Source organism: Larus michahellis, chromosome 15 (assembly GCF_964199755.1).
Source record: "Larus michahellis chromosome 15, bLarMic1.1, whole genome shotgun sequence".
In the NCBI taxonomy this organism is placed as follows: Eukaryota; Metazoa; Chordata; class Aves; order Charadriiformes; family Laridae; genus Larus; species Larus michahellis.
Window position 1 is genome coordinate 757399 of NC_133910.1, and position 66609 is coordinate 824007.

The 66609-nt window shown below is 56.5% G+C and overlaps 7 protein-coding genes across 7 annotated transcripts in view; 2 read left to right on the forward strand and 5 right to left on the reverse strand.

Annotated features, from left to right (window-relative positions):
- LOC141751771 (adenylate cyclase type 10-like) overlaps positions 1–838 on the forward strand; it is a 10791-nt gene extending 9953 nt beyond the window's left edge. Inside the window, exon 12 of the mRNA XM_074609136.1 lies at positions 1–838. This exon is cut by the window's left edge and continues 204 nt beyond it. The gene's annotated coding sequence lies outside the window, so the exon portion shown is untranslated.
- A 108-nt stretch (positions 839–946) lies between these two features.
- Positions 947–3366, forward strand: LOC141751653 (adenylate cyclase type 10-like). The gene is made up of 5 exons (XM_074608790.1): positions 947–1131; positions 1525–1623; positions 1782–1957; positions 2581–2803; positions 2917–3366. Exons 1-5 carry the CDS (start codon positions 1054–1056, stop codon positions 2932–2934), a joined length of 594 nt encoding a protein of 197 aa, XP_074464891.1. The 5' UTR covers positions 947–1053; the 3' UTR covers positions 2935–3366.
- A 13738-nt stretch (positions 3367–17104) lies between these two features.
- Positions 17105–20688, reverse strand: LOC141751610 (adenylate cyclase type 10-like). The gene is made up of 8 exons (XM_074608718.1): positions 20350–20688; positions 20074–20113; positions 19353–19588; positions 18861–18959; positions 18527–18702; positions 17681–17903; positions 17346–17567; positions 17105–17240 (listed from the first exon to the last, which is right to left on the reverse strand). Exons 2-7 carry the CDS (start codon positions 20111–20113, stop codon positions 17550–17552), a joined length of 792 nt encoding a protein of 263 aa, XP_074464819.1. The 5' UTR covers positions 20350–20688; the 3' UTR covers positions 17105–17240; positions 17346–17549.
- On the reverse strand, positions 20534–32771 carry LOC141751609 (adenylate cyclase type 10-like). The gene is made up of 17 exons (XM_074608717.1): positions 32333–32771; positions 31802–32007; positions 31269–31362; positions 30874–30962; positions 30113–30304; positions 29878–29999; positions 29209–29285; positions 28929–29118; positions 28043–28095; positions 26420–26573; positions 25521–25713; positions 24898–24984; positions 24181–24464; positions 23432–23568; positions 22626–22751; positions 21334–21588; positions 20534–20688 (listed from the first exon to the last, which is right to left on the reverse strand). The coding sequence occupies exons 2-17, from the start codon at positions 31988–31990 to the stop codon at positions 20534–20536; spliced, it is 2397 nt and encodes a 798-aa protein (XP_074464818.1). The 5' UTR covers positions 31991–32007; positions 32333–32771.
- Positions 32772–42931: 10160 nt separating this feature from the next.
- LOC141751675 (adenylate cyclase type 10-like) lies at positions 42932–45697 on the reverse strand. The gene is made up of 5 exons (XM_074608826.1): positions 45513–45697; positions 45021–45119; positions 44687–44862; positions 43854–44076; positions 42932–43740 (listed from the first exon to the last, which is right to left on the reverse strand). Exons 1-5 carry the CDS (start codon positions 45588–45590, stop codon positions 43723–43725), a joined length of 594 nt encoding a protein of 197 aa, XP_074464927.1. The 5' UTR covers positions 45591–45697; the 3' UTR covers positions 42932–43722.
- A 71-nt stretch (positions 45698–45768) lies between these two features.
- LOC141751772 (adenylate cyclase type 10-like) lies at positions 45769–52953 on the reverse strand. The gene is made up of 8 exons (XM_074609137.1): positions 52585–52953; positions 51686–51878; positions 51063–51149; positions 50343–50626; positions 49594–49730; positions 48788–48913; positions 47493–47747; positions 45769–46847 (listed from the first exon to the last, which is right to left on the reverse strand). The coding sequence occupies exons 1-8, from the start codon at positions 52647–52649 to the stop codon at positions 46213–46215; spliced, it is 1782 nt and encodes a 593-aa protein (XP_074465238.1). The 5' UTR covers positions 52650–52953; the 3' UTR covers positions 45769–46212.
- A 361-nt stretch (positions 52954–53314) lies between these two features.
- On the reverse strand, positions 53315–58076 carry LOC141751773 (adenylate cyclase type 10-like). Its single transcript, XM_074609138.1, has 7 exons — positions 57950–58076; positions 57417–57510; positions 57022–57110; positions 56261–56452; positions 56026–56147; positions 55358–55450; positions 53315–53339 (listed from the first exon to the last, which is right to left on the reverse strand). The coding sequence occupies exons 2-7, from the start codon at positions 57499–57501 to the stop codon at positions 53315–53317; spliced, it is 606 nt and encodes a 201-aa protein (XP_074465239.1). The 5' UTR covers positions 57502–57510; positions 57950–58076.
- Between the last annotated feature and the right edge of the window lie 8533 nt (positions 58077–66609).

Sequence of the window (66609 nt, forward strand, 5' to 3'; positions counted from 1 at the left end):
ACCACTTCGCCGTCACCAGCAGCCAGGACGGAGGCAGCTGTCGGGACCCTGCCGACGGAGGCGACTCATGCAGCTGGGAGGCCTTGGTGCTGGCTGGAGAAGAGCTGAAGCAGGACAGGACCCACGCCACTGGGGGTACGCTGTGCACCGTGCTCCACAGCCCGGGCCCTCCAGGAGCCCAGGGGTGTATGCTGGGGATCGGCTGGGAGGAGGTCTGCCGGGGATGAGCCCAGGAGCTGAGGACAACCACCGCAGACTTTGCTCAGCGTGTCGGCACCCTCGCAAGGGTCCTTGAAGCCCAGTGGGAGAGCGAGAGCAGCTCTTCCCCTGGGGCAGGCGAGGAGGTGTCTAACCCCCTGTTTTCTTTGCAGATGCCGCAGAGCAGCAGGCTTTCACGGAGGCGGAAACCGGGTGAGCAGACAAGGGTTTGATTCTCTGTAAAGGCAGGGGCCTCAGGGGTCTCCAGAGGAGACCAAGGAAGCGCTGGCATTTGCCTGCCGGTTGTGACTCTAGCTTAAGGAAGAGGCTTTCTGTGAGGTGGGAGCTGGGAAGAGATGGCCACGGAGGTGAGACAGTGCTGGAGGAAGCCCGTGGGCTCCTAGTGATGGTCACACTACGCTGGAGCAGGCCTTGCTTTCCAGTTCCTCGAGAGGAGCGCTACAAAATCTGCAGGCGAAAAGCCACCACAAGGGAGCCAGGAGGTTTGCCTGGGGGAGGTGACAGAAAGCCCAGCTTGTCTTCTTCTCCCTGGCTACAAAGCAGCTGTAGGAGTCATGCCTGCCCGTGGGCTCGCGCTCCCTTTTGAACAAAGGGCTTTTGATGGCCTCTCTGTGGGGCAAAAGACCAGTGTAGGTGATGCCTGTGCATTCTTTGCTCTCTTCTTCCCCTGGGAACGGTGCTCTGACTAGTGTGGCGGAGCGGCTTCTGCCAGAGGGCAAACAGACAACTGAGCTGCCCGACGAGACCGACAGGCAGCACAACGGCACACACTGGTGTGAATGCCGAGCCATCGTGGAATCGGTGCTTGTGCCTTTGGCTCGCCACTACGTGGCAATGGGCGATGCCGACCGAGCCTTTTACTACCTTCTGGAGTGTGCTGCTGCCTACCTGCACGTCTCCAACAGCTACATGGTGAGTTGCCTCGCTCGCCAGTGCCCACCGTGCACGGAGTCCTCTCAGTCAGCTGGCTCTGGGCAGGACAACTTCACCGCTGCAATAGGGCATGCCTTGACGGGGCCTTGGAAGGGACATGCTGGGGTCAGAGCCTGACTTCTTCCTCCGGCTTGCCTCTTCTGTGGACGGAGACACAGGCCACCGTGCCCATAGCAGGAGGGGAATTAGCAGGGAGGGGATCTGAAGGAGCACTGGTGCCTGTGCTCTGAGCCGGCGTGACTGTGTTGGGGCGGGCATCAGCAGGGGGAGAAACGGGCCCTCTTAAGACAGATGCCAGAGGCAACAGGGGAGGACGAGGCCGGCCATGGGCTCTGCATCACGCTCGCCTGCTCTCTCTGTGCTTGCGCAAAGGCCCTCATGAAGCTGAACGAAGCGGAGGTCCTGAGGAAGATGAAAGCCACTGCGATAGCCTGCTTTGAAGAGGCCACCTTCTTCAGCCTCAAAGGGGAGGTAAAGAGATGGGGAGGTCTGGAGGGATGTCCTGGGGGATGGAGCTGGATGCTTTCCCCGGCTGCAGGGGCTATCCCTGGCATCACAAGCCACCGGCAGACTCCGGCAGTCTCTTGGCCGACTCGAGCAGATCAGGGTGTTTCCCTTTTCCTCTGCAGGTTTGCTGGTGTATGCAACGCCTTCAGCTGGCAGAGAAAATGATGAGGGAGGCTTTGAGCTTGCTCAGAAGGAACTTCCCCGAGACCTTCCTTGGCGCCTTTGTCAAGGCTCAGGTGGAAAAGTTGCCTTGTGTCGCTTACGTGAGAAGAGCAGCCTGCCTTCTGCAGAAGGGCCGGTAAGGAGCAGAACTGAGAACCCAGGGGAGGAAGAGCCATTTCCTACCTGGTCCCAGACCTGCCTGGGCTTGAGGCCACACGTGACCTGACGCATGGCCCTTACAGGACCGAGGGGTTAAGGAGCGATGTGCGGGTGGAATGGGGAACGACAGAGCCCCACACTCCCTCCGCCCTGTACGCTCCTTCCCCCCTGGGTAAAAAGCAGCTCACAGCCGGGGCTGTGCCTGCCGGCACGCGTCGACAGCGGCAGGGCCTTGGTGGTGGCTGGGGACAGAGAGCTGCAAACAGGGAGTAGAGGCTGACGAGGGGCAGGGCTCAGGAGACGGGGAAGGAGCAGTGGGTGGGGGTGAGGTGTGAGAGTGAGGAAGCTCAGAGGGCGATAACCCTTTTCTTGCCGGTTCCCAGCTTTGCTTGGGCCCCCGGGCGCTGTAGCGCCAACGCGCCCTCTCGAGCGGTCAGCTTCCCCTGGCGGCACTGCTTTGTTTGCCCCCTTCCTCTCCATCAGCTCCCTTTCCTCCCAGGAGGTGCGACTGGCTTGTCCGCCGCCCTGCTTTCCCCCAGCCCTGTCTGATTTAGCGCTGTACAGCGAGAGCCTCTGGACCCAGCAGTTTCTCTCGTGCAGCAGGATGAAGAGGCTGGCCTGGCTGCTGCAGCAGAGCTGCTGCCTTTCCTTACTGGAGCGCCTCTTCAGCCTGGAGGGCACTTCCAGCGGACGGAGGTTCTCCCGCCTGGCAGCGCGCATGAAGGCCAACACGGACAGGGCGTTGGACTCCTGTTGGACAGCAGAACTCCCGCCACGCACAGACTTAGGACACAGACAGATGCCAGCACAGACGCAGACACAGGTACAATTGGGCACACAGGCACCATACAGAGACCTTCACAGACGCCGGCACCAATACAGGCAGGGACACCCGTACTGATACCATCAGAGATACCACCGCCCATTCCGTTGCAGGTGCAGATGCCGTTGTAGAGGCCGTGGCAGACACAGATACCGCTGCAGACGCCCTTGCAGAAACCAGGTAGTCTTTCAGATGCAACTGCAGACGGAGATGCCATGGGAGAGACAGATGCCACACCAGATACCCTTTCGTGCGCCACTGCAGATGTAGACAAAACCGGAGTGCAGAGAGCATTGCAGATGCCCTTGCAGACAGAGGGAGCGTTGCTGATGCAGGTACCATTTCAGAGGAAGGCATCTTTGGGGATGCCGGTGCGGATGCAGATAAAATTGAAGATGGAAACGCAGATGGAGACCACGTTGCAGGTGCTGTCGTTGCAGGTGCTGTTGCAGGTGCAGTTAGCGTGGCAGATGGTTTTCTTAAACAGGGACCATTCAGGACAACTTTACCGACTTCTTCTGTCACCAGAGCTGTATATTTGTTTTCCAAATAAAATGGTTCTTATGAAAACTCAGGAGTTCTGTTCTCTGCCATACAACTCTGCAATGACCAAGTCAAGTGGTATCGCCAGAGCGTTTCAATCTACTAGACTTCAGGAGACATTGATTAGCATTTGTAAAGCAACTTGACAGTGTTCTGGAGGGCTACAAAAGTAGAATTTGTAATGGCATGTTGCAGTTCCTTCTTTGTTGGATGGAGGAGTCAATATTAGTACAATTAGCCACTTCCCATCGCAAGCAGTTTTGAAAGAATCCAGCGTGTTTTGAAAGAATCGGGGAAGGAAGGCACTTCCTTGTGTTTCAAGCCTCTTCTGTCAAGGTACATTGGTACTGAAGTTCAAAAATAAGCACACATATTATGTGAGTTATCTCTGAAATAAGTCCGTTCACTGACAGAGAGCCGCCACAGTTTCTATTGTAATTTCACCAAAGAGTAAGACATTTGCCAATGTCAGGCAGAGTTTGCCTTTGGTGAAGCCGTGTTGGCTGTCACCAATCACCTCCCTATTTCCCATGTGCCTTAGTAGCGTTTCCAGGAGGATCTGCTCCATGACCTTGCCAGGCACAGAGGTGAGACTGACCGGCCTGTAGTTCCCTGGGTCTTCCTTTTTTCCCTTTTTGAAAATGGGCGTTCTGTTTCCCCTTTTCCAATCAGCAGGAACTTCACCAGGCTGCCACGACTTCTCAAATATAATGGAAAGAGGCTTGGCGACTTCATCTGACAGCTCCCTCAGGACCCGTGGATGGATTTCATCTGGTCCCGTGGACTTATGCACCTTCAGGTTCCTCAGATGGTCCTGAACCCGATCTTCTCCTACAGTGGGCGCTTCTTCATTCTCATAGACCCTGCTTTTGCATCCTGCAACTTGGGTGGTGTGGGTGGAGCCCTTGCTGGTGAAGGCCGAGGCGAGAAAGTCATTCAGCATCTCAGCCTTCTCCGTGTCCTGGGTGACCAGGTCTCCTGTGTGCTTCCTGAGAGGGCCCACACCTTCCCTAGTCTTGCCTGTACCCGTGACGTACTCATAGGAGTTTTTCTTGTTATCCTTGATGCCCCTAGCCAGATTTAACCAGGCTGGGAAGTTTTCAAGTGACGTCCCTGACCCCGGCCCCGGGGAGGCAGCATACCTCCCTGTCAAGAGGGTCTGCGCGGCATATTGGGCCTACTACTATAACCCGCCTCTTCTCCCTTGCAGAGGCAGTTTTTAAACTGGGGGTAGGCCTTGCTGGTCCCGGCATCTCTTCTGGTGTAGCCAAACCATCTTCCATGCCATCCATGGGCTGGCCTCCCTCCTCAAGAGCCTCATACCTGTTGTGCAGAGGCACCTGGTTGGGGGATGTGGGCAAGGAGGGAGTTCGCTTCCCTCCCCTCGTAGGGACTAGCCTCCATTCACTGGCCTCCTTTTGGCCACTGCCTTCAGTGGCAGGGCGAAGGGACCAGATCTCCTTCAGCTCGGGGTTTTTTTGGGGGCTCCTCTGGTTTTTGACTCAGGGAGGTCAGAGTCTGCTTCCACCAATCCATTCCTTTCTCACTCTCCCTGATGCTCCGCAGCCCTTCTGTTTCCTCTTTCAGCTCTGCTGCCAGGCTGAGCAGATCATCCCCCTGGTGGCACCTCACGCAGCTGTCACCTCTTCTACCACCCACCAGCCCTGGGAGATTAAGGCACTCTCTGCAGCCGGCGACCTGGGGGGCTGCGTGCTTCCAGGGGAGCTCAGTTGGTACGGCCACGTCTGCTCTGGCAGGTGCAGCAGATGCGGGAAGCTGCGTCCTTCAGTTGGAGACCATGGCTGACCTTCCCCCCCGAGCGTCCTGCGCCCTTCCACGCGAACTGACGCGCCATGCCCTGCCTGCCCGCCCTGTTCACCGCACTCCCTTGGGCCGCCTTTGAAGGGGCTGGGGGCTGGCCGCTGCTGCTGCAGGCTCACTTGCCTCAGCCAGTGACCGTTGGTGGCGGTTACGCCTCCTTTAAACCTGCCGCGGCTGCTGCAGGCTCCGCCCCGGCCTCGTCAGACGCTCTCGCATCAGCTGTCAGCTGCGGGCTCCCTGCGGGTCCCTGCCACTGCCCGGTCTTCTCCCGGCCTCAGAAAAACTCGGAAAAAGCCCCTTTTCGCCACCGTTGCCCGGCTCTGCTGCCGACGTGCCAGCACCGGAGCTGTTTGCCTCGGCGAGTGACCTGTGCTTGTAGATTTGCTGGCTTAAACCCTGTTTTTCATTTTACTGAGCCTCCACTGCACCAAGTGAAATTAAATTTCCAGTCTTTCAAGTACTCTTGAGCGTCTCCCTGTGAAGCTGTGAAAGTTACTGCATTGCTCAAAGCAATGATGAGAAGCTCTCTGTGGTTCCAATTTGTAGCTACCACATGCTTGGTGACTTGACATTTCAAAAAATGGGTCTCAGCTGACCCATCCCCACCTGTTTGGCTTCTGAAGGAAAAACACTCATTTTTTAAAAACGCGACATGACGAGGAGAGTATCTTCTCCGTTGTTTTTGGTCCTAGATACAAACATTGGGCTTTTTGTCCTCGAGGTGAGACTGACCCGGAACATCCCACACAGAATCTCAAATACAAGGTTGCCGACTTCACGCCAAAGGCAATTAGCAAGAAAGAAATACAGTCTCCTCTGTTGACATTCGGGGACAGGTAGAGGAGAGTACTTCATTACTTACCAATGAAGTAATGAAGGAAAAAAACCCAAGGAACACAACACGCGTATTTATGCATGTATCATCACATACTCATCCTTCAGCCCTCGGGTTTGGGCTTTCTGATTCTCGGCACAGTGCTGGATGGTTTGTTTGCCGCACACTACGTTCTCCTCCTCCACAGGAATTCGTAGTTAGTACCAACCGTTTCATTACAGAACCAGAGCACAACACAGAGGGCAGTCAATAAGTAGCGGGTTTTGGTTTGTTACTTAGGATCATAGGTAAGGCATTCTTACCCATGGTAAGAATATAATAAGGTATAAAGAAGAGAACGGTATAACTTCCAAGAGAAATTATGATCTACCAAGGTATAGATATATATACATAGAAAAGTATATATATATCTCAATTAATGTGGAAACATTCTTTGTTTTTATGGGACTGTTGAATTGGGTCTCTAAAGAGTCTCTTCTATCCCTACGGGACAGGAGAACAGCATGAAAGGAATAGGTTAGGGAAAACTGTTTGGGTTTTTCCTGCCTCAGGCAAGGGCAAACCCATTCGTGGGACTGTTTTTGCTCAAGGACCTGGAGGTACTTGGTGGGTGATGCTGGAGAATGGGGAAGCTCAATGTGTACCCCAAGGAAATTCGACCCTGGGTGAGAAGACTTAATTCCGAGCTGTATGATATTAACCGTTATATGATGCTAACAGTGTTCTAGAAGTGTTCTTCAGGATAACACAGTAGTGATGAAACCTGAATGTTGTGGTTTGGCCTCAGACGGCAACAAAGAACCATGTGCCGCTCGCTCGGGCCTTCCCAATACAGGACTCTTGGGTTGAGACAAAGGCAGTTTAACAGAACGGCAAAGGGAACAAGCAAACAACAACAATCACACGGACAGAGGAATATACAAACACGATCACGGAACCGCCGCTCCCCGCCGCTCCCCGACCGGACCCGGGACGCCCCAGCCTGCTCCGAACGGTGACTTCCTGCCCCCTCCCCGGGCAGCTCAGGGTGGGCATGGCTCACATGGCATGGAATACCAGGAAAAATTAACCCTATCCCCGCCGGAACCAGGACATTATCCACCCCTTATTCCATACCATCTATGCCATGCCCGGATCTTACAGGTTCCAATGAATTGCCACCACTTTCCCCTGTCATATATATATATACACACATATATATTCATGCGGATATAATGCCCTTAGTTTATGGGCCATCCCTCCAAAGCGTCCGTTGAGTTCTTTTAATCCATGGCTTTGGGCTCCACCTGTTAGAACAGTCTCTCAGGGCAGGTGAGATGCTGGGTGGTGCTGGTCTGTTGCATGCTGTATTTTCGGAGGTTGTGACTGGTGCACCCGGTGTGGCTCATGCACACAATCCGTGGGCTGAAGATGTAGATCTTGAGGAAGTTGCTGGGCGCCAGCTGCTGAGGTCAGTTCTTATCCCATCACCCCTGTGCCTTACTCATAGTACAACTGATAGCAATTATAGTAATGAGCACATACAGTGAGAGTGTTACTTAGCAATTAACAGCACACAATTTGATTCATTGGCTATTCTCACCCAAAATCAGATCCCCATGAGGTATACGTCGGACTTCCCCATGCTGCCACATCACGCACCAAGTGCACCCAGGTCCTTGGGCAAAAGCAATCCCACGGATGGGTTTGCCTTTGCCCGAGGCAGGACTAACCCAGACTGTCTTCCCTAGCGTATTCTTCATGTGCACTACGGGGACTTCATCCCCTTCTACGGTACGTGGAAGTTTTGATTGGGCAGGGCCAGCCCCATTGGTAGATCCCCTGGTGTTAACTAGCCAGGTAGCTTTTGCTAGATGTGTATCCCAATGTTTTAAAGTCCCACCACCCATTGCTCTCGGTGTAGTTTTTAACGATCCATTGTATCGTTCTAGCTTCCCGGCGGCTGGTGCGTGACAGGGGATGTGATATACCCACTCAATGCCATGCTCTTTGGCCCAGGTGTCTATGAGGCTGTTTCGGAAATGAGTCCCGTTGTCCGACTCGATTCTCTCTGGGGTACCATGTCACCACAGGACTTGCTTTTCAAGGCCCAGGATAGTGTTCCGGGCAGTGGCATGGGGCACAGGGTATGTTTCCAGCCATCCAGTGGTTGCTTCCACCATTGTGAGCACATGGCACTTGCCTTGACGGGTTTGTGGCAGTGTGATATAATCAATCTGCCAGGCCTCCCCATATTTATATTTCAGCCATCGTCCTCTATACCAAAAAGGCTTCAAACGCTCCACTTGCTTGATTGCAGCGCATGTCTCACATTCACGGATGACCTGTGCAATAGTGTCCATGGTCAAGTCCACCCCTTGGTCACGATCCCATCTGTATGTCGCGTCTCTTCCTTGATGGCCTGAGGAGTCATGGGCCCATCGAGCTGTGAATAGTTCACCCTTATGTTGCCAGTCCAGATCCACCTGAGACACTTCAATCCTAGCAGCCCGATCCACCTGCTGGTTGTTCTGATGTTCCTCTGTGGCCCGATTCTTTGGTACGTGGGCATCTACATGGCGTACTTTCACAACCAGATTCTCTATCCGGGCAGAAATATCTTGCCATAGGTCAGCAGCCCAGATGGGTTTGCCTCTGTGCCGCCAGTTGCCTTCCACTGCTGTAACCACCCCCACAGAGCATTTGCCACCATCCATGAGTCAGTGTAGAGATAAAGTACTGGCCATTTTTCTCGCTCGGCAATGTCCAAAGCCAGCTGAATGGCTTTCACCTCTGCAAACTGGCTCGATTCACCCTCTCCTTCACTGGCTTCTGCAACTTTTCGTGTAAGACTCCACACAGCAGCCTTCCACTTTCGATGCTTTCCCACAATCCGGCAGGACCCGTCAGTGAACAGGGCATATTTCTTCTCATTTTCTGGCAGTTTATTATATGGTGGGGACTCTTCTGCACGCGTCACCTCCTCCTCTGGTGACATTCCGAAATCCTTGCCTTCTGGCCAGTCCATGGTCACTTCCAGAATTCCTGGGCGACTGGGGTTTCCCATTCGAGTTCGCTGTGTGACCAGTGCAATCCACTTACTCCATGTAGCATCAGTTGCATGATGTGTGGTGGGGACCCTTTCTTTGAACACCCAGCGCAGCACCGGCAGTCGAGGTGCTGGGAGGAGCTGCGCTTCTGTGCCAACCACTTCCGAAGCAGCTCGAACCCCTTCATATGCTGCCAATATCTCTTTTTCTGTTGGAGTGTAGCAGGCTTTGGATCCTCTGTATCCCCAACTCCAAAACCCCAGGGGCTGACCTCGGGTCTCCCCTGGTGCTTTCTGCCAGAGGCTCCAGGTAGGGCCGTTCTCCCCGGCTGCGGTGTAGAGCACATTTTTAACATCTTGTCCTGCACGGACTGGCCCCAGGGCCACTGCATGGACTATTTCCTGTTTGATTTGTTCAAAAGCTTGTCGTTGCTCAGGACCCCATTTAAAGTCATTCTTCTTCCGGGTTACTTGATACAGAGGGCTCACAATTAGGCTGTAATCTGGGATATGCATTCTCCAAAAACCCACAATGCCTAAGAAAGCTTGTGTTTCCTTTTTACTAGTTGGTGGAGACATAGCTGCTATTTTGTTGATCACATCCATTGGGATCTGACGGCGTCCATCTTGCCATTTTATTCCTAAAAACTGGATCTCCTGCGCAGGTCCCTTGACCTTACTTCGTGTTATGGCAAAACCAGCTTTCAGGAGGATTCAGACTATTTTACCCCCTTTCTCAAAAACTTCTTCTGCTGTGTTTCCCCATACAATGATGTCATCAATGTACTGCAGATGTTCTGGAGCTTCACCCTGTTCCAGTGCAGTCTGGATCAGCCCATGGCAAATGGTGGGGCTGTGTTTCCACCCCTGGGGCAGTCGATTCCAGGTGTATTGGACGCCCCTCCAAGTGAAAGCAAACTGTGGCCTGCACTCTGCTGCCAAAGGGATTGAGAAGAATGCATTCACTATATCAGTCGTAGCATACCGCTTGGCTGCCTTGGACTCCAGTTTGTACTGGAGTTGTACCATGTCCGGCACGGCAGCACTCAGCGGTGGTGTGACTTCATTCAGACCACGATAGTCTACAGTTAGCCTCCACTCTCCATTAGATTTTCTCACCGGCCACATGGGACTGTTAAAGGGTGAGCGAGTCTTGCTGATCACTCCTTGAACCTCTAGTTGACGAATCAGCTTATGGATGGGAATCAGAGAGTCTCGGTTAATGCGATATTGCCGCCAATGCACCGTTGCGGTAGCAATCGGCACCTGTTGTTCTTTGACCCTCAACAACCCCACAACAGAAGAATCCTCCGAGAGACCAGGCAAGGTAGACAACTGTTTAACTTCCTCCGTCTCCAAGGCAGCTATGCCAAAGGCCCAACGGTACCCTTTTGGGTCCTTAAAATACCCTCTCCTGAGGTAATCTATACCAAGGATGCATGGAGCCTCTGGGCCAGGCACAATGGGATGTTTTTGCCACTCATTCCCAGTTAGGCTCACTTCCGCCTCCAGTACAGTCAACTCTTGGGATCCCCCTGTCACCCCAGAAATACAAATGGGTTCTGCCCCTCTATAGCTTGATGGTATTAAAGTACACTCTGCACCCGTGTCCACTAGAGCCTTATACTCCTGTGGGTCTGATGTGCCAGGCCATCGAATCCACACCGTCCAATAAACCCGGTTGTCCCTTTCCTCCACCTGGCCGGAGGCAGGGCCCCTCTAATACTGGTCATAGTATCCATTACTCACTTCTTGCATAAATGACTTGGAACTTCCTTCAAGAGGATCAGAAGCAACATCAGGCCTTCTGCTCTGTCTGGGGAACGTCCCACTGGAAACTGGGACCGCACTTTTCCTGGAGGGATCCCCTTTTGTGGTTGTCCTTCCTTGCAACTCCTCTACCCATGTCCGCAGGATCGAAGTAGGTTGTCCATCCCACTTCCTCATGTCCTCTCCGTGGTCACGCAGGTAGAACCACAGGGTGCCTCGTGGTGTGTACCCTCTGTACTCTCTCTCTTGAGTGGGGAAATGCCTGCTTCTAATAGCTGAGACACTGGCCTGTACAGGTGGGGAGTAGGAGATATTCTCTTCAAGTTGCTGGACCTTCCGCGACAGTTTCTCCACAGCTGAGACAAGGGGGGAAGAGAGACTTTCTTCATATTGCCGGAGCCGGCCAGCCACCTCATCCACCGTTGGTCGCTCTTCACCTTTCCATTCCATTACTGCCAGTGAGTTGGCATATGATGATGGTGCGCTCCGTACAAACTTCTGCCACATGGGCCTTGTGCATTGCACCTCATCAGGGTCTGTGGGTAAGTCTGCATTGTCCAAGTCATAATAAATCATCTCCCGCACGGCTAATTCTCTCAGTTACTGGATACCTCTTTCCATGGTAGTCCACTTGCTTGGTTGACATACAACATCTTCAGTGAAGGAGTACCTCTCCCTCACACCTGACAGGAGTCGTTTCCAGAGGCTGAGGGCTTGGGTCTTTTTCCCAATTACCTTGTCAATGCTGCCTTCCCTAGACAGGGATCCCAGCTGCCTGGCCTCCCTACTCTCTAATTCCAGGCTACTGGCCCCGTTATCCCAGCACCGGAGCAGCCAGGTGAAAATGTGCTCACCTGAAAGTTGGCTAAAATTTTTTTGCATATCCTGCAGATCACTCAAGGATAGGGATCGAGTAATTATCTCTGGTTCTGCCTCTTCCTCCTGCTCTCGTGATGACCCTGGTTCATCATCATCTCTTACTAAGCGAACTGATTTCTTCGTGTACTTCTTCTGTATGGGGGCAACTGATACTGGCACGGGTTCATTCCCTGGTTCAGTGGCAGTGGCTGCTACGGGGGTTGGAGTAGTCGAAGTGGCTGTCACAGGGGTTGCAGTAGCCGCAGTGTCTGCCGGTCTGGTTTCCATCTCTTCCCCCTGAGGGTGCTGCATAATCGGGGAGATAATCGGGGAAGGAAGGCACTGTTTCAAGCCTCTTCTCTCAAGGTACATTGGTACTGAAGTTTGAAAATAAGCACTGAGGCTGAGTAGATCATCCCCCTGGTGGCATCTCACACAGCTGTCACCTCTTCTACCACCCACCAGCCCAGAGAGGCGAAGGCACACTCTGCAGCCGGCTGACCTTGGTTGTTATAGCAATAAGTATAATCAAGAGTCTCTGTGCACACCATTCTGTGGCACAAACTGTCTTATCACTCTGAACGAACCGTTTCAGACACAACGTGCTGTTAATTTCAGAGAGTTAGAAGAGGCCTAGCTAACAAATAAGCTATGTGCTCACAATGGTGGAAGCAACCACTGGATGGCTGGAAACATACCCTGTGCCCCATGCCACTGCCCGGAACACTATCCTGGGCCTTGAAAAGCAAGTCCTGTGGTGACATGGTACCCCAGAGAGAATCGAGTCGGACAACGGGACTCATTTCCGAAACAGCCTCATAGACACCTGGGCCAAAGAGCATGGCATTGAGTGGGTATATCACATCCCCTGTCACGCACCAGCCGCCGGGAAGCTAGAACGATACAATGGATCGTTAAAAACTACACCGAGAGCAATGGGTGGTGGGACTTTAAAACATTGGGATACACATCTAGCAAAAGCTACCTGGCTAGTTAACACCAGGGGATCTACCAATGGGGCTGGCCCTGCCCAATCAAAACTTCCACGTACCGTAGAAGGGGATGAAGTCCCCGTAGTGCACATGAAGAATACGCTAGGGAAGACAGTCTGGGTTAGTCCTGCCTCGGGCAAAGGCAAACCCATCCGTGGGATTGCTTTTGCCCAAGGACCTGGGTGCACTTGGTGCGTGATGTGGCAGCATGGGGAAGTCCGACGTATACCTCATGGGGATCTGATTTTGGGTGAGAATAGCCAATGAATCAAATTGTGTGCTGTTAATTGCTAAGTAACACTCTCACTGTATGTGCTCATTACTATAATTGCTATCAGTTGTACTATGAGTAAGGCACAGGGGTGATGGGATAAGAACTGACCTCAGCAGCTGGCGCCCAGCAACTTCCTCAAGATCTACATCTTCAGCCCACGGATTGTGTGCATGAGCCACACCGGGTGCACCAGTCACAACCTCCGAAAATACAGCATGCAACAGACCAGCACCACCCAGCATCTCACCTGCCCTGAGAGACTGTTCTAACAGGTGGAGCCCAAAGCCATGGATTAAAAGAACTCAACGGACGCTTTGGAGGGATGGCCCATAAACTAAGGGCATTATATCCGCATGAATATATATGTGTGTATATATATATATGACAGGGGAAAGTGGTGGCAATTCATTGGAACCTGTAAGATCCGGGCATGGCATAGATGGTATGGAATAAGGGGTGGATAATGTCCTGGTTCCGGCGGGGATAGGGTTAATTTTTCCTGGTATTCCATGCCATGTGAGCCATGCCCACCCTGAGCTGCCCGGGGAGGGGTAGGAAGTCACCGTTCGGAGCAGGCTGGGGCGTCCCGGGTCCGGTCGGGGAGCGGCGGGGAGCGGCGGTTCCGTGATCGTGTTTGTATATTCCTCTGTCCGTGTGATTGTTGTTGTTTGCTTGTTCCCTTTGCCGTTCTGTTAAACTGCCTTTGTCTCAACCCAAGAGTCCTGTATTGGGAAGGCCCGAGCGAGCGGCACATGGTTCTTTGTTGCCGTCTGAGGCCAAACCACAACATTCAGGTTTCATCACTACTGTGTTATCCTGAAGAACACTTCTAGAACACTGTTAGCATCATATAACGGTTAATATCATACAGCTCGGAATTAAGTCTTCTCACCCAGGGTCGAATTTCCTTGGGGTACACATTGAGCTTCCCCATTCTCCAGCATCACCCACCAAGTACCTCCAGGTCCTTGAGCAAAAACAGTCCCACGAATGGGTTTGCCCTTGCCTGAGGCAGGAAAAACCCAAACAGTTTTCCCTAACCTATTCCTTTCATGCTGTTCTCCTGTCCCGTAGGGATAGAAGAGACTCTTTAGAGACCCAATTCAACAGTCCCATAAAAACAAAGAATGTTTCCACATTAATTGAGATATATATATACTTTTCTATGTATATATATCTATACCTTGGTAGATCATAATTTCTCTTGGAAGTTATACCGTTCTCTTCTTTATACCTTATTATATTCTTACCATGGGTAAGAATGCCTTACCTATGATCCTAAGTAACAAACCAAAACCCGCTACTTATTGACTGCCCTCTGTGTTGTGCTCTGGTTCTGTAATGAAACGGTTGGTACTAACTACGAATTCCTGTGGAGGAGGAGAACGTAGTGTGCGGCAAACAAACCATCCAGCACTGTGCCGAGAATCAGAAAGCCCAAACCCGAGGGCTGAAGGATGAGTATGTGATGATACATGCATAAATACGCGTGTTGTGTTCCTTGGGTTTTTTTCCTTCATTACTTCATTGGTAAGTAATGAAGTACTCTCCTCTACCTGTCCCCGAATGTCAACAGAGGAGACTGTATTTCTTTCTTGCTAATTGCCTTTGGCGTGAAGTCGGCAACCTTGTATTTGAGATTCTGTGTGGGATGTTCCGGGTCAGTCTCACCTCGAGGACAAAAAGCCCAATGTTTGTATCTAGGACCAAAAACAACGGAGAAGATACTCTCCTCGTCATGTCGCGTTTTTAAAAAATGAGTGTTTTTCCTTCAGAAGCCAAACAGGTGGGGATGGGTCAGCTGAGACCCATTTTTTGAAATGTCAAGTCACCAAGCATGTGGTAGCTACAAATTGGAACCACAGAGAGCTTCTCATCATTGCTTTGAGCAATGCAGTAACTTTCACAGCTTCACAGGGAGACGCTCAAGAGTACTTGAAAGACTGGAAATTTAATTTCACTTGGTGCAGTGGAGGCTCAGTAAAATGAAAAACAGGGTTTAAGCCAGCAAATCTACAAGCACAGGTCACTCGCCGAGGCAAACAGCTCCGGTGCTGGCACGTCGGCAGCAGAGCCGGGCAACGGTGGCGAAAAGGGGCTTTTTCCGAGTTTTTCTGAGGCCGGGAGAAGACCGGGCAGTGGCAGGGACCCGCAGGGAGCCCGCAGCTGACAGCTGATGCGAGAGCGTCTGACGAGGCCGGGGCGGAGCCTGCAGCAGCCGCGGCAGGTTTAAAGGAGGCGTAACCGCCACCAACGGTCACTGGCTGAGGCAAGTGAGCCTGCAGCAGCAGCGGCCAGCCCCCAGCCCCTTCAAAGGCGGCCCAAGGGAGTGCGGTGAACAGGGCGGGCAGGCAGGGCATGGCGCGTCAGTTCGCGTGGAAGGGCGCAGGACGCTCGGGGGGGAAGGTCAGCCATGGTCTCCAACTGAAGGACGCAGCTTCCCGCATCTGCTGCACCTGCCAGAGCAGACGTGGCCGTACCAACTGAGCTCCCCTGGAAGCACGCAGCCCCCCAGGTCGCCGGCTGCAGAGAGTGCCTTAATCTCCCAGGGCTGGTGGGTGGTAGAAGAGGTGACAGCTGCGTGAGGTGCCACCAGGGGGATGATCTGCTCAGCCTGGCAGCAGAGCTGAAAGAGGAAACAGAAGGGCTGCGGAGCATCAGGGAGAGTGAGAAAGGAATGGATTGGTGGAAGCAGACTCTGACCTCCCTGAGTCAAAAACCAGAGGAGCCCCCAAAAAAACCCCGAGCTGAAGGAGATCTGGTCCCTTCGCCCTGCCACTGAAGGCAGTGGCCAAAAGGAGGCCAGTGAATGGAGGCTAGTCCCTACGAGGGGAGGGAAGCGAACTCCCTCCTTGCCCACATCCCCCAACCAGGTGCCTCTGCACAACAGGTATGAGGCTCTTGAGGAGGGAGGCCAGCCCATGGATGGCATGGAAGATGGTTTGGCTACACCAGAAGAGATGCCGGGACCAGCAAGGCCTACCCCCAGTTTAAAAACTGCCTCTGCAAGGGAGAAGAGGCGGGTTATAGTAGTAGGCCCAATATGCCGCGCAGACCCTCTTGACAGGGAGGTATGCTGCCTCCCCGGGGCCGGGGTCAGGGACGTCACTTGAAAACTTCCCAGCCTGGTTAAATCTGGCTAGGGGCATCAAGGATAACAAGAAAAACTCCTATGAGTACGTCACGGGTACAGGCAAGACTAGGGAAGGTGTGGGCCCTCTCAGGAAGCACACAGGAGACCTGGTCACCCAGGACACGGAGAAGGCTGAGATGCTGAATGACTTTCTCGCCTCGGCCTTCACCAGCAAGGGCTCCACCCACACCACCCAAGTTGCAGGATGCAAAAGCAGGGTCTATGAGAATGAAGAAGTGCCCACTGTAGGAGAAGATCGGGTTCAGGACCATCTGAGGAACCTGAAGGTGCATAAGTCCACGGGACCAGATGAAATCCATCCACGGGTCCTGAGGGAGCTGTCAGATGAAGTCGCCAAGCCTCTTTCCATTATATTTGAGAAGTCGTGGCAGCCTGGTGAAGTTCCTGCTGATTGGAAAAGGGGAAACAGAACGCCCATTTTCAAAAAGGGAAAAAAGGAAGACCCAGGGAACTACAGGCCGGTCAGTCTCACCTCTGTGCCTGGCAAGGTCATGGAGCAGATCCTCCTGGAAACGCTACTAAGGCACATGGGAAATAGGGAGGTGATTGGTGACAGCCAACACGGCTTCACCAAAGGCAAACTCTGCCTGACATTGGCAAATGTCTTACTCTTTGGTGAAATTACAATAGAAACTGTGGCGGCTCTCTGTCAGTGAACGGACTTATTTCAGAGATAACTCACATAATATGTGTGCTTATTTTTGAACTTCAGTACCAATGTACCTTGACAGAAGAGGCTTGAAACACAAGGAAGTGCCTTCCTTCCCCGATTCTTTCAAAACACGCTGGATTCTTTCAAAACTGCTTGCGATGGGAAGTGGCTAATTGTACTAATATTGACTCCTCCATCCAACAAAGAAGGAACTGCAACATGCCATTACAAATTCTACTTTTGTAGCCCTCCAGAACACTGTCAAGTTGCTTTACAAATGCTAATCAATGTCTCCTGAAGTCTAGTAGATTGAAACGCTCTGGCGATACCACTTGACTTGGTCATTGCAGAGTTGTATGGCAGAGAACAGAACTCCTGAGTTTTCATAAGAACCATTTTATTTGGAAAACAAATATACAGCTCTGGTGACAGAAGAAGTCGGTAAAGTTGTCCTGAATGGTCCCTGTTTAAGAAAACCATCTGCCACGCTAACTGCACCTGCAACAGCACCTGCAACGACAGCACCTGCAACGTGGTCTCCATCTGCGTTTCCATCTTCAATTTTATCTGCATCCGCACCGGCATCCCCAAAGATGCCTTCCTCTGAAATGGTACCTGCATCAGCAACGCTCCCTCTGTCTGCAAGGGCATCTGCAATGCTCTCTGCACTCCGGTTTTGTCTACATCTGCAGTGGCGCACGAAAGGGTATCTGGTGTGGCATCTGTCTCTCCCATGGCATCTCCGTCTGCAGTTGCATCTGAAAGACTACCTGGTTTCTGCAAGGGCGTCTGCAGCGGTATCTGTGTCTGCCACGGCCTCTACAACGGCATCTGCACCTGCAACGGAATGGGCGGTGGTATCTCTGATGGTATCAGTACGGGTGTCCCTGCCTGTATTGGTGCCGGCGTCTGTGAAGGTCTCTGTATGGTGCCTGTGTGCCCAATTGTACCTGTGTCTGCGTCTGTGCTGGCATCTGTCTGTGTCCTAAGTCTGTGCGTGGCGGGAGTTCTGCTGTCCAACAGGAGTCCAACGCCCTGTCCGTGTTGGCCTTCATGCGCGCTGCCAGGCGGGAGAACCTCCGTCCGCTGGAAGTGCCCTCCAGGCTGAAGAGGCGCTCCAGTAAGGAAAGGCAGCAGCTCTGCTGCAGCAGCCAGGCCAGCCTCTTCATCCTGCTGCACGAGAGAAACTGCTGGGTCCAGAGGCTCTCGCTGTACAGCGCTAAATCAGACAGGGCTGGGGGAAAGCAGGGCGGCGGACAAGCCAGTCGCACCTCCTGGGAGGAAAGGGAGCTGATGGAGAGGAAGGGGGCAAACAAAGCAGTGCCGCCAGGGGAAGCTGACCGCTCGAGAGGGCGCGTTGGCGCTACAGCGCCCGGGGGCCCAAGCAAAGCTGGGAACCGGCAAGAAAAGGGTTATCGCCCTCTGAGCTTCCTCACTCTCACACCTCACCCCCACCCACTGCTCCTTCCCCGTCTCCTGAGCCCTGCCCCTCGTCAGCCTCTACTCCCTGTTTGCAGCTCTCTGTCCCCAGCCACCACCAAGGCCCTGCCGCTGTCGACGCGTGCCGGCAGGCACAGCCCCGGCTGTGAGCTGCTTTTTACCCAGGGGGGAAGGAGCGTACAGGGCGGAGGGAGTGTGGGGCTCTGTCGTTCCCCATTCCACCCGCACATCGCTCCTTAACCCCTCGGTCCTGTAAGGGCCATGCGTCAGGTCACGTGTGGCCTCAAGCCCAGGCAGGTCTGGGACCAGGTAGGAAATGGCTCTTCCTCCCCTGGGTTCTCAGTTCTGCTCCTTACCGGCCCTTCTGCAGAAGGCAGGCTGCTCTTCTCACGTAAGCGACACAAGGCAACTTTTCCACCTGAGCCTTGACAAAGGCGCCAAGGAAGGTCTCGGGGAAGTTCCTTCTGAGCAAGCTCAAAGCCTCCCTCATCATTTTCTCTGCCAGCTGAAGGCGTTGCATACACCAGCAAACCTGCAGAGGAAAAGGGAAACACCCTGATCTGCTCGAGTCGGCCAAGAGACTGCCGGAGTCTGCCGGTGGCTTGTGATGCCAGGGATAGCCCCTGCAGCCGGGGAAAGCATCCAGCTCCATCCCCCAGGACATCCCTCCAGACCTCCCCATCTCTTTACCTCCCCTTTGAGGCTGAAGAAGGTGGCCTCTTCAAAGCAGGCTATCGCAGTGGCTTTCATCTTCCTCAGGACCTCCGCTTCGTTCAGCTTCATGAGGGCCTTTGCGCAAGCACAGAGAGAGCAGGCGAGCGTGATGCAGAGCCCATGGCCGGCCTCGTCCTCCCCTGTTGCCTCTGGCATCTGTCTTAAGAGGGCCCGTTTCTCCCCCTGCTGATGCCCGCCCCAACACAGTCACGCCGGCTCAGAGCACAGGCACCAGTGCTCCTTCAGATCCCCTCCCTGCTAATTCCCCTCCTGCTATGGGCACGGTGGCCTGTGTCTCCGTCCACAGAAGAGGCAAGCCGGAGGAAGAAGTCAGGCTCTGACCCCAGCATGTCCCTTCCAAGGCCCCGTCAAGGCATGCCCTATTGCAGCGGTGAAGTTGTCCTGCCCAGAGCCAGCTGACTGAGAGGACTCCGTGCACGGTGGGCGCTGGCGAGCGAGGCAACTCACCATGTAGCTGTTGGAGACGTGCAGGTAGGCAGCAGCACACTCCAGAAGGTAGTAAAAGGCTCGGTCGGCATCGCCCATTGCCACGTAGTGGCGAGCCAAAGGCACAAGCACCGATTCCACGATGGCTCGGCATTCACACCAGTGTGTGCCATTGTGCTGCCTGTCGGTCTCGTCGGGCAGCTCAGTTGTCTGTTCGCCCTCTGGCAGAAGCCGCTCCGCCACACTAGTCAGAGGACCTGTCCCCAGGGGAAGAAGAGAGCAAAGAATGCACAGGCATCACCTACACTGGTCTTTTACCCCACAGAGAGGCCATCAAAAGCCCTTTGTTCAAAAGAGAGCGCGAGCCCACGGGCAGGCATGACTCCTACAGCTGCTTTGTAGCCAGGGAGAAGACGACAAGCTAGGCTTTCTGTCACCTCCCCCAGGCAAACCACCCGGCTCCCTTGTGGTGGCTTTTCGCCTGCAGATTTTGTAGCGCTCCTCTCGAGGAACTGGAAAGCAAGGCCTGCTCCAGCGTAGTGTGACCATCACTAGGAGCCCACGGGCTTCCTCCAGCACTGTCTCACCTCCGTGGCCATCTCTTCCCAGCTCCCACCTCACAGAAAGCCTCTTCCTTAAGCTAGAGTCACAACCGGCAGGCAAATGCCAGCGCTTCCTTGGTCTCCTCTGGAGACCCCTGAGGCCCCTGCCTTTACAGAGAATCAAACCCTTGTCTGCTCACCCGGTTTCCGCCTCCGTGAAAGCCTGCTGCTCTGCGGCATCTGCAAAGAAAACAGGGGGTTAGACACCTCCTCGCCTGCCCCAGGGGAAGAGCTGCTCTCGCTCTCCCACTGGGCTTCAAGGACCCTTGCGAGGGTGCCGACACGCTGAGCAAAGTCTGCGGTGGTTGTCCTCAGCTCCTGGGCTCATCCCCGGCAGACCTCCTCCCAGCCGATCCCCAGCATACACCCCTGGGCTCCTGGAGGGCCCGGGCTGTGGAGCACGGTGCACAGCGTACCCCCAGTGGCGTGGGTCCTGTCCTGCTTCAGCTCTTCTCCAGCCAGCACCAAGGCCTCCCAGCTGCATGAGTCGCCTCCGTCGGCAGGGTCCCGACAGCTGCCTCCGTCCTGGCTGCTGGTGACGGCGAAGTGGTGGAAGGCGACAAACTCCCCTTGGCCGCAGCTCTTGCATTTGTGCGCGTGCTACTCCAGGAAGGCGGCACACTTGCCTCGCAAGGCGACTCGCTGCCTCTCGGGCCACAGCTCGTACGCAGCCTTCTGCAGCAGCGGGACGCAGAAGGCCAAGACGCCAGGCTGCTGCTCCTCGGTCCTCGTGCTGGGAGAGGGCCTCTGCACACCTGCAAGGCAAAGGGCCTCGGCATCAGCCCCAGCTCAGGGCCGTCGCAGCCGGGGCACGAGAGTCATGCCTTGGCGTGCACCCTTGCCAGCCAACCAGCACTGCTGCATACCGAGCCTTGCAGCACGGGGCAAAAGGGCCCAGCTTGCCTTGCTGACGCTAGCCCAGCCCCGCGGACACAGCGCTCAGCTGCGCTCCAGGCAGGAGCTGGGCATGTCACCACCAGCCCAAGCAAGCCCCGTCCAGCACTTTCTCCCTGCTCTTGGCAAGGCAGTCCCCAGCCTCCTGAGCTTCCTCCTGCGCCACAGGGGAGTCAAAGCTGAATAAAAGCCCGTCAAGGGCCCCGGGGCAACCTGGAGAGCATCTTTGATCAGGTGGCTGGGAGAGGATGTCAGGGGCTCCACACGCCCTCCCGTGCCTGTGCTACGAGCAGCACTCGGGATGGCACTTGGTGGGAACCTCCCTCCAGCGCAAAGCTAGCGGGCTTTGAGACTGACCCGTAAGGTCTTTGAACAACCCATCGCAAAGAGCCGTGCCTGCCTGAGCCCCAGCCACCCCTCACAGCAGGGGAAGCGCACCATGCCCTGGGGAGCCCTGCCGGGACACAGCTGGGAGCTCCCTTGTCCACCTGCCCGCTACCACTTACTGCTCTCCACCTGCGAAGAGGTGGCTGGCCCCTCGGTAGGATCTTGCACATCTTCTGGCACCTCTGTGTTTTTCAGCCACCTCAGGATGTTGTCGCTCACCAGCTCGTCCAACGAGGAATTCATATGGGTCCTGAGGCCAGTGGGAAGGATGTGCAACAGGAGCTGGGTGGTAAACACCGGCCCGATGATGGCTGCAAACTTCACAACCATCCGCGTCAGCAGCTGCATCCGATCCATCTGAGTCAGCGCAATCTCTGTCAAGAAGAAACAACACGTCTCTCTTGCCTCTTCCCCATGCTGAGGCTGGAGAGGCTGGAAAGTTTCAACCCATGAGATGGGGTAGACTTTGGCCTCCTCTCCTTGCGGCTGCACCTACTGGGCAATCGCAACCCAGGGTAGGCATCTTCAAACTGGCTCCGCTCCTGATGGAATCGCAGGCCATGAGGCCTGGGGAAAAGCCAGATGCTCAAACAAATGCTCCCCCACCGAGGGCAGGGAGGGCAGGACCCAGCAGGTATGCGCATCCCATGATGTGCCCTACCAGATCTGGAGTAGGCTTTTGCCCAACAGCGCACACAGAGAACTTTCCCCACATCACAGGTGGACACAGAGCTCCCCACAACGCTTGCCTTAACTTGGCCAGACAATACTATTCCTTTCTCTTGGTTTTCTTTTTTTTTTTTTTTTTTGGACAAAGCCACTTCACAGCAGGAATACTTTAGCATGATGTCTCTTCACAATTCATAACAAATGTCTATGGCCAGAGAGGAGGGACACTCATTGAAAGCTCCCCCACCCAGCTCCCCTGGCTACAGGAGGATTTCCATGCTGATCCGCAGAAAACAAAAAACCAAAACAAAACGAAAAAAAAGAAGAAAAAAGAGAAGAATTTGGTTTGGATTAAGTGCCTTGAGACCAGCATTAGCTGGGGAACTTAAAAAGAGAACAGCAATACAGATGCTGCGTCAAAGTTGGGACAGAGGCAAGTCAAAGCCTTTTCCCAGCAAAGTATTTGTTTTGGTGAGAAAAGGGAGCCATTTCAGTGTTGCACGGATAACCTTTTCTCTCCTACCTGCTGACGGAGAGCAGCCAGCAGGCTCACAGGAGGGGAAAGCGGCTGCCTGCAGCCCCAGGCCTGTTTCTGGTGGGACCGGAGCCGCCTTCCCAGCAGAGCCCCCACGCTGAGAGGGTGACTCTGCAGCACACGGATGCCCGGCCTCCCTCCAGCCCCTGCCCCGGGAAGGAGCCCCAGCACAGCCGACAGCCGGCAGAGCGGCGCTCGGCTCCTTACCTTTCAAGGGGATGGGCAGCGCGGTGTTCTCCAGGGTCACACCTGGCCTGAGGAGGCAGACCCTCCCGTCATTCCGCGCCTCGGAGCTCCAGGTTGCCGCGAGGGATGAAGCCTCGGCTGCAGATGCTGGGCGGAGCAAGAGAGCACCGATAAGGCAGTTCGCAAAGCGACTCGCAGCTCGCGAGCGCTTCACGATTCACTTGGGATGGGACAAGTCGCCCCTGACATGGTCCAGTGCCTGCCCTGAATGTGGTGGTCATGAAGCAGAGCAAAACAGTTCCCACCAGTTCCCAGCCAGGGAAACTGCTGGTGCTAATGCAAGACGTGGCCTCAGTCCTGGCTCTTCCCAAGGCCGCGGCACTCTGGCTGGCATTGCTCTCTCGGATGGCATTACCACCGTTTTCTTCCGTTACCGGCACTCTTGTGGGGATTTATGGTTTGGCATTCAAGTTTCCTGGGCTCGTCCCTCACCTCAAGCTGGGGTTTGTTCTCAAGTGAGCTAGCCTTTGGCCAAGCTAAACTGCATGCCCATTGGAATGCCTAAGAAACACCACAAGCACATGTGCTTCGGAAGGATTTCCCCTGTGTTTTAGCCCCACAACCCCCGCCCCAAGAATGTAGGTCCCTCCGAGCCACCAGAACTCACTGCCCCTGCTTTGCCTGTCCCAACAGCAAGGCGCACAGGAGCCCACACCTCCGCCAGACCAAGATCCGACTCTGCCCAGAGCCATGGGGGAACAACGGGGCAAGACTCTGCTGTGGAGAACACGCCACAGCAACTCGCTAGTCGCAGCCAAGGTGCTTACTGATCAGGCTCTCCCAGTTGTCCTTTGCTTTTCCAGACTGCCTCCGGGTGCAGAACTGGAGCATGTCGTTGGCACGAAGGCAGCGCAGCAGCTCCTCGCAGTAATATGGGATCCCTGAGCTGGTTCGGATCAGGAACCTGCACAGGAGCAGACCCGTCGGGGACCAGCACAAGGAAAGTAAGGTGAAACACAGTTCAGCTGGGCGGCCAGTCACTCAGGCATACCAGGGTAGCCAGCATCTTCATCACAGCTACGCCTCACTTTGGAAAGGGATCGTCCTCCCACTGCCTTGGGATTTTGTGCCCCCTGAACCCTCCAGCCTTTGCCGAAGTCCACGGGAAAAGAATTGCGGACAATGCCCAAAGCGCAGAGCAGCGAGCCCTGCCTTTCTTCTCCTCAGGAGCCTGGAGAGGATGGACCTCTGCCCCGGGGAATCTCCCCCACAGCCCAGCCACCCAGACCAAGGCCTTTTCTGTTCAAACCCAGACACAGCTGGGCTCAGGACTCTTCCTCCCTTCCTCCCTGTGCGGCAGCCAAGGCTGACACCTCCCAGGCTGGGTGTCTCGGGAGTTGCCCGCTCTCAGCGCACACCCACCAGGGTGAGGCATAACAAGCCGCCCACGCCTGGCACTCGCTAGAGTCCGGGATGCTTCTAGCGGCCCTGCGCTCCCTTGCCTGGGGGCCTGATTCCCTACCACGGTCAGCAGAGGTTCAGGCCCTCAGGAAGAGCTCCCCTGCCTCCAACTTACCTCACCAGATCCCTGGGGATGCTGACCACTCCGAGGTCCTTGCAGACTTTCTGCATCACAACTGAAGCTTTCAGCTTGTCCAGATGAAGATAAGTGATTTTCTGGGACGTGGCGTTGTCTGCTGCGGCTTTGCGAAAGCTCTCGGTTATCTCGTAGCCTGGGGCTAAGCTCATGACCATGAAGAGGGAGACCTTCTGGAGCACGGGTGACATGATGAACCAGGAGTCAGGGTCGATGAAATGGGCATTGTCGATGACAAATATGCCAAAATCTCCTGTAAGGGTCTGAAAAAAAGCAGGTTGCTCTGAGGGGAATCCAGTGGATTCTCAGCTGTCTTGCAGGGGACGAGATTTAGCCTCCGTCTCTTGAGAGGATGCTCTGAAGTCTCTCCCCAGCCACTTTCCCGCTCGGAAGCTTACTGACTCTTTGAGACTGGAGGGTCATACCTAACATCACTTGCCCTGCAGGAGGGAGCTCGGGCAAGGGAACCCAGAAGACATTGCTCCTCCTCCAGGGCACACTTTACGGGAGGAAAGTCCTCGGGTGTGTTTGTGGGGCTGCGGGGGGAAGTGGGGGGGCGAGGGCTTTCTCGGGCTCTGATGGGCCATGACCCAGGTGCGCAGTCATCCCGCCTGCTCACACCTCAGTGGTACAGAGCCCGCAGACGGCAGGGTTTTTCCTTCTCTGACCCAGGGGGAAGGAAGGAGAAATGCTCACCTTCTCCAGCACTTTCACCCGAGTCGAGTGCAATTCCAGTCTTCTTTGAGTTTCATCCATCTCGCGAACATTGTCCGAAATGGGGAACTGGCCAGAAAAGCAGAGTCAGGGAGAAACACGGCTCCGGGGCTCGGCACACCTACCCAGCACACAAGACCGCAGAGCCCACCGTCTCTGACAGCCTCAGCACCTCACCTCTGCCCAGCACAGGGGCAGGGAGCCGCAGCGGGGACTCCACCCAGAGCCTAAAGCAAAGGCCCTCTGCTGAGGGTCTCTGCAGAGCTGGGGCTTGGGCTGAGCCGGTTCTCTGGCTGTGGGAATCGTGGGCTGGCTGGGGCAGACCCCTCGCACAGCGGTGACCTCGGCACGAGGTCAGGAACAGCCTCTCTCCAGTGCCACTTCCAGGGTGCCGAACAAGGCACCGGGCACTGCGGATGCGGCGCAGGACACCAGCCCCACAGACAGGGAGCCCCCCGGGCCCAGGCATGGCAAATGCACACTGTGACCCCCGCAATGCCCACCCCGGAGCTAAGGCACTCCCAGCAGCGTGCCCACTCAAGGTCAGACCCAGACAAGCTCAGGAGAAGGCCTTCTCAACATCCACAGGGGCCTCTGGCTCTCACCTTGACACCGAAAATGTCATTGAGGAGGCAGTAGCTGCTCTCTTCGATTGTCCCTTGCAGCTTTGTCTTCAGCACGCGCTGCCTGTCGCCGCGCGATTCACAGTCCTGGAGGCCCAGGGCCCTGGCCATCAGCATGTGGATGGCAGAGAAGGGCTGCCTCGTGTCGATCTCCAGCAGTTCCAGGGCAACCACCCTGCGGTGCAAAAGCAAAAGGCACTGAGATTCCCCACAGCCCCAGCCTTCTAAGACAAGAGGGGCGGAGGTGCCCTTTGGGGGGAGCTCTTCAGCCCCCCATCTCCAAGCGCTTCCCACAGAAGGCCAAGCTTTTCCCTCCTCGTACGAGAAAGGGCACAGAGGGGCAGTTGCTGCCAAGCCAGCGGGAGAGCCGGGTCCAGAGCCTGTGTCTCTGCAGCGCCGGCCTAGGTCTCCCTACGTGCCCCCTGCAGAGGAACTCACGGGGCTGAGAGGCAAGAATGGAGCAAGTGGTGGGTTTGCCTTTGGGCTCCAGACCTTATCGGTCTGCCTGCCAGAGCACAGGCCCCCGTGCTCCTCCTGGGAAACACGCCGAGGGCGAGCAGGGCTTCTGAGACAGGCAGCCCTGCTGTCTCTGGGGTCTGGAGTGGGATGAAAAGCACTGAGCTTGGGCTCTTTCCTTCTATCTGCGCCTGACCCAGGGGTGAAGGAGGAAAGGCCGTGGCTCCAGAAGCCACCTCCAACTCCCCAAAGAGGCAGAGGCGGGAGCGGAGCACGCAGGTGCTCCCAGGCAGTGTCTCCAGGAGGCTCTGTCGGGAGGCTGCAGTCCAAGGGCCAGGTACCCTGGCAGAGGGGCTGGAGCGTTCCACGGCTGTCAGGGGATGGGCAGGGGCAGCGTCCCAAAGCTACAGGTGGAAAACCTGTACCTGTGGCCAGCATCCTGGCCTAGAGAGGCCAGTTCAGCAAGTAAGTGGCTCTTTCCACAGCCCATCGTGCCCTCAACCGCCAGGATGTTCCTTTGGCCTGAATCCCTATAGGCGTTCAAGCAGCTGACAAAGAGGTCAGTCTCCTGCTTCCGACCTGCGAAGACAAACCAGAGAACGAGCTGCTGGGGGCGTGCTGAAAAGCAAAGAGCCGTCCCTTTTGCGGGCACCCTCCACCGCAGCTTCCCTCCCCGCTACCACATCGGCCAGCCTGCCGGCACCCAGGCCTCCTTCCCACCTGCTCGTCCACGCTTGGGCACCTCTGCCTTCCTCAGAGCAGTCACGGGGCCACCTGCTTGCCTGCCCCGCAGCGCAGCCCCCTCGCCCTCTCCCCTATCCCACAGGCACGGAGATTCTGACGGCCCCATGCGACTCCCCGCAGCGATCCAGCACGAGACTGTAAGGGATGACTGCAGCCGGTTCAGGCAGCTGCGTCCCAAACAGACTCAAAGCATCTCCTCGCTGTGCCGTGAGCTGCACAGCACCTCCCAGTAGCTAAGGCAGCGTCGTCAGTCCCGTTCTGGTTTGGTCCGGGCTACAGTTAATTTTATTCAGCAATAGCCTGTACAGGTCTATGTTTTGTATTTGTGACCAAACACCGCTGTTGATAACACAACCAGGTTTTAGTTATGGCTGAAGAGCGCCTGCGCAGCGTCGAGGCCTTTTCCATTGCTCGCGCTGCCCTGCTGGCGAACAGTCTGGGGGTGCACAAGAAGCTGGGAGGCGGCACAGCCGCCACAGCCACCACAGCTGACCCCAACTGCCCAAAGGCCTATTCCAGACCATACAACGCCGTGCTCAGCAAGAAAATCCGGCGGAAAGGAGGAAGGGGGGACGTTCGGAGTGATGGCATTTGTCTTCCCAAGTCACCGTCACACGTGATGAAACCTTGCTTTCCTCGAAATGGCAAGACGCCTGCCCGCCCATGGGAAGCAGTGAATGAATGCCTGATTTTGCTTTGGGCGTGTGTGCAGCTTTTGCTTTCCCTATTAAGCTGTCTGTGTCTCAGCGCACCAGTGCTCTCCCTTTAACCCTTCCGATTCTCTTCCCCATCCCACTGTGGGGTGCGAGTGGCTCTGTGGGGCTGAGCTGCCAAGCGGGGTTAACCCACAACAGGGCCCAAAACATTCGGCAAGACCCCGAGTGAATACAGGCATCCCCTGCCTCCTGACACTGCCGTGTCTTCGCCCAGATGCTGCCAAGAAAGCAGCTCTGAGGAGTACAAGGAGGAGAACCCACCGTCAAAACTCTCCATCGATTTGGCAGAAGGAAATCTCTTTCCTGACCCCAAAGACAGGGATCAGTTTAGCCCCCAGGCTGTGAGCAGCTCCACAGTTGAAAGCAACCTTCCTACCAGGTCTGGAAGACAGCAGGGAGCAGCAGGCGCCCCACCTCGTTTTCCACCCAAAGATATCAAGCAAGCAGAGACCAAGACAGGCGGCGCTTTCTTAGGGCTGCTGCAGGCAACACCATCCCTGGTAAAAGCCTCTCCCTTCCCAGCAAGGCACTAAAAGTTACCAAGGGGAAGAACCTGGGCTTCAGAAGAGCAAGGCGTTCTCCACCTACCCAGCAAGGGGACGTACTCCGACCTCTTCTTGGTAAGACCCACGCCAAAGATGCTAGAAGCAGGGGAAAAGACAACACAAGTCAATGAGACGGTGAGAAGCCAGGGGACCTAGAGAAGCAGCCTGGCGTGGTAGGGAAGGAGGTGCTCCTCGGGTACCGGCTTTTCTCTGGAGCAGGCTGTTATCCCCTGCACTCTTTCCCAGCCAAAGTTCAAGCTGACACGCTACGACAGCTTCAAGCGTAAAGAAGCCCAGCGGCCACGGTGGGACAGGAGAACATATCAAGAGTCCATCCCCAGAGGCCAAACACAGAGAAACAGGAGAAGACACGTGAAAGAAGCCAGGGCGTGCTGTTGGCTGGGAGACAGCTTTACCACTTTGGCCAAGAACACCAAGCGTCTTTGAAAGGGGGACTTGTGTCCCTGAAGGGCTTGGGATGCCAAGCACCTGGCACCTTTGGCTCAAGTCTTCCCGCAGTCTCAAAGAGACGGCAGTGGTAACCTTCAAACCGTCCTCTAAAGGGAAGGTGAAATCCTGGCCCAGAAGAGCTGAGATTTCTGCAGGAAGACCTGAGGAAGAGTGTCCCGATGGTCCACGTTTCCCCATGGGGACCAGACTGGCCCAAAGCTTCCTGCTCAGAGCAGCTGGGACAGAAAACTCCTTGGGTCAGCATTCCCAGGGCACGTGGTGGAGCAAGCACAGCAGGGAAAGCACAGCCCAAAGCCCTTTAGACCCAGCCCACAAGGCCAGGTTGTGTCTACCAAGACAGACAAACCTTCCCCATCCCTCTGGTTTCACTCCCGCTCTCTCAGCAGCTGGAGACAGCAGGGGAGAGGGGCAAAAAGCCTGCCATGCCAGGGCTTCCGACCGTCTCAGAGGACACTCACCTCTCCTCGGTGACCCCCACGTATTGATAGACAGGGCCAGGCTGCCTGAGGCCTTTCATCTCTCTCTCCGGCAGCTCCTTGAAGTAGGAAGCGGGCAGCCGGGAGGCGGCGTAGGTCACTGCATCACAGGACACCAGCCCAGGGTAGTGCACCATCATCCGGGCAGCCAAGTTCACCTTCTGGCCAAAGACTGCCAGAGAGAGAGCATGCGTTAGAGAGAGAGAGCATACGTCGGTGTGGCCCGTGCCGCCAGCCCCGCGGCACCCTTCCAGGCCAATACCTGTGTATTCGTGTCTCAGCGGGTGGCCAGTGACTCCGCAGAACATCGTCCCTCTGGTAACTGCCACAGACATTGTCCTGGCACACAGAGAAACAGCAGGGCTTGAGCAGCGCCCCAGGCGCAGTCCTGCCCGCCTGGCTTCATCCCTTCCCACACCTCCCCTCGGTGCCAGCCTGGGCCACCGGCTGTGCTGCCCTGCCAGCGTGGGTCTCGGGGACGTGGAGAGCTCAGGGGTGCAACATCTGCAGGTTGCAAGGGACAAGGGGCAGGGGCAGAGCACGTGCAGGGCCACAGCCCTCTTGTGAGCAAAGAGAGAGGGAAGAAGGCGCCCGCCATGTCACCGCCTGGCGATGACAGCCACTTGGGATCAGGTGGCTGGGCCCCATCCCCGTTCATGGGGCAGTGGCCCAGAAGGGCCTGCCTCTGGCCGCAGCGGCCTCTGGCCCTCACGAGGGCTCTTTCCAGCGCGGTGGCCAGCAGAGTGTGCTTGGAGGGACTCCGTCTGGCTGCCGTGGGCTGAGCCCAGGGGTTGCCTGCACCTCTCAGGGCACTGCCTCCTTCCTGCCAGGGACAAGGGAGAGCAAGCTAGAAGGCACATCTCTTTCTGTGAAGCCCCCCTTGCGCCGTCCCAGGCAGCATGCACCCCGCCGACCCCCGCCACACACTCACTCTCTTTCCTCGAGCATGGTGGAGCACGAGTTGAAGATCTCCAGAGCACTCTGCAGGGCGTGAAGGCTCTCGCAGGGCAGCTTGTTTCCAGGGAGTCCCAGCACGCAGAGGAACGTGCAGCCCTGCCCAGGACAGATGTGGAACATGTTGCTACAGCGCCTAAGAGGGAGTCTCTCCCTCGCGCTCACTGCCCACCCTCTGGCGCTGGGGGAGGCCACCGTTCCCCCCCACTCACTTTATCACACAGGAGGACTTTGTTGATGTGGCCCTTGTGAGGAGAGAGGATTTCTAGCATCACCCTGCTGGCCTCCTTGAGGACGGTGCTGAGATGCACCGAGCTGGTACCTGCAGCAAGCTGCAGCTGGACAAAGATGCAGGTGACTGGCCGTAGCTCAGAGAGGAGATCCATGGGCAGTCCTGCATCGAGCTGGAAGACAAGAGCACGACGGCTTCACCAGCCTGCTCTCCCGGGCTCTTACTGCCCACACCAGTACCGAGGGAGAGCAGGCGTGCTGGCGATAGCGGGTAATAGCAGAGGAAGGGATAAATCCTCCTCTCGGTGCAAAAGGGCGGGCAGGCCGCCCAGCCTGCGGCAGGCAGACGCCGAGTCATAACACAAATGACAAAGGAGAGAAGGCTGCTCCGCTAACACGCCATCTGGGGACCGGTACGGACATGAGGGGAGACCCTCAGGGATGCTCCAGGGACTTCAGGGGAATCTCCCCTTTATCCCACCGTCGTGTCCGCGGCACACCCAGAACCATAGCCACGGAAAAGACAGAGGGACAGGAGTCCTCCTCCTGCCACCCATGTCTCTCTGAGGACAACGCAGACAATGGTGCGGCACCAGTGCCCCTGGGCTCAGTTTCCCTGCGTTGTCATCGCAGGGCGCATTTTCTTTGATTGGTCTGTTCCCGTAAGAGCTCCATCTCTGCAAGGCACCACTTCTTCTGCCCTCCGAAAATGCAGCCCCCAGCAGCGGTGGCCTTGCCGTACCTTCCCGAGAGCAGCGACTGGTATGTACTTCCTAAGCACATCCTTGGCGTTCAGGTCACTGGGCAAGAGAAGAGTAGGCCTCATGGCACCTGAGGAGAGAAAAGGCAGGTGGCCGCTGGGTGGATGGGACTACGAGCTGTTGCAAAGCAGGGCCTGGCCCTGGAACCGGGGGAGAAAGAGTCTTCTGCGCTTGCTCATGTTGCCACCTCCAGATGCTGAGGGCAGAGCTCTCCCCTGGAAGGAGGAGGCGGCAGCAGCCACCGCCCTGGGAGGCCCAACAGCCTGAGTGCTAACGGACAGAGGGAAGAGGGAGGAGGTGGTTCCTCTCTGGCCCCTGAAGCAGCAAAGCCCCACCTTTCGGGACAATCACAGAGCAAGGGGAAGTGGGCACTCACCTTCCCTTTTTGAGTGGTGTCTCACTGGGTCTTGTACGAGCTTGCGTAAGGCGTCTTGGCATTCGGACCAAGGCATCGGATCCACGCCCGTCACCTGAAGACACACAGAATGAAAGCACTGCCACTGGCCTCCCCAGGACTCCCAGGGGACAGAGCCTGCCCTCCACCGTCACTGCCCAGAGAAGGGGAGAAGTAGCCCACCTGGCTGGATGGGACAGCAGTGCTTCCTCAGAAGCACCGGAGCTGGACAGCCATTCTCCAAGCATGCCCATCTCCAAGCAACCACAGCTCCATGGCCCACAGAGGACATTGCTGCTGGGGCTCAAACCCTCCCAGCGCCTCCTGACCCCTCAAAGCAAGAAAGCCCAGCCCACGGTTACCCTTGAGATGGAAGGACAAGACCTTCCCCTGCCTGCCCGCTTTCCCACCTACAACTCTCTCCACATTCATCTCCTCAGCCTTCCAACACCTCCCTCCTTCATGGCCAGGCCCAGGCCCTCAGAATGGCTCTCGAGGCCAACCCATCCACCTGCCTGCACAGCTCTTGTGCCTGCGAGATGCTTGATCCTCAGCCGGTGCTGCTCACAGAGCTCCCAGCAGGTGGCCGAGAGGACAACTTCACCTGCACCCGCAACCTCTTTGGCGTCACGAACTTCAGCCAGGCACGGGCCAAAAATGCAGAAGTGTTGCCAGCTCTCATCTCCGAAAACCGGGAGGCTCATGGTCCCTGCAGAGATCCCTGGGGAGAAGGAGAAGCAGAACTGACACAGGGAACATTTGGAACTCCACAGCCCCCAGCATCTCGGCTGCTCAGAAGCTCCTCTGAAGCCCAGCGGGGAGAGGGGCGTTACGGAGGGGTAGAGCATCCTCCCTCCTCCTCGGGGAGACGCTGACACGATTCCCTAAAACAGGCGTCTAGAAATAGACGAACCGAGTTGACATTGAGAATGTGTTGAGTGCGCCAGGCGTCATCCCCAGCTGCCTGCCCCAGAAGCCCAGCAAACCAGAAGCACCCTGTGGCATGGCAGAGTGCCACACAGCTGCGTCTGGCACAGCGCCCGTACCTATCTTCAGTTGGATCTTCTGCCCCACATCTGTGTCACGTCTTCCGTACTTCTTCTGGATCTGCTGGCTACAGTGCAGCACCAGGCTGATGGTCCTGGCCACCTCCTGGGGTGGTGTTCTCCACAGCACCAGCACAGCATCTCCTGGGGAAAGGGAGGGAAGGTAAAGGCTCTGCCGAGACCTGACTCTCCCCGACCTACGGTCTGGTTCTGCAGAGACAGCAGAAACCAGCTGCCGTGCGGAGGAAGATGGGCTTGTGGGAGGCCATCGTCCTGGAGGACTGTGTCCTGGGCACCGGGACACCTCTCCTATCCCGGGCCAGCCACAGCAGCAGACGGCTGGCAGCGGTGACACCCCCTGTCCCGAGCGCTCCTCTGCAGCTGCAGCACTGGAGAGAGGGCACTGCTGGAGGGGTGCGTGCGTGGCCAAAGAGCTGGCTCAAGGCGCTGCACAGAGCCTCTTGAGAAGGAGCGCAGAGCAAACGGCCGCCACGGGAGTTAAATGCTACAGCTCAGTGCCCGAGGTCATCGCCCCCCCAAGAACCTACCAGCAAACTTCAAGATGTCTCCTCCAAAAATCAGGAACTCTGTGGACAGAGGGAAGAAAAGGCAGAGTCATGTGGACACCTTCTTCCAGAAGCCACCGAGCAAGGCCCTCTGCCTGGGGGGAGCACCGGGGCAAGGGTGCACTGTGGGGCACAGCTCAGGAAAGCACCGCTCCGGCCTCTCTCCCAGGCTCATGGTGGTCACAGCCCTTGTACCCCGCACAGCAGGCAGGGAGGCAGGGCCTCCAGATGCCACCAGACCTCAGAAAGGTGAAGGCTGGAAGGTACCTCTGGGGTCCATCTGGTCCAGCCCCGCTGCTCAAGCCCGGCTGCACAGAGCCAGCTGACCAGGACGGTGGCTGATGGTTTCCGAATAGCTCTAAGGAGGGAGACTTCACAAGCTCCCTGGGCAACCTCTGCCAGTGCTCAGTCACCCTCACAGTCGAAAAGTGTTTCCTGATGCACAGAGGGAACCTCCTGTTCCACTCTGGGCACCACTGGGGAGAACCTGGCTCTGTCCTCTTTGCACCCTCTCTTCAGGTTGTAGGCACGTTTCTAAGGTCCCCCCCGCAAGCCTTCTCTTCTCCAGGCAAACCAGGCCCAGCTCGCTCAGACTTTCCTCATAGCACAGACGCTCCAGACCCTGGAGCACTTGCTGGATGCCCTCAGCCTGCTCTGGGCCCTGACGCAGCACTGAGACGGCTGTTCACGCCAGAGGCACCGAGGTGGCTGCTGAGAAAGTGGGTGCCTCCTCGGCCGCAGCGGGGAGCAGAAAGGACCCGCGCTGGTGCTGACCCGCCAGCAGACCCTGGCTGCGCTCGCTGTTCCTCACAGAAAGCCCCAGCCCTTCCAAGGAGGCAGGACCAGGCTGCCTCCACCCTCCACCATCACGGCCCGATGCCACACAGTCCTGCAGCACGGCTCCTACCCTCCAAAATGTCGCACAGGTACTCATTGAGCGTTTGCGCCAGCTCATCAGTGCCTCTGTCCACGCCGCTCCTCTGCACGAATTTCTCGGTCAACGCAGTGAAACCTGGAACAGGGACATCCAGAAATCAGGAAATGCCCATGTGGGCCAAAAGACCTGGCAGCAGTTTCCACGATGCCCGGCCCGAGAGCCTGTAGGGGACACCTTCCCGTGCCAGCTCCGCACTGGTGGCAGCCGTGATGGACCGCCCAAGGTCACCCATCCCGCTCTCTGTGGGCATCCCAGCAGAAGACCTCAGCAGTGACAAGATGACCACTCTGTCTGAGGGGCTCCAAAGGGCCTGCTGTGTCCCCACATGGCTCATGTCCGTGGCTGCTCCTCCCTGCTCCCCCCACCTGAGATATCCGCAAAGAGCAGCACTCCGTGGACACTCTGAGCGGTGTCGTTGCTCCTGAGGGAGCTATCAGCAAGGAGCGAGGGGAGGAAAGCGACTGCTTTCTGCAGGTCCCCGTAGTGACGATTCCTCTCCCAGGCAGAAGCCATCGTCAGCGCCCTGTGGCACACGGGGTACCTCAGGAGAAGACGGCCGTGCCCAGCCGGGAGGAGGACGAGGACCTCACTGCACAGTGCAAGCTGCACACTGAGCCCGGGGCCTCTGTGTGGGGCGACTAGCCCTCCGCCTTCCCGGGGTGGTCACAGTCACCAGGCGGTGGCCTCCTCTGCAGGTCATCGCTTGCCCGGCAACTCACCTCACGCATCACAATTGGCTCGCAGTGACATCTTCCGTCTGTCACCGCCATTACCCGGTGTCCTGCTGTGAGCGACACAGCACTAACTTCTCTTGTAATGCTGGGGAAAACTGCACTTCTAGAACTCTCTTGTCTGAATTTGGGAAAATATGTACTTCATAGCCAGCTAGCCTATGTGGGATTAGCGGTCTCGGTGCTTTTAAGCCTTCCCAGGTGTAGAGATGAGGACTTGAGGCACTTGAAAACTCCCCTCTCCCGAGGGTGCCGCAGATGAGGTGGGACAGCTCCAAACGCCTGTTTTTCATGGAAGACGCTGCCGAGAGCATCGCCCGTTATTCTTTAGTCACTCTCCCACCAAAACCCAGCCATCTCCTTCCCTCGAACATGAAGGCGGGCAAGAAAAGGAGGGAGAGAATCCCAAAAAGGTGGAATTTTCAACCCATCATATCCCTGGGTGGGGTGAAAGTGGAAGAGAAGCATTAGAAAAACCTTTCTCCTGCGTCTCCGGGTTGGTTTCGATGTCGCCCCAGGGTTTCCAGACCAGCGACGCTCCCTCTTCCTCCTCTTCCAAACGGGCTGGGTCCTGGAGGTCGGGAAGCTCCGCTTGGAATTGGTTGCTGATGCTGACGTGCCTGAAAGTGTGAGGAAGAGGAAGTGAGGAAGGCGAGTGGGGAACAGCTGCGGCAGGACAGGGGGAACAGCTGCGGCAGGATAGACGCATGCGTACGTGAGGTGCTGTAATAAATACGGCCCGTATTTCCCAGGAAAGCACTAATTGCTCTCCTCTAACAACTTCTCCAGCAGCATCACGTTACCGCCACTTGAAAGGCTCCATCTCACTTCATTAAACATCCCAAGACTTGAGCTCCTGAAATGATTTCTCAGCCTTTGGCACCGGATTAATTAGTTAATGGTTTTCAGAGCGCCCTGGACACGAGCGCTTTTGAAGTGCTGTTATTGGCGAATCTAGAGCTGTCGACGCTAATAAAAAATGCACTCATTCCTCGCGTTACTCTACACTTCTCACTTTAGTATTAATAAAAACACCTGTTTTTATAACGCTTCTCTTGGAGGCCTTTGGTCCTCAAACGACTACATAGCCGCACAAAAACAAGCACAAAACTCCTCATCAGCTTTTCTGCACTGGCAGCAAATTTGCCTTTTCTGCGGCTTTGACGGGGAAGATCTGTAGCGACCCTGAACTCACCAACGTGTCTCGCCCCAGGCATGCGACTACCTGAGCAGTGAGCGGAATCAGCCAGGCAGGGTTTTCTTGCCGTGCCGCAGAAGGTGACGCTGGGAAAAGAAGAGAGGAGAAATGAGCCTGTTTGTCACACCCAGCCAAGGGGGATGAGATGGGGGACCCCCACCTCACCTCTGCCCCTCCGGAGCGGGGCTGGGACAGATCCTCCGCGCAGAGAGAAGGGGCCTGGCGCGGATTTCATCTCCAGCCCTCTTCCTCAGCCCAAAGCCACACAACTCCCTCTCTTTCTCAGCCCCAAAACCAGCCACGCCAGCCCCTTTGCCAGCCCCAGCAGCAGGAGTCCCACTCTCCGGGTCAGGCCACAAACCGGCTCCCCCTCTCTGCTTCCCCTCTCTGCTTCGCCCCCCTCTGCAGCCCCCCTGGGCGACGCTGAGGGACAGCAGACACCCCACAGCCCGGCACACCCAGGGCCCCACCGACACTTTGCGGGGAGCGCTGGCAAACTGCGGAGGGCCCGGCCCCGCGTCCCTCCGGGGCGGCACCAGCACGGCCCGAGCATCGCTTTCTTACCACCCTGACGGGCTCCATTTCTCCGCCATCGCCGGCACCGCACCCCAAACCCCCCAGGACCAAGGCACCCTGCGGGGAGCCGGGCCCAGACACCCCCCTCCCACCCGTCAATGCCCCCCCTCAGCCCTCCCAGCCCCACTCAGGGCCCTACCGGCCCCTCCACCACCCCTCGGGGCCGCCCACTCACCTTCACATGCTCCAGCTGCCTCACCACGTGCTCGCAGCGGCCCCGCGGGCCCGGCCCAACCACCCACCCCCGCCGGGCCCTGCTTTCCGCCCCGACCGCCCCGCTCCCCTTTCCAGCCGGCTGCCATTTTCCCCCGGGCCGGCCCGCCCACGACGGGCGCCCATTGGCCACCGCTGCCCCATCGCCCGCCCCCTCCTTCTTGGGTTGCACCGCTCCATTGGCCCGCTGCCACTGTCAATCTCCACATTCGACCAATGGGAGCACAGCACAGCAGTCCAACCTTTTCCTTCCCTTCCCTCCCCTTTGCTTTCTCATTTTACTTCCCTTTTTCCTTCCCCTTTTGTTTCCCCTTCCCCTTTTCCTTCCCTTCTCCTTCCTTTCCAATGAGTCAAATCATGATGAGCCTGAAATGCCATGGATTTTTCATCTCCAAAACCACTTGCAAGGACACGCAGCACAAGGGTTACAAGTGGGAACAGGATTTTACTCTCTTTTGCTCAAATCGGTTGCAGAGCAGATGCTTACAAGCACCATCGCAAAACAAGAGCTCTCACTCCAGAACAGCTGACGAGAGGTGCAGTCAGATGGGAGAAAACAGCCTTTTATTGTGGACAGACATGAGGTGCGGGAGCCCAGGAATGGCAGGGGTTCGGCTCCTGAAAGGAAATGGGCATCTACAACGAGAGTCGGAAAGCACTGATGAACCCACAAAGGCAGGACTTGGTTGCCCTTTCTTTGGGAAACAGAGTTGACAAGGAGTAGTTTGTAGCCCAGAAGAGAGAGCTCTTGCGGGCATTGCCGAGGGGATGGCTCTGGCACCGTATCCCCCATGGAAATGCCCTTAGAGGCCCCTGCGTGTGCAGAGGTGCTCAGTGCCCCTGTGCCACGCAGCAGGGCTCCATGGGGAGCCCCTGGGGAGCTGCCGTGGAGTTCTTCCCAAACCCTGCGCAGCACCGTCCCTTGCCCTCCCTTGCCAGCCCCTTGGACTGCCTTAGAGCAGTTTCCCCGGCTGGGAAAGATGGGTAGCAGAGCCTGGGACACACCTGGGCTTCTCCCTCCTCTTTTTCCGTCCCCATCTTTTGCACTCTTCCTTCTTTCCTCTTCTTGCCAGCGTTCCCTCTCCTCATCCCAGGCCTCTTCTCTCTTCCTTTTGGGTTTTCAGTTTCCTGGAGGGAGCCTGCAAAGCTTTCCATCCCCCAGTGGGTTTAGATAGGTAAAGGCAGGATCAACTGGATTCATCACGTCTTGATGGAAGCAAAGCTGACTCCTTTAACCATCTTTCCTGGGAAAGGCTCTTTAGTTCTTGTGCGCATCCTGGGGCATCTTCCGTGGTCTCTGGGGCAGTTGGAGGCAAAGCGGCGGGTGCCTAAAGCAGAAATGTTGGCGTTAGCAGGTGGCAAGGGACGCCCTACCTAAATCCAACAGAGCAAAAATATCAGGAAGAGGCAGAGCAGCTCCTTGAACTCATCGGGAACCTCCTCCTAGATGAGACGCCTTGTCCCAGGGTTTGTGGACCTGCCCTACCTTTGCCATTTCCCGTCCTCTCACCGCATCTACCCCTGCTGCTTTCTGGAGGACGAGCAGAGAGGGTGGTGCGTCCAGGAAGGCTTTGGCCTGGTGCTCTACATCACCTTCCCCAGCAGGGCCACGTTGCTCTTCCAAAGGCAAATCTGGAAAGCAAAAACTTGTGTAGCCAAGTGACTTGTGGGAAGTGGACAACACCTAAAGCAAAACCCACCCAAAGCCCTCCACCAGCTTTCTGCTCTGGCTGTGAGAACCCTCAGTCCCTCCTCCTACCTCTGGATGTGTCCCTGGCTGCTGGCGACTCCTCAGCTGAGGGACTGGAAAGGCCAGACATCTTGGCCCCAGTGGTTTTCTAAGAGGAACTCCACCAGCCCCTTCACCTGCACACGAGAGCCTTGCTTTCAGGGCAGGGGGCTGAAAAGTTGTGGAGCAGCCTTTCCCACTCCTCCCCCTTGCCTCCACGCAGAAGGCTGTGGCTGTGGGGCTGCTTTTGCAGGCAGCCAGCCCACCACCTTTTGCTCTTTTAAGCAAGTCCTGTGGTGACATGGTACCCCAGAGAGAATCGAGTCGGACAACGGGACTCATTTCCGAAACAGCCTCATAGACACCTGGGCCAAAGAGCATGGCATTGAGTGGGTATATCACATCCCCTGTCACGCACCAGCCGCCGGGAAGCTAGAACGATACAATGGATCGTTAAAAACTACACCGAGAGCAATGGGTGGTGGGACTTTAAAACATTGGGATACACATCTAGCAAAAGCTACCTGGCTAGTTAACACCAGGGGATCTACCAATGGGGCTGGCCCTGCCCAATCAAAACTTCCACGTACCGTAGAAGGGGATGAAGTCCCCGTAGTGCACATGAAGAATACGCTAGGGAAGACAGTCTGGGTTAGTCCTGCCTCGGGCAAAGGCAAACCCATCCGTGGGATTGCTTTTGCCCAAGGACCTGGGTGCACTTGGTGCGTGATGTGGCAGCATGGGGAAGTCCGACGTATACCTCATGGGGATCTGATTTTGGATGAGAATAGCCAATGAATCAAATTGTGTGCTGTTAATTGCTAAGTAACACTCTCACTGTATGTGCTCATTACTATAATTGCTATCAGTTGTACTACGAGTAAGGCACAGGGGTGATGGGATAAGAACTGACCTCAGCAGCTGGCGCCCAGCAACTTCCTCAAGATCTACATCTTCAGCCCACGGATTGTGTGCATGAGCCACACCGGGTGCACCAGTCACAACCTCCGAAAATACAGCATGCAACAGACCAGCACCACCCAGCATCTCACCTGCCCTGAGAGACTGTTCTAACAGGTGGAGCCCAAAGCCATGGATTAAAAGAACTCAACGGACGCTTTGGAGGGATGGCCCATAAACTAAGGGCATTATATCCGCATGAATATATATGTGTGTATATATATATATGACAGGGGAGAGTGGTGGCAATTCATTGGAACCTGTAAGATCCGGGCATGGCATAGATGGTATGGAATAAGGGGTGGATAATGTCCTGGTTCCGGCGGGGATAGGGTTAATTTTTCCTGGTATTCCATGCCATGTGAGCCATGCCCACCCTGAGCTGCCCGGGGAGGGGGCAGGAAGTCACCGTTCGGAGCAGGCTGGGGCGTCCCGGGTCCGGTCGGGGAGCGGCGGGGAGCGGCGGTTCCGTGATCGTGTTTGTATATTCCTCTGTCCGTGTGATTGTTGTTGTTTGCTTGTTCCCTTTGCCGTTCTGTTAAACTGCCTTTGTCTCAACCCAAGAGTCCTGTATTGGGAAGGCCCGAGCGAGCGGCACATGGTTCTTTGTTGCCGTCTGAGGCCAAACCACAACATTCAGGTTTCATCACTACTGTGTTATCCTGAAGAACACTTCTAGAACACTGTTAGCATCATATAACGGTTAATATCATACAGCTCGGAATTAAGTCTTCTCACCCAGGGTCGAATTTCCTTGGGGTACACATTGAGCTTCCCCATTCTCCAGCATCACCCACCAAGTACCTCCAGGTCCTTGAGCAAAAACAGTCCCACGAATGGGTTTGCCCTTGCCTGAGGCAGGAAAAACCCAAACAGTTTTCCCTAACCTATTCCTTTCATGCTGTTCTCCTGTCCCGTAGGGATAGAAGAGACTCTTTAGAGACCCAATTCAACAGTCCCATAAAAACAAAGAATGTTTCCACATTAATTGAGATATATATATACTTTTCTATGTATATATATCTATACCTTGGTAGATCATAATTTCTCTTGGAAGTTATACCGTTCTCTTCTTTATACCTTATTATATTCTTACCATGGGTAAGAATGCCTTACCTATGATCCTAAGTAACAAACCAAAACCCGCTACTTATTGACTGCCCTCTGTGTTGTGCTCTGGTTCTGTAATGAAACGGTTGGTACTAACTACGAATTCCTGTGGAGGAGGAGAACGTAGTGTGCGGCAAACAAACCATCCAGCACTGTGCCGAGAATCAGAAAGCCCAAACCCGAGGGCTGAAGGATGAGTATGTGATGATACATGCATAAATACGCGTGTTGTGTTCCTTGGGTTTTTTTCCTTCATTACTTCATTGGTAAGTAATGAAGTACTCTCCTCTACCTGTCCCCGAATGTCAGCAGAGGAGACTGTATTTCTTTCTTGCTAATTGCCTTTGGCGTGAAGTCGGCAACCTTGTATTTGAGATTCTGTGTGGGATGTTCCGGGTCAGTCTCACCTCGAGGACAAAAAGCCCAATGTTTGTATCTAGGACCAAAAACAACGGAGAAGATACTCTCCTCGTCATGTCGCGTTTTTAAAAAATGAGTGTTTTTCCTTCAGAAGCCAAACAGGTGGGGATGGGTCAGCTGAGACCCATTTTTTGAAATGTCAAGTCACCAAGCATGTGGTAGCTACAAATTGGAACCACAGAGAGCTTCTCATCATTGCTTTGAGCAATGCAGTAACTTTCACAGCTTCACAGGGAGACACTCAAGAGTACTTGAAAGACTGGAAATTTAATTTCACTTGGTGCAGTGGAGGCTCAGTAAAATGAAAAACAGGGTTTAAGCCAGCAAATCTACAAGCACAGGTCACTCGCCGAGGCAAACAGCTCCGGTGCTGGCACGTTGGCAGCAGAGCCGGGCAACGGTGGCGAAAAGGGGCTTTTTCCGAGTTTTTCTGAGGCCGGGAGAAGACCGGGCAGTGGCAGGGACCCGCAGGGAGCCCGCAGCTGACAGCTGATGCGAGAGCGTCTGACGAGGCCGGGGCGGAGCCTGCAGCAGCCGCGGCAGGTTTAAAGGAGGCGTAACCGCCACCAACGGTCACTGGCTGAGGCAAGTGAGCCTGCAGCAGCAGCGGCCAGCCCCCAGCCCCTTCAAAGGCGGCCCAAGGGAGTGCGGTGAACAGGGCGGGCAGGCAGGGCATGGCGCGTCAGTTCGCGTGGAAGGGCGCAGGACGCTCGGGGGGGAAGGTCAGCCATGGTCTCCAACTGAAGGACGCAGCTTCCCGCATCTGCTGCACCTGCCAGAGCAGACGTGGCCGTACCAACTGAGCTCCCCTGGAAGCACGCAGCCCCCCAGGTCGCCGGCTGCAGAGAGTGCCTTAATCTCCCAGGGCTGGTGGGTGGTAGAAGAGGTGACAGCTGCGTGAGGTGCCACCAGGGGGATGATCTGCTCAGCCTGGCAGCAGAGCTGAAAGAGGAAACAGAAGGGCTGCGGAGCATCAGGGAGAGTGAGAAAGGAATGGATTGGTGGAAGCAGACTCTGACCTCCCTGAGTCAAAAACCAGAGGAGCCCCCAAAAAAACCCCGAGCTGAAGGAGATCTGGTCCCTTCGCCCTGCCACTGAAGGCAGTGGCCAAAAGGAGGCCAGTGAATGGAGGCTAGTCCCTACGAGGGGAGGGAAGCGAACTCCCTCCTTGCCCACATCCCCCAACCAGGTGCCTCTGCACAACAGGTATGAGGCTCTTGAGGAGGGAGGCCAGCCCATGGATGGCATGGAAGATGGTTTGGCTACACCAGAAGAGATGCCGGGACCAGCAAGGCCTACCCCCAGTTTAAAAACTGCCTCTGCAAGGGAGAAGAGGCGGGTTATAGTAGTAGGCCCAATATGCCGCGCAGACCCTCTTGACAGGGAGGTATGCTGCCTCCCCGGGGCCGGGGTCAGGGACGTCACTTGAAAACTTCCCAGCCTGGTTAAATCTGGCTAGGGGCATCAAGGATAACAAGAAAAACTCCTATGAGTACGTCACGGGTACAGGCAAGACTAGGGAAGGTGTGGGCCCTCTCAGGAAGCACACAGGAGACCTGGTCACCCAGGACACGGAGAAGGCTGAGATGCTGAATGACTTTCTCGCCTCGGCCTTCACCAGCAAGGGCTCCACCCACACCACCCAAGTTGCAGGATACAAAAGCAGGGTCTATGAGAATGAAGAAGCGCCCACTGTAGGAGAAGATCGGGTTCAGGACCATCTGAGGAACCTGAAGGTGCATAAGTCCACGGGACCAGATGAAATCCATCCACGGGTCCTGAGGGAGCTGTCAGATGAAGTCGCCAAGCCTCTTTCCATTATATTTGAGAAGTCGTGGCAGCCTGGTGAAGTTCCTGCTGATTGGAAAAGGGGAAACAGAACGCCCATTTTCAAAAAGGGAAAAAAGGAAGACCCAGGGAACTACAGGCCGGTCAGTCTCACCTCTGTGCCTGGCAAGGTCATGGAGCAGATCCTCCTGGAAACGCTACTAAGGCACATGGGAAATAGGGAGGTGATTGGTGACAGCCAACACGGCTTCACCAAAGGCAAACTCTGCCTGACATTGGCAAATGTCTTACTCTTTGGTGTCTTTGGTGAAATTACAATAGAAACTGTGGCGGCTCTCTGTCAGTGAACGGACTTATTTCAGAGATAACTCACATAATATGTGTGCTTATTTTTGAACTTCAGTACCAATGTACCTTGACAGAAGAGGCTTGAAACACAAGGAAGTGCCTTCCTTCCCCGATTCTTTCAAAACACGCTGGATTCTTTCAAAACTGCTTGCGATGGGAAGTGGCTAATTGTACTAATATTGACTCCTCCATCCAACAAAGAAGGAACTGCAACATGCCATTACAAATTCTACTTTTGTAGCCCTCCAAAACACTGTCAAGTTGCTTTACAAATGCTAATCAATGTCTCCTGAAGTCTAGTAGATTGAAACGCTCTGGCGATACCACTTGACTTGGTCATTGCAGAGTTGTATGGCGGAGAACAGAACTCCAGAGTTTTCATAAGAACCATTTTATTTGGAAAACAAATATACAGCTCTGGTGACAGAAGAAGTCGGTAAAGTTGTCCTGAATGGTCCCTGTTTAAGAAAACCATCTGCCACGCTAACTGCACCTGCAACAGCACCTGCAACGACAGCACCTGCAACGTGGTCTCCATCTGCGTTTCCATCTTCAATTTTATCTGCATCCGCACCGGCATCCCCAAAGATGCCTTCCTCTGAAATGGTACCTGCATCAGCAACGCTCCCTCTGTCTGCAAGGGCATCTGCAATGCTCTCTGCACTCCGGTTTTGTCTACATCTGCAGTGGCGCACGAAAGGGTATCTGGTGTGGCATCTGTCTCTCCCATGGCATCTCCGTCTGCAGTTGCATCTGAAAGACTACCTGGTTTCTGCAAGGGCGTCTGCAGCGGTATCTGTGTCTGCCACGGCCTCTACAACGGCATCTGCACCTGCAACGGAATGGGCGGTGGTATCTCTGATGGTATCAGTACGGGTGTCCCTGCCTGTATTGGTGCCGGCGTCTGTGAAGGTCTCTGTACGGTGCCTGTGTGCCCAATTGTACCTGTGTCTGCGTCTGTGCTGGCATCTGTCTGTGTCCTAAGTCTGTGCGTGGCGGGAGTTCTGCTGTCCAACAGGAGTCCAACGCCCTGTCCGTGTTGGCCTTCATGCGCGCTGCCAGGCGGGAGAACCTCCGTCCGCTGGAAGTGCCCTCCAGGCTGAAGAGGCGCTCCAGTAAGGAAAGGCAGCAGCTCTGCTGCAGCAGCCAGGCCAGCCTCTTCATCCTGCTGCACGAGAGAAACTGCTGGGCCCAGAGGCTCTCGCTGTACAGCGCTAAATCAGACAGGGCTGGGGGAAAGCAGGGCGGCGGACAAACCAGTCGCACCTCCTGGGAGGAAAGGGAGCTGATGGAGAGGAAGGGGGCAAACAAAGCAGTGCCGCCAGGGGAAGCTGACCGCTCGAGAGGGCGCGTTGGCGCTACAGCGCCCGGGGGCCCAAGCAAAGCTGGGAACCGGCAAGAAAAGGGTTATCGCCCTCTGAGCTTCCTCGCTCTCACACCTCACCCCCACCCACTGCTCCTTCCCCTGCCCCTCGTCAGCCTCTACTCCCTGTTTGCAGCTCTCTGTCCCCAGCCACCACCAAGGCCCTGCCGCCGTCGACGCGTGCCGGCAGGCACAGCCCCGGCTGTGAGCTGCTTTTTACCCAGGGGGGAAGGAGCATGCAGGGGGGAGGGAGTGTGGGGCTCTGTCGTTCCCCATTCCACCCGCACATCGCTCCTTAACCCCTTGGTCCTGTAAGGGCCGTGCGTCAGGTCACGTGTGGCCTCAAGCCCAGGCAGGTCTGGGACCAGGTAGGAAATGGCTCTTCCTCCCCTGGGTTCTCAGTTCTGCTCCTTACCGGCCCTTCTGCAGAAGGCAGGCTGCTCTTCTCACGTAAGCGACACAAGGCAACTTTTCCACCTGAGCCTTGACAAAGGCGCCAAGGAAGGTCTCGGGGAAGTTCCTTCTGAGCAAGCTCAAAGCCTCCCTCATCATTTTCTCTGCCAGCTGAAGGCGTTGCATACACCAGCAAACCTGCAGAGGAAAAGGGAAACACCCTGATCTGCTCGAGTCGGCCAAGAGACTGCCGGAGTCTGCCGGTGGCTTGTGATGCCAGGGATAGCCCCTGCAGCCGGGGAAAGCATCCAGCTCCATCCCCCAGGACATCCCTCCAGACCTCCCCATCTCTTTACCTCCCCTTTGAGGCTGAAGAAGGTGGCCTCTTCAAAGCAGGCTATCGCAGTGGCTTTCATCTTCCTCAGGACCTCCGCTTCGTTCAGCTTCATGAGGGCCTTTGCGCAAGCACAGAGAGAGCAGGCGAGCGTGATGCAGAGCCCATGGCCGGCCTCGTCCTCCCCTGTTGCCTCTGGCATCTGTCTTAAGAGGGCCCGTTTCTCCCCCTGCTGATGCCCGCCCCAACACAGTCACGCCGGCTCAGAGCACAGGCACCAGTGCTCCTTCAGATCCCCTCCCTGCTAATTCCCCTCCTGCTATGGGCACGGTGGCCTGTGTCTCCGTCCACAGAAGAGGCAAGCCGGAGGAAGAAGTCAGGCTCTGACCCCAGCATGTCCCTTCCAAGGCCCCGTCAAGGCATGCCCTATTGCAGCGGTGAAGTTGTCCTGCCCAGAGCCAGCTGACTGAGAGGACTCCGTGCACGGTGGGCACTGGCGAGCGAGGCAACTCACCATGTAGCTGTTGGAGACGTGCAGGTAGGCAGCAGCACACTCCAGAAGGTAGTAAAAGGCTCGGTCGGCATCGCCCATTGCCACGTAGTGGCGAGCCAAAGGCACAAGCACCGATTCCACGATGGCTCGGCATTCACACCAGTGTGTGCCGTTGTGCTGCCTGTCGGTCTCGTCGGGCAGCTCAGTTGTCTGTTTGCCCTCTGGCAGAAGCCGCTCCGCCACACTAGTCAGAGCACCGTTCCCAGGGGAAGAAGAGAGCAAAGAATGCACAGGCATCACCTACACTGGTCTTTTGCCCCACAGAGAGGCCATCAAAAGCCCTTTGTTCAAAAGGGAGCGCGAGCCCACGGGCAGGCATGACTCCTACAGCTGCTTTGTAGCCAGGGAGAAGAAGACAAGCTGGGCTTTCTGTCACCTCCCCCAGGCAAACCACCCGGCTCCCTTGTGGTGGCTTTTCGCCTGCAGATTTTGTAGCGCTCCTCTCGAGGAACTGGAAAGCAAGGCCTGCTCCAGCGTAGTGTGACCATCACTAGGAGCCCACGGGCTTCCTCCAGCACTGTCTCACCTCCGTGGCCATCTCTTCCCAGCTCCCACCTCACAGAAAGCCTCTTCCTTAAGCTAGAGTCACAACCGGCAGGCAAATGCCAGCGCTTCCTTGGTCTCCTCTGGAGACCCCTGAGGCCCCTGCCTTTACAGAGAATCAAACCCTTGTCTGCTCACCCGGTTTCCGCCTCCGTGAAAGCCTGCTGCTCTGCGGCATCTGCAAAGAAAACAGGGGGTTAGACACCTCCTCGCCTGCCCCAGGGGAAGAGCTGCTCTCGCTCTCCCACTGGGCTTCAAGGACCCTTGCGAGGGTGCCGACACGCTGAGCAAAGTCTGCGGTGGTTGTCCTCAGCTCCTGGGCTCGTCCCCGGCAGACCTCCTCCCAGCCGATCCCCAGCATACACCCCTGGGCTCCTGGAGGGCCCGGGCTGTGGAGCACGGTGCACAGCGTACCCCCAGTGGCGTGGGTCCTATCCTGCTTCAGCTCTTCTCCAGCCAGCACCAAGGCCTCCCAGCTGCATGAGTCGCCTCCGTCGGCAGGGTCCCGACAGCTGCCTCCGTCCTGGCTGCTGGTGACGGCGAAGTGGTGGAAGGCGACAAACTCCCCTTGGCCGCAGCTCCTGCATTTGTGCGCGTGCTGCTCCAGGAAGGCGGCACACTTGCCGTGCAAGGCGACTCGCTGCCTCTCGGGCCACAGCTCGTACGCAGCCTTCTGCAGCAGCGGGACGCAGAAGGCCAAGACGCCAGGCTGCTGCTCCTCGGTCCTCGTGCTGGGAGAGGGCCTCTGCACACCTGCAAGGCAAAGGGCCTCGGCATCAGCCCCAGCTCAGGGCCGTCGCAGCCGGGGCACGAGAGTCATGCCTTGGCGTGCACCCTTGCCAGCCAACCAGCACTGCTGCACACCGAGCCTTGCAGCACGGGGCAAAAGGGCCCAGCTTGCCTTGCTGACGCTAGCCCAGCCCCGCGGACACAGCGCTCAGCTGCGCTCCAGGCAGGAGCTGGGCATGTCACCACCAGCCCAAGCAAGCCCCGTCCAGCACTTTCTCCCTGCTCTTGGCAAGGCAGTCCCCAGCCTCCTGAGCTTCCTCCTGCACCACAGGGGAGTCAAAGCTGAATAAAAGCCCGTCAAGGGCCCCGGGGCAACCTGGAGAGCATCTTTGATCAGGTGGCTGGGAGAGGATGTCAGGGGCTCCACACGCCCTCCCGTGCCTGTGCTACGAGCAGCACTCGGGATGGCACTTGGTGGGAACCTCCCTCCAGCGCAAAGCTAGCGGGCTTTGAGACTGACCCGTAAGGTCTTTGAACAACCCATCGCAAAGAGCCGTGCCTGCCTGAGCCCCAGCCACCCCTCACAGCAGGGGAAGCGCACCATGCCCTGGGGAGCCCTGCCGGGACACAGCTGGGAGCTCCCTTGTCCACCTGCCCGCTACCACTTACTGCTCTCCACCTGCGAAGAGGTGGCTGGCCCCTCGGTAGGATCTTGCACATCTTCTGGCACCTCTGTGTTTTTCAGCCACCTCAGGATGTTGTCGCCCACCAGCTCGTCCAACAAGGAATTCATATGGGTCCTGAGGCCAGTGGGAAGGATGTGCAACAGGAGCTGGGTGGTAAACACCGGCCCGATGATGGCTGCAAACTTCACAACCATCCGCGTCAGCGGCTGCATCCGATCCAGCTGAGTCAGCGCAATCTCTGTCAAGAAGAAACAACACGTCTCTCTTGCCTCTTCCCCATGCTGAGGCTGGAGAGGCTGGAAAGTTTCAACCCATGAGATGGGGTAGACTTTGGCCTCCTCTCCTTGCGGCTGCACCTACTGGGCAATCGCAACCCAGGGTAGGCATCTTCAAACTGGCTCCGCTCCTGATGGAATCGCAGGCCATGAGGCCTGGGGAAAAGCCAGATGCTCAAACAAATGCTCCCCCACCGAGGGCAGGGAGGGCAGGACCCAGCAGGTATGCGCATCCCATGATGTGCCCTACCAGATCTGGAGTAGGCTTTTGCCCAACAGCACACACAGAGAACTTTCCCCACATCACAGGTGGACACAGAGCTCCCCACAACGCTTGCCTTAACTTGGCCAGACAATACTATTCCTTTCTCTTGGTTTTCTTTTTTTTTTTTTTTTTTTTTGGACAAAGCCACTTCACAGCAGGAATACTTTAGCATGATGTCTCTTCACAGTTCATAACAAATGTCTATGGCCAGAGAGGAGGGACACTCATTGAAAGCTCCCCCATCCAGCTCCCCTGGCTACAGGAGGATTTCCATGCCGATCCGCAGAAAACAAAAAACCAAAACAAAACGAAAAAAAAGAAGAAAAAAGAGAAGGATTTGGTTTGGATTAAGTGCCTTGAGACCAGCATTAGCTGGGGAACTTAAAAAGAGAACAGCAACACAGATGCTGCGTCAAAGTTGGGACAGAGGCAAGTCAAAGCCTTTTCCCAGCAAAGTATTTGTTTTGGTGAGAAAAGGGAGCCATTTCAGTGTTGCACGGATAACCTTTTCTCTCCTACCTGCTGACGGAGAGCAGCCAGCAGGCTCACAGGAGGGGAAAGCGGCTGCCTGCAGCCCCAGGCCTGTTTCTGGTGGGACCGGAGCCGCCTTCCCAGCAGAGCCCCCACGCTGAGAGGGTGACTCTGCAGCACACGGATGCCCGGCCTCCCTCCAGCCCCTGCCCCGGGAAGGAGCCCCAGCACAGCCGACAGCCGGCAGAGCGGCGCTCGGCTCCTTACCTTTCAAGGGGATGGGCAGCGCGGTGTTCTCCAGGGTCACGCCTGGCCTGAGGAGGCAGACCCTCCCGTCATTCCGCGCCTCGGAGCTCCAGGTTGCTGCGAGGGATGAAGCCTCGGCTGCAGATGCTGGGCGGAGCAAGAGAGCACCGATAAGGCAGTTCGCAAAGCGACTCGCAGCTCGCGAGCGCTTCACGATTCACTTGGGATGGGACAAGTCGCCCCTGACATGGTCCAGTGCCTGCCCTGAATGTGGTGGTCATGAAGCAGAGCAAAACAGTTCCCACCAGTTCCCAGCCAGGGAAACTGCTGGTGCTAATGCAAGACGTGGCCTCAGTCCTGGCTCTTCCCAAGGCCGCGGCACTCTGGCTGGCATTGCTCTCTCGGATGGCATTACCACCGTTTTCTTCCGTTACCGGCACTCTTGTGGGGATTTATGGTTTGGCATTCAAGTTTCCTGGGCTCGTCCCTCACCTCAAGCTGGGGTTTGTTCTCAAGTGAGCTAGCCTTTGGCCAAGCTAAACTGCATGCCCATTGGAATGCCTAAGAAACACCACAAGCACATGTGCTTCGGAAGGATTTCCCCTGTGTTTTAGCCCCACAACCCCCGCCCCAAGAATGTAGGTCCCTCCGAGCCACCAGAACTCACTGCCCCTGCTTTGCCTGTCCCAACAGCAAGGCGCACAGGAGCCCACACCTCCGCCAGACCAAGATCTGACTCTGCCCAGAGCCATGGGGGAACAACGGGGCAAGACTCTGCTGTGGAGAACACGCCACAGCAACTCACTAGTCGCAGCCAAGGTGCTTACTGATCAGGCTCTCCCAGTTGTCCTTTGCTTTTCCAGACTGCCTCCGGGTGCAGAACTGGAGCATGTCGTTGGCACGAAGGCAGCGCAGCAGCTCCTCGCAGTAATATGGGATCCCTGAGCTGGTTCGGATCAGGAACCTGCACAGGAGCAGACCCGTCGGGGACCAGCACAAGGAAAGTAAGGTGAAACACAGTTCAGCTGGGCGGCCAGTCACTCAGGCATACCAGGGTAGCCAGCATCTTCATCACAGCTACGCCTCACTTTGGAAAGGGATCGTCCTCCCACTGCCTTGGGATTTTGTGCCCCCTGAACCCTCCAGCCTTTGCCGAAGTCCACGGGAAAAGAATTGCGGACAATGCCCAAAGCGCAGAGCAGCGAGCCCTGCCTTTCTTCTCCTCAGGAGCCTGGAGAGGATGGACCTCTGCCCCGGGGAACCTCCCCCACAGCCCAGCCACCCAGACCAAGGCCTTTTCTGTTCACACCCAGACACAGCTGGGCTCAGGACTCTTCCTCCCTTCCTCCCTGTGCGGCAGCCAAGGCTGACACCTCCCAGGCTGGGTGTCTCGGGAGTTGCCCGCTCTCAGCGCGCACCCACCAGGGTGAGGCATAACAAGCCGCCCACGCCTGGCACTCGCTAGAGTCCGGGATGCTTCTAGCGGCCCTGCGCTCCCTTGCCTGGGGGCCTGATTCCCTACCACGGTCAGCAGAGGTTCAGGCCCTCAGGAAGAGCTCCCCTGCCTCCAACTTACCTCACCAGATCCCTGGGGATGCTGACCACTCCGAGGTCCTTGCAGACTTTCTGCATCACAACTGAAGCTTTCAGCTTGTCCAGATGAAGATAAGTGATTTTCTGGGACGTGGCGTTGTCTGCTGCGGCTTTGCGAAAGCTCTCGGTTATCTCGTAGCCTGGGGCTAAGCTCATGACCATGAAGAGGGAGACCTTCTGGAGCACGGGTGACATGATGAACCAGGAGTCAGGGTCGATGAAATGGGCATTGTCGATGACAAATATGCCAAAATCTCCTGTAAGGGTCTGAAAAAAAGCAGGTTGCTCTGAGGGGAATCCAGTGGATTCTCAGCTGTCTTGCAGGGGACGAGATTTAGCCTCCGTCTCTTGAGAGGATGCTCTGAAGTCTCTCCCCAGCCACTTTCCCGCTCGGAAGCTTACTGACTCTTTGAGACTGGAGGGTCATACCTAACATCACTTGCCCTGCAGAAGGAGGGAGCTCGGGCAAGGGAACCCAGAAGACATTGTTCCTCCTCCAGGGCACACTTTACGGGAGGAAAGTCCTCGGGTGTGTTTGTGGGGCTGCGGGGGGAAGTGGGGGGGCGAGGGCTTTCTCGGGCTCTGACGGGCCATGACCCAGGTGCGCAGTCATCCTGCCTGCTCACACCTCAGTGGTACAGAGCCCGCAGACGGCAGGGTTTTTCCTTCTCTGACCCAGGGGGAAGGAAGGAGAAATGCTCACCTTCTCCAGCACTTTCACCCGAGTCGAGTGCAATTCCAGTTGTCTTTGAGTTTCATCCATCTCGCGAACATTGTCCGAAATGGGGAACTGGCCAGAAAAGCAGAGTCAGGGAGAAACACGGCTCCGGGGCTCGGCACACCTACCCAGCACGCAAGACCGCAGAGCCCACCGTCTCTGACAGCCTCAGCACCTCACCTCTGCCCAGCACAGGGGCAGGGAGCCGCAGCGGGGACTCCACCCAGAGCCTAAAGCAAAGGCCCTCTGCTGAGGGTCTCTGCAGAGCTGGGGCTTGGGCTGAGCCGGTTCTCTGGCTGTGGGAATCGTGGGCTGGCTGGGGCAGACCCCTCGCACAGCGGTGACCTCGGCACGAGGTCAGGAACAGCCTCTCTCCAGTGCCACTTCCAGGGTGCCGAACAAGGCACCGGGCACTGCGGATGCGGCGCAGGACACCAGCCCCACAGACAGGGAGCCCCCCGGGCCCAGGCATGGCAAATGCACACTGTGACCCCCGCAATGCCCACCCCGGAGCTAAGGCACTCCCAGCAGCGTGCCCACTCAAGGTCAGACCCAGACAAGCTCAGGAGAAGGCCTTCTCAACGTCCACAGGGGCCTCTGGCTCTCACCTTGACACCGAAAATGTCATTGAGGAGGCAGTAGCTGCTCTCTTCGATTGTCCCTTGCAGCTTTGTCTTCAGCACGCGCTGCCTGTCGCCGCGCGATTCACAGTCCTGGAGGCCCAGGGCCCTGGCCATCAGCATGTGGATGGCAGAGAAGGGCTGCCTCGTGTCGATCTCCAGCAGTTCCAGGGCAACCACCCTGCGGTGCAAAAGCAAAAGGCACTGAGATTCCCCACAGCCCCAGCCTTCTAAGACAAGAGGGGCGGAGGTGCCCTTTGGGGGGAGCTCTTCAGCCCCCCATCTCCAAGCGCTTCCCACAGAAGGCCAAGCTTTTCCCTCCTCGTACGAGAAAGGGCACAGAGGGGCAGTTGCTGCCAAGCCAGCGGGAGAGCCGGGTCCAGAGCCTGTGTCTCTGCAGCGCCGGCCTAGGTCTCCCTACGTGCCCCCTGCAGAGGAACTCACGGGGCTGAGAGGCAAGAATGGAGCAAGTGGTGGGTTTGCCTTTGGGCTCCAGACCTTATCGGTCTGCCTGCCAGAGCACAGACCCCCGTGCTCCTCCTGGGAAACACGCCGAGGGCGAGCAGGGCTTCTGAGACAGGCAGCCCTGCTGTCTCTGGGGTCTGGAGTGGGATGAAAAGCACTGAGCTTGGGCTCTTTCCTTCTATCTGCGCCTGACCCAGGGGTGAAGGAGGAAAGGCCGTGGCTCCAGAAGCCACCTCCAACTCCCCAAAGAGGCAGAGGCGGGAGCGGAGCACGCAGGTGCTCCCAGGCAGTGTCTCCAGGAGGCTCTGTCGGGAGGCTGCAGTCCAAGGGCCAGGTACCCTGGCAGAGGGGCTGGAGCGTTCCACGGCTGTCAGGGGATGGGCAGGGGCAGTGTCCCAAAGCTACAGGTGGAAAACCTGTACCTGTGGCCAGCATCCTGGCCTAGAGAGGCCAGTTCAGCAAGTAAGTGGCTCTTTCCACAGCCCATCGTGCCCTCAACCGCCAGGATGTTCCTTTGGCCTGAATCCCTATAGGCGTTCAAGCAGCTGACAAAGAGGTCAGTCTCCTGCTTCCGACCTGCGAAGACAAACCAGAGAACGAGCTGCTGGGGGCGTGCTGAAAAGCAAAGAGCCGTCCCTTTTGCGGGCACCCTCCACCGCAGCTTCCCTCCCCGCTACCACATCGGCCAGCCTGCCGGCACCCAGGCCTCCTTCCCACCTGCTCGTCCACGCTTGGGCACCTCTGCCTTCCTCAGAGCAGTCACGGGGCCACCTGCTTGCCTGCCCCGCAGCGCAGCCCCCTCGCCCTCTCCCCTATCCCACAGGCACGGAGATTCTGACGGCCCCATGCGACTCCCCGCAGCGATCCAGCACGAGACTGTAAGGGATGACTGCAGCCGGTTCAGGCAGCTGCGTCCCAAACAGACTCAAAGCATCTCCTCGCTGTGCCGTGAGCTGCACAGCACCTCCCAGTAGCTAAGGCAGCGTCGTCAGTCCCGTTCTGGTTTGGTCCGGGCTACAGTTAATTTTATTCAGCAATAGCCTGTACAGGTCTATGTTTTGTATTTGTGACCAAACACCGCTGTTGATAACACAACCATGTTTTAGTTATGGCTGAAGAGCGCCTGCGCAGCGTCGAGGCCTTTTCCATTGCTCATGCTGCCCCGCTGGCGAACAGTCTGGGGGTGCACAAGAAGCTGGGAGGCGGCACAGCCGCCACAGCCACCACAGCTGACCCCAACTGCCCAAAGGCCTATTCCAGACCATACAACGCCGTGCTCAGCAAGAAAATCCGGCGGAAAGGAGGAAGGGGGGACGTTCGGAGTGATGGCATTTGTCTTCCCAAGTCACTGTCACACGTGATGAAACCTTGCTTTCCTCGAAATGGCAAGACGCCTGCCCACCCATGGGAAGCAGTGAATGAATGCCTGATTTTGCTTTGGGCGTGTGTGCAGCTTTTGCTTTCCCTATTAAGCTGTCTGTGTCTCAGCGCACCAGTGCTCTCACTTTAACCCTTCCGATTCTCTTCCCCATCCCACTGTGGGGAGCGAGTGGCTCTGTGGGGCTGAGCTGCCAAGCGGGGTTAACCCACAACAGGGCCCAAAACATTCGGCAAGACCCCGAGTGAATACAGGCATCCCCTGCCTCCTGACATTGCCGTGTCTTCGCCCAGATGCTGCCAAGAAAGCAGCTCTGAGGAGTACAAGGAGGAGAACCCACCGTCAAAACTCTCCATCGATTTGGCAGAAGGAAATCTCTTTCCTGACCCCAAAGACAGGGATCAGTTTAGCCCCCAGGCTGTGAGCAGCTCCACAGTTGAAAGCAACCTTCCTACCAGGTCTGGAAGACAGCAGGGAGCAGCAGGCGCCCCACCTCGTTTTCCACCCAAAGATATCAAGCAAGCAGAGACCAAGACAGGCGGCGCTTTCTTAGGGCTGCTGCAGGCAACACCATCCCTGGTAAAAGCCTCTCCCTTCCCAGCAAGGCACTAAAAGTTACCAAGGGGAAGAACCTGGGCTTCAGAAGAGCAAGGCGTTCTCCACCTACCCAGCAAGGGGACGTACTCCGACCTCTTCTTGGTAAGACCCACGCCAAAGATGCTAGAAGCAGGGGAAAAGACAACACAAGTCAATGAGACGGTGAGAAGCCAGGGGACCTAGAGAAGCAGCCTGGCGTGGTAGGGAAGGAGGTGCTCCTCGGGTACCGGCTTTTCTCTGGAGCAGGCTGTTATCCCCTGCACTCTTTCCCAGCCAAAGTTCAAGCTGACACGCTACGACAGCTTCAAGCGTAAAGAAGCCCAGCGGCCACGGTGGGACAGGAGAACATATCAAGAGTCCATCCCCAGAGGCCAAACACAGAGAAACAGGAGAAGACACGTGAAAGAAGCCAGGGCGTGCTGTTGGCTGGGAGACAGCTTTACCACTTTGGCCAAGAACACCAAGCGTCTTTGAAAGGGGGACTTGTGTCCCTGAAGGGCTTGGGATGCCAAGCACCTGGCACCTTTGGCTCAAGTCTTCCCGCAGTCTCAAAGAGACGGCAGTGGTAACCTTCAAACCGTCCTCTAAAGGGAAGGTGAAATCCTGGCCCAGAAGAGCTGAGATTTCTGCAGGAAGACCTGAGGAAGAGTGTCCCGATGGTCCACGTTTCCCCATGGGGACCAGACTGGCCCAAAGCTTCCTGCTCAGAGCAGCTGGGACAGAAAACTCCTTGGGTCAGCATTCCCAGGGCACGTGGTGGAGCAAGCACAGCAGGGAAAGCACAGCCCAAAGCCCTTTAGACCCAGCCCACAAGGCCAGGTTGTGTCTACCAAGACAGACAAACCTTCCCCATCCCTCTGGTTTCACTCCCGCTCTCTCAGCAGCTGGAGACAGCAGGGGAGAGGGGCAAAAAGCCTGCCATGCCAGGGCTTCCGACCGTCTCAGAGGACACTCACCTCTCCTCGGTGACCCCCACGTATTGATAGACAGGGCCAGGCTGCCTGAGGCCTTTCATCTCTCTCTCCGGCAGCTCCTTGAAGTAGAAAGCGGGCAGCCGGGAGGCGGCGTAGGTCACTGCATCACAGGACACCAGCCCAGGGTAGTGCACCATCATCCGGGCAGCCAAGTTCACCTTCTGGCCAAGGACTGCCAGAGAGAGAGCACGCGTTAGAGAGAGAGAGCATGCGTCGGTGTGGCCCGTGCCGCCAGCCCCGCGGCACCCTTCCAGGCCAATACCTGTGTATTCGTGTCTCAGCGGGTGGCCAGTGACTCCGCAGAACATCGTCCCTCTGGTAACTGCCACAGACATTGTCCTGGCACACAGAGAAACAGCAGGGCTTGAGCAGCGCCCCAGGCGCAGTCCTGCCCGCCTGGCTTCATCCCTTCCCACACCTCCCCTCGGTGCCAGCCTGGGCCACCGGCTGTGCTGCCCTGCCAGCGTGGGTCTCGGGGATGTGGAGAGCTCAGGGGTGCAACATCTGCAGGTTGCAAGGGACAAGGGGCAGGGGCAGAGCACGTGCAGGGCCACAGCCCTCTTGTGAGCAAAGAGAGAGGGAAGAAGGCGCCCGCCATGTCACCGCCTGGCGATGACAGCCACTTGGGATCAGGTGGCTGGGCCCCATCCCCGTTCATGGGGCAGTGGCCCAGAAGGGCCGGCCTCTGGCCCTCACGAGGGCTCTTTCCAGCGCGGTGGCCAGCAGAGTGTGCTTGGAGGGACTCCGTCTGGCTGCCGTGGGCTGAGCCCAGGGGTTGCCTGCACCTCTCAGGGCACTGCCTCCTTCCTGCCAGGGACAAGGGAGAGCAAGCTAGAAGGCACATCTCTTTCTGTGAAGCCCCCTTGCGCCGTCCCAGGCAGCATGCACCCCGCCGACCCCCGCCACACACTCACTCTCTTTCCTCGAGCATGGTGGAGCACGAGTTGAAGATCTCCAGAGCACTCTGCAGGGCGTGAAGGCTCTCGCAGGGCAGCTTGTTTCCAGGGAGTCCCAGCACGCAGAGGAACGTGCAGCCCTGCCCAGGACAGATGTGGAACATGTTGCTACAGCGCCTAAGAGGGAGTCTCTCCCTCGCGCTCACTGCCCACCCTCTGGCGCTGGGGGAGGCCACCGTTCCCCCCCACTCACTTTATCACACAGGAGGACTTTGTTGATGTGGCCCTTGTGAGGAGAGAGGATTTCTAGCATCACCCTGCTGGCCTCCTTGAGGACGGTGCTGAGATGCACCGAGCTGGTACCTGCAGCAAGCTGCAGCTGGACAAAGATGCAGGTGACTGGCCGTAGCTCAGAGAGGAGATCCATGGGCAGTCCTGCATCGAGCTGGAAGACAAGAGCACGACGGCTTCACCAGCCTGCTCTCCCGGGCTCTTACTGCCCACACCAGTACCGAGGGAGCGCAGGCGTGCTGGCGATAGCGGGTAATAGCAGAGGAAGGGATAAATCCTCCTCTCGGTGCAAAAGGGCGGGCAGGCCGCCCAGCCTGCGGCAGGCAGACGCCGAGTCATAACACAAATGACAAAGGAGAGAAGGCTGCTCCGCTAACACGCCATCTGGGGACCGGTACGGACATGAGGGGAGACCCTCAGGGATGCTCCAGGGACTTCAGGGGAATCTCCCCTTTATCCCACCGTCGTGTCCGCGGCACACCCAGAACCATAGCCACGGAAAAGACAGAGGGACAGGAGTCCTCCTCCTGCCACCCATGTCTCTCTGAGGACAACGCAGACAATGGTGCAGCACCGGTGCCCCTGGGCTCAGTTTCCCTGCGTTGTCATCGCAGGGCGCATTTTCTTTGATTGGTCTGTTCCCGTAAGAGCTCCACCTCTGCAAGGCACCACTTCTTCTGCCCTCCGAAAATGCAGCCCCCAGCAGCGGTGGCCTTGCCGTACCTTCCCGAGAGCAGCGACTGGTATGTACTTCCTAAGCACATCCTTGGCGTTCAGGTCACTGGGCAAGAGAAGAGTAGGCCTCATGGCACCTGAGGAGAGAAAAGGCAGGTGGTCGCTGGGTGGACGGGACTACGAGCTGTTGCAAAGCAGGGCCTGGCCCTGGAAGTGGGGGAGAAAGAGTCTTCTGCGCTTGCTCATGTTGCCACCTCCAGATGCTGAGGGCAGAGCTCTCCCCTGGAAGGAGGAGGCGGCAGCAGCCACCGCCCTGGGAGGCCCAACAGCCTGAGTGCTAACGGACAGAGGGAAGAGGGAGGAGGTGGTTCCTCTCTGGCCCCTGAAGCAGCAAAGCCCCACCTTTCGGGACAATCACAGAGCAAGGGGAAGTGGGCACTCACCTTCCCTTTTTGAGCGGTGTCTCACTGGGTCTTGTACGAGCTTGCGTAAGGCGTCTTGGCATTCGGACCAAGGCATCGGATCCATGCCCGTCACCTGAAGACACACAGAATGAAAGCACTGCCACTGGCCTCCCCAGGACTCCCAGGGGACAGAGCCTGCCCTCCACCGTCACTGCCCAGAGAAGGGGAGAAGTAGCCCACCTGGCTGGATGGGACAGCAGTGCTTCCTCAGAAGCACCGGAGCTGGACAGCCATTCTCCAAGCATGCCCATCTCCAAGCAACCACAGCTCCATGGCCCACAGAGGACATTGCTGCTGGGGCTCAAACCCTCCCAGCGCCTCCTGACCCCTCAAAGCAAGAAAGCCCAGCCCACGGTTACCCTTGAGATGGAAGGACAAGACCTTCCCCTGCCTGCCCGCTTTCCCACCTACAACTCTCTCCACATTCATCTCCTCAGCCTTCCAACACCTCCCTCCTTCATGGCCAGGCCCAGGCCCTCAGAATGGCTCTCGAGGCCAACCCATCCACCTGCCTGCACAGCTCTTGTGCCTGCGAGATGCTTGATCCTCAGCCGGTGCTGCTCACAGAGCTCCCAGCAGGTGGCCGAGAGGACAACTTCACCTGCACCCGCAACCTCTTCGGCGTCACGAACTTCAGCCAGGCACGGGCCAAAAACGCAGAAGTGTTGCCAGCTCTCATCTCCGAAAACCGGGAGGCTCATGGTCCCTGCAGAGATCCCTGGGGAGAAGGAGAAGCAGAACTGACACAGGGAACATTTGGAACTCCACAGCCCCCAGCATCTCGGCTGCTCAGAAGCTCCTCTGAAGCCCAGCGGGGAGAGGGGCGTTACGGAGGGGTAAAGCATCCTCCCTCCTCCTCGGGGAGACGCTGACACGATTCCCTAAAACAGGCGTCTAGAAATAGACGAACCGAGTTGACATTGAGAATGTGTTGAGTGCGCCAGGCGTCATCCCCAGCTGCCTGCCCCAGAAGCCCAGCAAACCAGAAGCACCCTGTGGCATGGCAGAGTGCCACACAGCTGCGTCTGGCACAGCGCCCGTACCTATCTTCAGTTGGATCTTCTGCCCCACATCTGTGTCACGTCTTCCGTACTTCTTCTGGATCTGCTGGCTACAGTGCAGCACCAGGCTGATGGTCCTGGCCACCTCCTGGGGTGGTGTTCTCCACAGCACCAGCACAGCATCTCCTGGGGAAAGGGAGGGAAGGTAAAGGCTCTGCCGAGACCTGACTCTCCCCGACCTACGGTCTGGTTCTGCAGAGACAGCAGAAACCAGCTGCCGTGCGGAGGAAGATGGGCTTGTGGGAGGCCATCGTCCTGGAGGACCGTGTCCTGGGCACCGGGACACCTCTCCTATCCCGGGCCAGCCACAGCAGCAGACGGCTGGCAGCGGTGACACCCCCTGTCCCGAGCGCTCCTCTGCAGCTGCAGCACTGGAGAGAGGGCACTGCTGGAGGGGTGCGTGCGTGGCCAAAGAGCTGGCTCAAGGCGCTGCACAGAGCCTCTTGAGAAGGAGCGCAGAGCAAACGGCCGCCACGGGAGTTAAATGCTACAGCTCAGTGCCCGAGGTCATCGCCCCGAGAACCTACCAGCAAACTTCAAGATGTCTCCTCCAAAAATCAGGAACTCTGTGGACAGAGGGAAGAAAAGGCAGAGTCATGTGGACACCTTCTTCCAGAAGCCACCGAGCAAGGCCCTCTGCCTGGGGGGAGCACCGGGGCAAGGGTGCACTGTGGGGCACAGCTCAGGAAAGCACCGCTCCGGCCTCTCTCCCAGGCTCACGGTGGTCACAGCCCTTGTACCCCGCACAGCAGGCAGGGAGGCAGGGCCTCCAGATGCCACCAGACCTCAGAAAGGTGAAGGCTGGAAGGTACCTCTGGGGTCCATCTGGTCCAACCCCGCTGCTCAAGCCCGGCTGCACAGAGCCAGCTGACCAGGACGGTGGCTGATGGTTTCCGAATAGCTCTAAGGAGGGAGACTTCACAAGCTCCCTGGGCAACCTCTGCCAGTGCTCAGTCACCCTCACAGTCGAAAAGTGTTTCCTGATGCACAGAGGGAACCTCCTGTTCCACTCTGGGCACCACTGGGGAGAACCTGGCTCTGTCCTCTTTGCACCCTCTCTTCAGGTTGTAGGCACGTTTCTAAGGTCCCCCCCGCAAGCCTTCTCTTCTCCAGGCAAACCAGGCCCAGCTCTCTCAGACTTTCCTCATAGCACAGACGCTCCAGACCCTGGCGCACTTGCTGGATGCCCTCAGCCTGCTCTGGGCCCTGACGCAGCACTGAGACGGCTGTTCACGCCAGAGGCACCGAGGTGGCTGCTGAGAAAGTGGGTGCCTCCTCGGCCGCAGCGGGGAGCAGAAAGGACCCGCGCTGGTGCTGACCCGCCAGCAGACCCTGGCTGCGCTCGCTGTTCCTCACAGAAAGCCCCAGCCCTTCCAAGGAGGCAGGACCAGGCTGCCTCCACCCTCCACCATCACGGCCCGATGCCACACAGTCCTGCAGCACGGCTCCTACCCTCCAAAATGTTGCACAGGTACTCATTGAGCGTTTGCGCCAGCTCATCAGTGCCTCTGTCCACGCCGCTCCTCTGCACGAATTTCTCGGTCAACGCAGTGAAACCTGGAACAGGGACATCCAGAAATCAGGAAATGCCCATGTGGGCCAAAAGACCTGGCAGCAGTTTCCACGATGCCCGGCCCGAGAGCCTGTAGGGGACACCTTCCCGTGCCAGCTCCGCACTGGTGGCAGCCGTGATGGACCGCCCAAGGTCACCCATCCCGCTCTCTGTGGGCATCCCAGCAGAAGACCTCAGCAGTGACAAGATGACCACTCTGTCTGAGGGGCTCCAAAGGGCCTGCTGTGTCCCCACATGGCTCATGTCCGTGGCTGCTCCTCCCTGCTCCCCCCACCTGAGATATCCGCAAAGAGCAGCACTCCGTGGACACTCTGAGCGGTGTCGTTGCTCCTGAGGGAGCTATCAGCAAGGAGCGAGGGGAGGAAAGCGACTGCTTTCTGCAGGTCCCCGTAGTGACGATTCCTCTCCCAGGCAGAAGCCATCGTCAGCGCCCTGTGGCACACGGGGTACCTCAGGAGAAGACGGCCGTGCCCAGCCGGGAGGAGGACGAGGACCTCACTGCACAGTGCAAGCTGCACACTGAGCCCAGGGCCTCTGTGCGGGGCGACTAGCCCTCCGCCTTCCCGGGGTGGTCACAGTCACCAGGCGGTGGCCTCCTCTGCAGGTCATCGCTTGCCCGGCAACTCACCTCACGCATCACAATCGGCTCGCAGTGACATCTTCCGTCTGTCACCGCCATTACCCGGTGTCCTGCTGTGAGCGACACAGCACTAACTTCTCTTGTAATGCTGGGGAAAACTGCACTTCTAGAACTCTCTTGTCTGAATTTGGGAAAATATGTACTTCATAGCCAGCTAGCCTATGTGGGATCAGCGGTCTCGGTGCTTTTAAGCCTTCCCAGGTGTAGAGATGAGGACTTGAGGCACTTGACGCAGGCTGGCCCACAGCATTAGTTCATACCACGAAATAATTTCATACCATGAAATAATTTCATCCTTAGAGAGAGAGCTTTTTATTTTCGTCTCCTTCTAGATACAGAAATTAATATTATTTTTCAATAGCTATCAAAAGAAGAGCTTGTTCTCTATTTCAGTGCCTCACACCCAGAGTTACAGGTTTGAACGTTTTTTAAACACTGCGACCCCCGCCCAACTTCCAGACATTTTGGGGCCGTGACCCACCTCTTTTGGGGGGAACTCAGCATAACCCGCACTTCCCCCCTCGCCTGCTCCTCCGCCGTGTGGGCCGGGGGACGGAGAGACAGGGAGAGACGAGGTGGGCGGAGGGGGAATGGTGGGGGTGGCAGAGCCGGCAGTACCTGGCCATCCCGGCCACCGCCGTCTCGCCCCAGCAGGCCTTTGCCGCCGGCCAGAGCGGCCTGGAGCATCGGCGAGCCGTCCTGGCGCCGGAGAACATGGGCCACATTCTCTCGGCACTCGCTTTCCCACCCCGCCTCCAGAGCCAAACTGCTCAAAACTCATCCCTTTCTATGGAATTTAAAAAATCACTCAGCGCTGCAACATCCCACTTCTTTTTCTTTGTTGAAAAGGAAACAGCCCCCAGGTTTTCTGCTGAAAAACTCCCAGTCCTCCCAGCTGGCAGGGCTGCCGCTGACTCCAGCCTTACTGGGAGGCCCGTCTTCGTTTCCGGAAGGCAGCCGGTTTCCCTTTGGAATCGTTAAGGGCTAGATAAAAACGTTCCTTTGAGGTTTATTTTGAAAAATACAAGCCTTGAGAAGCCCAAGGAGAATGTTCCCACACGCCTTCTGCTTTGGGGACAGGAGTTTATCGAGGCCCAGACCTGAGGATTGGTCCTTTCAAGAGAAAAACAGAACCAAAATATAGATTATTTTTCTTTCCACTGGACATGAATATTCAGCAAAAATTAAACAAAGTCATCAAAATCTGGTGACTCGGAAACAAAAAAAATCAGCCTTTTTTATAATGTTGGGAGAGACAAGATGCCTTTCTTTCCATTTCCTTCCTTCAGCTAATCAAACCCTCCATGTTCCCTCCCAAATGCCATGTTAATTTATGCAAATAAGCACCAATTAATAAAATAAACATGCAACGGGTGCTTTAAATACGACCGAGATGCCTTGCCCAGAGCAAGAACTAGTCCCTGCAGAGAGCGAGCAACCAGTGCTCCCCCAAACTGACCGTCGAGTCACAAGGTCTCTCTTGTGTCTAGAGATCCAGCCGTGGTTGCTACCCGGTCGAAGGCTGCTGTTAAAAAAACTGTGGGCACCCAGACAGAGGCCCCGCGCAAACATATGGGCAGCCAGGCCTCTGGCTGCAAAGAGTGCCGGAGCCTGGCACTCGCCATGGAGGGCAGCAGAGACAACACTTGTGTAAGACGTGAACAGGTAAATGATCTGCTCATTCTGGTGGCTGAGCTGAAGGAAGAAGTGGAGAGGTTGAGGAGTATGAGAGAATGCGAGAGGGAGAGTGACTGGTGGACCCGCTCCCGGAGAGAAAGGGAAGAGGGTGAGGCCCCACACAAGTCAGAGGACCCCCTCCCCTCTCGTCACCAGGCAATAGGAGGGGATCGCAGAGACGAGGGGGAATGGAAACCGGTCCCTGCGCGGGGAAGCAGGAGAATGCCCTCCCGGCCCCTCCCACCTTCCCAGTTACCTTTGCAGAACAGATATGAAGCCCTGCAGGAGGAACTGGCTGTTGGAGAGGAGGATGATACACCCAGGCCAGGAACGTCAGAAAGACCAAGTCGCCATGGACCCAGCATCACAGTTGGCTCCAAAAGGAAAAGCAGACGGGTCATTGTGGTGGGTGACTCTCTATTGAGGGGGGTGGAGGGGCCAACATGCCGTCCAGACCCACTTCACAGGGAAGTCTGCTGCCTCCCTGGGGCACGGGTCAGGGATGCGTTAGGCAAACTTCCGGCCCTAGTAAACTCCTCTGACTACTACCCCCTCTTAGTATTTCAGGTGGGTAGTGACGAAGTGGGTAGGAGGAGCCCAAAATCGATTAAAAGAGATTTTAGAGCCTTGGGGCGACGGCTTAAGGGGTCAGGAACACAAGTTGTATTCTCCTCTATCCCTTCAGTGGCAATCATGAATGAGGAAATTAACAGGAAGAGGCAACAGGTCAACTCGCGGCTCCGGGACTGGTGTTACTGGCAGGGCTTTGGGTTTTTTGATCACAGGCTGCTATATGAGTCACCTGGCCTGCTGGTGGCAGGTGGGACGCACCTGTCCCAGAAGGGGAAAAGAATTTTGGGGCAGGAGTTAGCAAGGCTCATTGACAGGGCTTTAAACTAGATATGAGGGGGGAAGGGGAGACAACTGGGCCTGTCAGGAATAAATCCAAGGGAGGCATGCCAGGGCTTGAAGGATGGTGGGCTAGCGAGGACTCTCACTCTGACATTTCATTGGAGAGAAGGGATAGACGCTTAGAAATCATGGAAGCACCTGAAAGGGGTCTGGTGGGAAATGGGGCCCACACTCGCAAAAAGGTGCTGGAGTCATTAGCACATCTGAAGTGCATCTATACCAATGCACGCAGTATGCGCAACAAACAGGGGGAGCTTGAAGCCATGATGCACCAGGGAAACTATGACACAGTGGCTATCACAGAAACGTGGTGGGATGCCTCACATGACTGGAGTGCCACAATCGATGGCTACAAGCTCTTCAGGAGGGACAGACAGGAAAGGAGAGGTGGAGGAGTGGCCCTGTATATTAGAGAATGCTACGAGAGCTCAGAAATCGAGTATAGTGATGACGGGGTGGAGAGCGTTTGGATTAGGTTAAGGGCCGATAAAGCTGCTATCGCTGTGCGAGTCTGCTATAGACCTCCCAACCAAAGCAGTGAGGCGGACGAAGCTTTCTATAAGCAGCTGGGGGAAATCTCGCGATCACTTGCCGTTGTTCTTGTGGGGGACTTTGACCTCCCGGATATCTGCTGGGAATACAGCACAGCTGAGAGGGAACAATCCAGGAGGCTCCCGGAATGTGTGGAAGATAACTTCCTCACACAGCTGGTAAGTGAGCCCACCAGGGAAGGTGCCCTCCTGGACCTGATTCTTGTGAAGAGGGAAGAACTTGTAGGGGAAGTAAAGGTTGGTGGCCGTCTAGGGCACAGTGATCGTGAGATGATCGAGTTTCTGATTCTTGAGGAAACAAGGCGAGGGGTTAGTAAAACTGCCACCTTAGACTTCCGGAGGGCAAATTTTGACCTGTTCAGAAGACTGCTGGACAAAGTCCCTTGGGAGGCTGCCCTGAAGGATATAGGAGCCCAGGAAGGCCGGACGTACTTCAAGAGAGAAGTCTTAAAGGCACAGGAGGAGGCTGTCCCTGTGTGCCGAAAAACAAGTAGGCGGGGAAGGAGACGGGCCTGGCTAAATAGGGACCTTTGGCCGGACCTCAAGAACAAAAGGAGAGTCTATGACCTCTGGAAGAGGGGGCAGGTCTCTCATGAAGACTGTAAAGATATAGCGAAGCTATGCAGGGAGAAAATTAGGAGAGCCAAAGCGCAGCTCGAGCTCAACCTAGCTACAGCTGTTAAGGATAACAAAAAATGTTTCTATAAATTCATTAACAACGAAGGGAGGATTAGGGAAAATCTCCCTCCCTTACTGGATGCAGAGGGAAACATAGTCACAAAGGCTGAGGAAAAGGCTGAGGTGCTCAATGCCTACTTTGCCTCAGTCTTTAGCAGTGGAACTAACTGTTCCCTGGGCACCCAGCCTCGTGAGCTGGGAGACAGGGAGGGGAAGCTGCACGAGGCCATCGCAATGAAAGAGGAAGTGATCTACGACCTGCTACGCCGCTTGGATGCGCACAGGTCTATGGGACCGGATGGGTTACATCCAAGAGTGCTGAAAGAGCTGGCAGACGTGCTCGCCAAGCCACTTTCCGTGATCTACCTGAAGTCATGGCTGACTGGGGAGGTCCCAATGTGTGGGAGGATTTTTAGTACAAAGGGGTCATCCTGTGAACACTCCAAGCACCGAAGAATTGTTAACAACTGTGTAGGCCTTGTAAGTTTGAAGGTTATGTGAAAACATTGTAGCGGTGTTAGAAATGCTGAGACAAACAAGATATGAGAAAGTGTGCTGAACTCAGCATGCAAAATGCAGAACTTCGCCCAGGATATAGGAGGGGTGATTGTTCGCGTGGACAGATGTTTTAAGGCAATTATAATATGTTGCTTACTGCATGTACAGCTCATGCAACCAATCAGCAAATTGTCGGCGTGTGATGCGGAATCAGAATGTCTATAATAACTGAGCTATCTGTGCAATAAAGTGGCATTAACCTGATCATATTGGTCATGGTGTTACTGTCCGAGCCTTCTGCGTCGACAAGTGGCGCCCGAACAGGGACCCTCAGATCGGTGTTGGGATCAGCGAATACCCGATGAGCAACCAACGGACGGAGGGGGCAGAAGAAGCCGGTCGATAGGTGAGTGCTGCCCCGGCACTCGGGAAGACGCTAGCGCATCAAGTTAGGGAATCTCACTCTGGCCAAGCGAGCGGCCGGGGAGGAGATGTGGTCTATGCACTCCAAAGAAGAAGAGGCGGTAGTTAAGCTCCTCCAACATATACTCTCTACGAGAGGACTGAAGTATGATACGCCTACCTTGAAGGCGCTCTTAGCATGGGCGCGGGATAAAGGACTTATCCCCACTGTTGCTGCCGCTTTTGCTCAAGATACGTGGGCTAAAATAGGAGCGGTGTTGTGGGATGAAGTAAGTAAAGGATCCAAGGAGGCACAGAAACTCTCCACCGTGTGGAGGTTAGTATCAGAGACTTTGAAAACAATGCAGGCAGAACGTGCTGCGGCCGCCTCTGCCTTTGCAGCATTAACACCCAGAGTTAAGGATGTTTCCCCCACGAGCCTTTCTTTTGGGGGATCGCCAGAAGCTGTCGTCCCTCAACCCCGGGGCTGCAGAATAACACAGGGGAATGTAGTGAGTCATGCCGTTACTGCCCCGAGCCAGCCTACTCCCGCTACAGACCCTCTTGAGATGCCTGTTTATGAAAGTGGAAAAGAGGAAGAAACTACGTTTCCTCCTCCCCCTCCCAAAGACACTGTTGTCGAAAGTACCGAAGGAGACCGCCCTGAGGATTCCAGGGATCAGCCAACGCCGTACCCTCCTCTGCCACCCTCTACTCCGCCATCACCTGGCAGCAGCACTAGAGTACCACCTGGTGGACTGACAGACCTTCAGTTCTGGGAGTTGTTAAAAAAGTTGGAAGCGTTGGAAGCTCGTCTAGACGATCAATCCAGTTCACGAGCTCCTCCAGCTTACCCTGCTCCTTTGCCACTGCCTCATCATGCCTTGTCGTGGCCGCCATTGTCGGGATTTGAGGGGCATGGGGGAGCGGTAGGAGGGGAGGAAGGATTGAAAAACCGATGGAGGGGAGAAATTAGAGACGCGGCAATTGAGGGCGTGTTTCTTGAGCCTATGGCGTTTCCGGTGTTTGCTAATGCTGGGGGTGGAAAGGATTGGGAACCGTTTGATTGGAAATTGTTAAAGGAGGCGAAACAGGCTGTTAGTTAATATGGACTAGGCTCTCCCTATACTAGGGCTATAGTGGAGCATTTATTTACTGCAAATTTACTCACACCACATGA

What these genes read in the sequence shown, in the direction of transcription:
- LOC141751653 (XM_074608790.1), top strand. Translation starts at nt 1,054, where the DNA reads ATGGGCGATGCCGACCGAGCCTTTTACTACCTTCTGGAGTGTGCTGCT. An exon ending in TCTTCAGCCTCAAAGGGGAG is followed by an intron (nt 1,624 to 1,781) that starts GTAAAGAGATGG and finishes TTTCCTCTGCAG; the next exon opens with GTTTGCTGGTGTATGCAACG. An exon ending in TGCCTTCTGCAGAAGGGCCG is followed by an intron (nt 1,958 to 2,580) that starts GTAAGGAGCAGA and finishes TCTCTCGTGCAG; the next exon opens with CAGGATGAAGAGGCTGGCCT.
- LOC141751610 (XM_074608718.1), bottom strand. Translation starts at nt 20,113, where the DNA reads ATGCCGCAGAGCAGCAGGCTTTCACGGAGGCGGAAACCGG. An exon ending in ACGTCTCCAACAGCTACATG is followed by an intron (nt 18,960 to 19,352) that starts GTGAGTTGCCTC and finishes GCTTGCGCAAAG; the next exon opens with GCCCTCATGAAGCTGAACGA. An exon ending in TCTTCAGCCTCAAAGGGGAG is followed by an intron (nt 18,703 to 18,860) that starts GTAAAGAGATGG and finishes TTTCCTCTGCAG; the next exon opens with GTTTGCTGGTGTATGCAACG.
- LOC141751609 (XM_074608717.1), bottom strand. Translation starts at nt 31,990, where the DNA reads ATGAGCCTCCCGGTTTTCGGAGATGAGAGCTGGCAACACTTCTGCATT. An exon ending in GGCCAGGATGCTGGCCACAG is followed by an intron (nt 25,714 to 26,419) that starts GTACAGGTTTTC and finishes TTTGCACCGCAG; the next exon opens with GGTGGTTGCCCTGGAACTGC. An exon ending in CAACTGGGAGAGCCTGATCA is followed by an intron (nt 22,752 to 23,431) that starts GTAAGCACCTTG and finishes TGCTCCGCCCAG; the next exon opens with CATCTGCAGCCGAGGCTTCA.
- LOC141751675 (XM_074608826.1), bottom strand. Translation starts at nt 45,590, where the DNA reads ATGGGCGATGCCGACCGAGCCTTTTACTACCTTCTGGAGTGTGCTGCT. An exon ending in TCTTCAGCCTCAAAGGGGAG is followed by an intron (nt 44,863 to 45,020) that starts GTAAAGAGATGG and finishes TTTCCTCTGCAG; the next exon opens with GTTTGCTGGTGTATGCAACG. An exon ending in TGCCTTCTGCAGAAGGGCCG is followed by an intron (nt 44,077 to 44,686) that starts GTAAGGAGCAGA and finishes TCTCTCGTGCAG; the next exon opens with CAGGATGAAGAGGCTGGCCT.
- LOC141751772 (XM_074609137.1), bottom strand. Translation starts at nt 52,649, where the DNA reads ATGGGCTGTGGAAAGAGCCACTTACTTGCTGAACTGGCCTCTCTAGGC. An exon ending in ATCCCCAGGGATCTGGTGAG is followed by an intron (nt 49,731 to 50,342) that starts GTAAGTTGGAGG and finishes GCTCCTGTGCAG; the next exon opens with GTTCCTGATCCGAACCAGCT. An exon ending in CTCTTCGCAGGTGGAGAGCA is followed by an intron (nt 46,848 to 47,492) that starts GTAAGTGGTAGC and finishes TTTGCCTTGCAG; the next exon opens with GTGTGCAGAGGCCCTCTCCC.
- LOC141751773 (XM_074609138.1), bottom strand. Translation starts at nt 57,501, where the DNA reads ATGGATCCGATGCCTTGGTCCGAATGCCAAGACGCCTTACGCAAGCTC. An exon ending in CAGTCGCTGCTCTCGGGAAG is followed by an intron (nt 56,453 to 57,021) that starts GTACGGCAAGGC and finishes CTTGTCTTCCAG; the next exon opens with CTCGATGCAGGACTGCCCAT. An exon ending in ACCATGCTCGAGGAAAGAGA is followed by an intron (nt 55,451 to 56,025) that starts GTGAGTGTGTGG and finishes TCTGTGTGCCAG; the next exon opens with GACAATGTCTGTGGCAGTTA.